The following is a 72,089-nucleotide window of genomic DNA, read 5'->3' on the forward strand; positions in this document are numbered from 1 at the left end:
TGCCATAGCACCAGCTGTACCACAGTAAAATCCCACTCCAGCAAAAAGTACAGCAAGTCCACTGGCCGAAGACCTATCCCAACTGCAGAGACGGCCAATTCCTGCAGATTGGAACCCCATTCCATTTATTCTCAGTTTAAAAGACAATGCTTTCAATGTTGTTAGGGACTACGTGCATATATTCCCATCATGGGAAGATTATTGTGAAGACAAACACCATTTTGACATCTTCCTGTCCAACTTACGTGTAAGTGCTATTATTCATGGTTATTATTTTCCTGTTTTCTGCTGATTGAACATATCAATGATTTACATTACATTGTTGTAACTAGGCGAGGGTCAATCTGGATAGTCATGACGAGCAAAGCTTGCTTGTGCTTTTCAAGGAAGCATTGCAGCAATATTGGTGTTACCTGAGGAAATCACACTTTGATGGCAAGTCTATAAACGAATTTCCGCTGAAGTTCCTGTGCTAAATTTAGAAGACATTGAATGGAAAAACCTTGTTATGCACTGGTCTCGTTCCCAGGATGAGGTACTGTCTATGAAATCACATGACAATTTGAACTTCTACTTTTCCGCATGTGCCTTACGGATCTTTTTTGCAGGAAATCTGCTCGAAGAAGAATTCTGGTTTGACAAGAACGACAGGATATCACAAATATGTTGCCCGCTGCTTTGCTCTTGTTAGTACCTGTTGTCCTGTATCACTGTACTTGCATACATACCTGGTCCATTATGTGACAGCAGTATGCATGATAGCTTGCTTATCAATTGTTCACTCCAAATTATCTGTTCTGTATGAATGGTTACATTAGTGTAGAATATATCCAATGCCAATGTTTTTTTAGCTCTGCATTGTTCTTGTAAGTAAATGCTGTCCTTTATCAGTGTACTTATAATGACAGGTAGTTGTTCATGTACCATCACTCTGCAGCTTATTTTCCTTTGCCCTCCATTTTCTACACATCGGATCTATATTTACTCTTACCATAAGGTTGGTACTGAAGAAGTTTAGCTGTGCATTGCTCTTGGCTGTACCTTTTGCCTGTATCGTTGCACTTACATTTATTGCTACTTGGTTATGTAGCATCACTCTTCATCTTATCTTAAATATTCTCCATTTTTTCATATATGATCACATCTATATTTACTCTTAACAAAATGTATAATAAAGGCAATGCTTTTGAAGAAGATTCTATGGTAAACTTCTTGAATTGCCCCCCCCCATCAGCATGGACAAGGCCTTTATAGAGCCCGTCTTCACCAATAATGTAAGTTTGTCCATCTCAAGCCTTCAAACTTTGTTGTATATATTTGGTTAGGCATGACTGCAATAGCTGTTTATTTTTGGTGTTTGCATCAAATTGCTTGTTTAAAGTTTATTATATGTAGTTCATAAACAAAAGTTTGTCCTTTCTCAATTTAAGTTTTCAGTTGTACAACCAAGTTCCTTCTTCATACCATGTAAATTAAACTATACAGAGCAAGTGATCTTCTTTTGCACTACATGTATGCTTCTGTTCTTCATCTGTAATCCAGTCGTGTGGTGAACCTACCCACTACAGCACAATGTCATATTCTGCAATGTCTTAACTATGAACAATGTCATATCATTCTACTATTATTTAAACCGTCTCTTTATTTGCCAATCTGAAATGGTATAAATTGACAGCACACTAACCATTGATACTTATGAGTTCTTGATCTGTAATCCAGTGGTGTCGTGAAGCTGCCAACTCCTTCACAATGTCATTTCCTACCATGTCTTGACCTGAACAATACCATATTATGTTAATACAAATTTAAAGTGTGTCACTTTATTCGTCAGTAAGAAATGTGATGAATTGTCAGCACTGATACTTTTATGTGCAAAACCTATCATCTGTCTGCTTGTTTATCTTTCAGAGTGAGGAAGATATAAGTGATGAACAAGCGCAGTCTCATCATCTTGCTCAGCTGCTTGCGCTGCAGCTCCCCGGCAGGGCTAACCTTTCATGAACTCTATTGAAGTGCTGTCGGTTTTGTATATTATTTTGTCGGCGTGTTTATTTGCACTGGTGGCGATCTTTGATGCCCAGTGTATGTAATCTGTTGTCTGCTTGTGCTTTATTATCATAGTGGCGAACTTTGATGCCCAGTGGATGTAATATGCCGTAATTTCTTTATTGTATAGTCTAGGTTTTTTCTTATTCACGATGCTGCAGTTATTTTGCTGTATATATATATCCTGTCTTCGCAGTAAACCGGCCAAACCGTAAAATTACGGTACATAATCGGGCCGTCATGCAATCACGATGTAGGTTGGGCCTGAAATGTGCTGAATAGCTCACGGGCCGGGAGCAGCCCGAAATGAACCCCGACCCATGATTGTGTGAATCAAATCACGGGCTTTTAACTCGCCAAAAAATTGTCTCGGTCCTTGTTTGGCCCAATCAGATATCGGCTGCGAGCAGGCCGGATGCAAACCAGGCCGTAGTTAGGCCCAACTATATGACGGGCTTTTAACAGGCTGAAATTAATATAGGGCCCAAATGTTAAATGGGCCCTTAACAGGGCAAAACTAATATCAGGACGAATTACTAAGTGGGCCTTTAGCAAGTGGGCCCAAAAGCATAGTGTCCAGTTGACGGGCCGAATCTGATATGGGCCATAATTGAGCCCACAACCTCTTAAAGGGCCGGACCTGATCTGGCCCATAATTTGGCCCAGAACGTGGTAGGCCTTTAACGGGCCGGATCTCATATGGGCCACTATTAGGCCCAGAGCGTGGCAGGCCAATAATGGACCGGATCAAATATGGGCCGGCATTTGGCCCAAAACATGGCAGGCAGTTAATGGGCCGGCCTACTAGGGTCCTCAAAATCTTGTGGGCCTATAGCTGGGTCGGCCCATTAATGTCAGCAAAATCTCGTCGGCCTTTAGCTGGGCCGGCACATTATGATCAGCAAGAATCTTGTGGGCCTTTACCTGGGCCGGCCCATTACGGCACACAAAAATCTTGTGGGCCTTTACCTGGGCCGGCCCATTATAGCCCGCAAAATCTTGTGGGCCTTTAGCTGGGCCAGCCCATTATGGTCCGCAAAATCTTGTGGGCCTTTAGCTGGGCCGGCCCATTATGGTCCGCAAAATCTTGTGGGCCTTTAGCTGGGCCGGCCCATTTAAACTTGTTGGGCCGTGCCACGTGTCGACGTATCATAGGCGCCTTCTGTCCAGTGAGTGGATGACATCTGTCCCGACGATGAGCCGACACGTGTTTCTTCCAGCCAATGATGATTTTACACGTGGAAAATCCCCGTTGGTCGGGGCTGTTAACGGGTTATCGGATCCAAAACCCGACCCGATAGCTTAACGGTGCTCCGTTACGGTGGATGCCACGTGTCAGTCAACCTTGACGAAAGCACTTCTGTGATGTGCAATTTATCGTCATGGAAGTGGACACTTCCGTGATGATAATTTTGGTAATGTAATGGAACACTTCTACGACAGCACAGGTATGACTATCTTGATTCTGTCATAAATTTGTCATGGATGTACATGCATGACAAAAAAGCGACCTAATGTGACAAACACGTATCATCACGGAAGTGTATTTTTTTGTAGTGAGATGAACACGACAGTTTACCCAGGTTCAGGCCACCTTGCGGTGTAAAACCCTACTCCTGCTTTGTGGTGGACTGGCCTCACGAGGGGCTGAGGATGAACTAGTATAGTGGGTTGAGTGTCCTCGTGAGGGCTCAATTGGTGAGGGTGGAACTCGTCTCCCTTTCTATGGTGGTGGCTAACCTATACTTATAGTGGCCTCGGTCCTCTTCCACCAAAATGTAGGCGGGAAGGGATCCCACAGTGTCCAATTTGAAAGGGGACAAGTAGTACATCTTATGCTGACGAAAGGTGGTCTTTGCCTGCAAAGCTTATAGTCATGACGCAGCGGTGGGCTCGGCGATGACAATCGTCCTCTGGAGCTCGTGGTCCTGGTCTCATTGAACCAGAAGGGAAACCTTTGGAGGACTCCTCGGGAACCCATGCCTATCCTTGCTCCCTTAGCACTGAAAGGGAAACTGCATGCTCTGCGCCCGCTGGCGCCCACCTGGCCTTGGTCTTCATGGCTTATGTCATTGCAGCCTCGGGAGGCTGGGTACCTGCATAGAAATCTCTGCTCCTTGGGAGGCAGAGTGGGGAGGCCGCTCCCTCTGGAGGTCTTGGTGTCGTCCTCCTTGCGAGGCCAGGGCCCTCGTGAGGGTCTTATTTTGGTGGCGTCGCCGCTGGGCCGTACCAGGCCGTTGAGGGAGCCACGCCGTGGGATGTAGGCAGGCAAGTCTAGGTACCCTGGTTCCCAGAATCTCGACAGTAGACCCCGGGCCCAAGGCATGCTCGAGCTGGCTTTGAGGCAAAGCCAGGGGCAGGATCAAAGCACTGCGAGCCCCAACCGCCTGCGAGCCAGGCTGACGCATGGCGCTTGACAGGACGTGGGCGCCTCCGCTCCCCCATGCTGCCTCGGCAACTGCCCAGGCTAACAAAAGACTGGCGTCCACCATCGAGCCATCATTACTTCCCCTTGCCTTGCTCCAGATCCCCTTCTCCCTGCCAAGAGCTTCTCTAGATCCAACCGCACCCGCCTCCTTTCTTCTCCTTCTCCGGTGCCGAGACCACACGAATGGCGCCTGGGAAGTTGAAGCCCGCATCTCACCCTAGTGCCCCCGTAGACGGTGAGTGACGACAATGACTGGAACGAGGCCATCATCTGGGCTGGATCCACCGAGGAGAGGACCTTGGCGTGGACGGTTTATCCCTTCTTCCTCCACAGGTCTTTGCGGGGCTTGTCCCGCCTATCTGTGAGTTCTTCGTTGCCATCCTCGACCACTACAAGATCTAGGCTCTTCATCTTCAACCCAACTCCGTCCTCCTCCTGTCCATCTTTGCCTTCTACTGCAAGGCCTTCGTGGGCATGAGGCCCTCCTTGCCACTCCTTCGCCACTTCTTCTGCTTGCGGCAGCACGATTCGACGCAACGCTTCGGCTGTGTGTCCATCATCGCGGTCCACAAGAGGCTTTTGCAGGCGAAGACTACTTTTGTCAGGATGCCATGTACTAGTTGTCCCCGTTCTAATTTGGCCGTTGTGGGATCCCTTCCCACCTTTCATTTTGGGAAGAGGACCAAGGCCACTATGAATAGGGCCTAGCCACCACCATAGAGGCAGGATCCGAATCCTAGAGATCATCCACTCCCCACTAGCTCAAGAACACTCCTCCTCCTCCTAAGGTTGGTCTCCCACGGTACCAGTTCATCCTCAGCCCCTCGAGGCCAATCCACCACAAAGCAGGAGTAGGGTTTTACACCGCAAGGTGGCTCGAACCTGGGTAAACTGATGTGTCTTGTTTCCTTCCTGTCCATCGAGCTAGGCCGAGAGATTGGCGAGCAGGCAGAGTAGGGAGGTTGAGTTCTTCGCATGCACCCTAGAGTTCAAACCTCTCAAGGGTCTGCGGAACCCGTAATCTGACAAAAGAGGGTGGAGAGGACTCAGAGGCGACCGAGGACGACAGCGTGGAGGAGGTGTCCCCCCTGTCGTAGAGTGAACTCCTCCGCAAGCTCGAGGACAATGATGACACTGCCGAGCTTCCGGCCGCGGACTCCTCGCGCCCGGCCAACATCCTCAGGAGGTCGAGGCCTACCCCTCCGACACCGCCGGCATCCGACCGGGCGACCCCGAAGGAAGGCACGGCAGCGCCCGCCCCGGAGTGCTCCCCGCACTCCGGCAAGGCGGGTGAGGCATCAGTTCCGTCCCTGCCTGGCCCATGAGCCGTTGATGGGGCGGCCGTAGCTGGGGCTGATGTGGTTCAGTTGGTCGTGACTCCTCAAGGCGACCCCTCGGCCGTTCCAGGCGGCAGAACCGCGCCGGGTCTGGCCGGGGAGCGCCCTACCAATCCCACAAGCACGACCCAGGCCACGTCAAGGAAAGGCAAGGGCGCCCCAGCCCCAGCCAAGAAGGATAAGAGGAGGGCGTGGGTCGATCTTGACGAGTAAGTAACCTACCTTATTCTTGAGTTAAGCACAAATTGTGATTGTGCCCACAGTACCCCCCTCCTGATGACCAGGTTGGACACCGAGACGAAGAAGAGGAAGGAGAGCGCGGAGCCGAAGGAGCCCAAGGCCCCGAGGGCATCGTCAGCTCCTGGCCCCGGCCGCGGCGGACGCGGGAGCATCCGGGCGCGCGGGCAGCGCGACGCTCGAGCGCTCGGATGCTCCATCTGCTCCAGGCGCCTCGCTAGTGCTGCCTGGAGGGGCGTCCGCCGAGGGTACTGATGCCCCTTTCCGTGGCCGCAACGGTCCCTACGCGGGAGGAAGAGACAGTCTCTTGCCCTCTCGCGATGGAGCGTGCCCCTGAGGACGCGGTGATGCAGCCTCAAGAGGAGTCAGCCCCCACAGGTCGGTAGGCCGCTTAGCCTTCTAACCTCGCCGCACCTGAGTGGAGCTCTGACTCTCCGGTGCCCCAATCCATCCACGCCACCGGTTCAATGGTTGTGGCGCCGGTCGACTCATCCATGCTTCCCCCTTGTCAGTCCCTCACGCTGGCGAATTATGGCCCCCTCATTAGGCCCGGGGCCCTGGAGGAAGCCTTTAGCGCACTTTGCCAACTCCGGGCCGACCTCCAAGACACCGACAGGTGCCTTGTGAGGGAATGTCTAGGGCTTGTCTTAGGGTGGCTCGAGGCCAACACATCCGCCAAGAAGGCCTGGGACCAGGCTAAGGCCGCCATCATGGAGAGCCGGAGGGAATCCATCGAAGCCATGGGGGCTCGCGACGCGGCGCCGGCCAGCGCCGCGTTCGCCCAAAAGCGTTGCAACAAAGTAGAGGCCGAGCTAAAGACCCTTCGGGAGGAACAGGCTGCGCACGCCCAGCGGCTCTAGCGACAGGAAGAGGGTCTCAAAGCTCGCGAAGATAAGCTCGCTGATCGCGACGCCAAGATGGCCTAGGTGGCCACCGACCAGGCCATGGAGCATGGCCATCTGGCCAAGCTAAAGGTGGAGGCGGACGAAGCCCAGGCGTCCCATGCCTGACACGTCTCTGAGGCGACAACCCAGCTGGAGGTTAGGGAGAAGATCCTTGCTGCCGCCGGGAAGAAGGCGGTCATGGCACACGAAGCCTTCCTCTACCTTGAGCTCGGGTTTCGCGAGGTGTTGTGTTCCATCTGCAGGCGAGGATACAAAGAGCCGCTGGCAACCCCGAAAGATGGCCTTGCAGGGCTATCCTCCAAGCTTGCCGAAGAGCTTAAGGGCACCGCCGCCGAAGTAGACTCCATCCTGGAGAGGAGTGCCGCTCTCTCTTCACAACAGCTACGACGCGCGTCTTCAGCCGCCTCTACCTCCAGGACCCAGGCTTCGACTTCTATGCGGCGATCCGCTCGGTGGCTCCTGAGGCCCACGCCATTGCCGCGGGGGCTGTGAAGGGTCAGGTGCACACGCTGCTGAAGAAATTCCTCTGCATTCCCGACCCCAAGGCTCCAGCGGCAGAGGTCGGAATCGGTGAGGATGGCGGAAGCGACGTCGATGACGGGCTCCCAGCGACCGGGACAAGCGGTGGTGATGGCCAATGCGGTGGTGGCGCTTCTTCCTAGTTTTATCCTGCAACATTCACCGTGCCTCGTGGAGGCGTAAAAACGTCTGTTTGAATTTGTGGAACACTTTGTGCTTGTAATAACTGCTGGAACTCCATGATTTTCTTTCCATGCTTGATTTCCTTCCTGTTTGCCTTTGTGTTCTACGTTGGCGGGGCCCAGCCCCGCACATACTTCATCCGCCGTTGGGGCGTCCAGATCACCAGGATGAGACCAAGGGGCAAGGGGCTACGTGACTAGTGAGGCCCCTGAGTCGCAATGCTCAGGGGTCACCCTTGACGTACGAACAACCCTCATGAAGGAAACGTGAGCAGCGTCTAAGTTGATCCGGAGTTCTCCATACCTTTCCTCGCCAGCTTTTTCCTGGGAGGGACGCGAGAATACTAGGTGCTAGGGACCTGTTGAGGCGGTGCATGCCAGGCTTGGCTTGAGCACATCCCCTGTGTCCAGCCCCCTCGCACATGCCTCTGTTGGGGAAAGCTGCGCAATAGGGTTGCATGAAGAGCCGACAAGCTGTCCTGAGGTTAGTGCAGCCACTAGGGCGCCCTCAGTTGTTTATCCACCAGCGCAGAGCATGGGGCTTCCACTTTGCGTGGGCATAGTCGTTCCTCGACCATGTCGTCTGCCAGCGCGAAGCATGGGGCTTCCACTTGTGCGTGTGCATAGTCGCTCCTCGACCATGTCATCCGCCAACACGGAGCATGGGGCTTCCACTTGTGCGTGGGTGGGAGTTCCCTTGGGGAGGAGACTCCGGGGCATGAGCAGCCCCGTTCAAACATGTGGCTAGCACGGTAGAACTGGAGGAGGTGTATTTGGGCACTCATGAGCCAGCATGGGACTCACGAGGCCCTACCTCAAGGCAGGTTGCACCTGAATCTTGTGGCGCGGGCGCTCTTATGAGACCTGTGTGATAGGGCGAGCTGCACCGAACGAACCTCCGGAGGCCATCACATGTGAAGGCCAAACACCAAAGACCCCAAGAGGTGACATGAACGGGGCCGGCCCGCCAGACAGAGCTCAACCATTGGATATATCGACGCTGCAGGGATGGACCTGAGCATAGACACCGTGCCCAGTCTTCTCATGCAACAATCCCACAGAAAGACACTCGGCACACGGCTCGCGTGACAGGTGATGCGGCTTGAAGCTACGTCGGTATTTCCCCAAAGAGAAAGGGATGATGCAGCATAGCGGCGGTAGGTATTTCCCTTAGTTATGAGACCAAGGTTATCGAACCAGTAGGAGAACCAAGCAACAGAACATAAACAACACCTGCACACAAATAACAAATACTCGCAACTCGACGTGTAAAAGGGGTTGTCAATCCCTTTCGCGTAGCGGTGCCTCAAGATAGGCCAACAGACATGAATAAATTGTAGTAGATTGATAGATTGAACGCCAAATAAAATAAATAAGAATAAATTGTAGAAAGGTATTTTTGTATTTTTGGTTTAATAGATATGAAAATAAAAGCAAAGGAAAATAGACCGCAAAGGCAAATAATATGAGAAAGAGACCCATGGGCCGTATGTTTCACTAGTGGCTTCTCTCGAGAAAAAATGGCAAACAATGGGTAAACAAATTACTGTTGGGCAATGGGTAGAACATCAAATAATCATGACAATATCTGGGCAATGATCGTTATATAGGCATCATGTCCAAGATTAATTAGTAGACCAACTCCTGCCTCCATCTACTACTATTACTCCACACATCGACCGCTATCCAGCATGCATGTAATGTATTAAGTTCATGGAGAAACGGAGTGTCGGTGTCAAAACCGGCGGATCTCAGGTAGGGGGTCCCAAACTGTGCATCTAGGTAGATGGTAACAGGAGGCAGGGGACACGATGTTTACCCAGGTTCGGGCCCTCTTGATGGAGGTAATACACTACATCCTGCTTGATTGTTCTTGATAATATGAGTAGTACAAGAGTTGATCTACCACGAGATCAGAGGGGCTAAACTCTAGAAGCTAGCCTATGGTATGATTGTTGTGATTGTTATGGACTAAACCCTCCGGTTTATATAGACACCGGAGGGGGCTAGGGTTACACAGAGTCGGTTACAAGGAAGGAGATCTACATATCCTTAGTGCCATGCTTGCCTTCCACGCCAAGGAGAGTCCCATTCGGACACGGGACAAAGTCTTCAATCTTGTATCTTCATAGTCCAATAGTCCGGACAAAGGATATAGTCCGGCTGTCCGGATACCCCCTAATCCAGGACTCCCTCAGTAGCCCTTGAACCAGGCTTCAATGACGATGAGTCCGGCGCGCAGATTGTCTTCGGCATTGCAAGGCGGGTTCCTCCTCCGAATACTTCATAGAAGATTTGGAACACAAGGATCGTGTCCGGCTCTGCAAAACAAGTTCCGCATACCACCATAGAGAGAATAATATTTTCACAAATCTAATCTACTGACGCATTCCGAAGTGTGACATCACACCACAGCCAGGTCACCATTCGAATCGTTTTTCATAACCCATCTCAGAGTGTTTCACGAGGCAGTTTCCTTGGCACGTCTTGTCAACGCAGAGATCGTGTCCCCTTTATTACGGGATTCCCATCAATACGGACGTGGGTAACCCAACCACACCATCAGTTACAGCGCTTGGGGGATAAGCGAGTTTTACCAGGCTGGTGGGGGCGCATAGTTTCGTCCGCCGTTATAAAGGGATAAGGGTTCACCTTTTTCTACCCACGCCTTCTTCCTCCTTGCTCATCCATTCTCATGCACTCGAGCTCCAGCGCCCAAGTCCACATCCTTCTCCTCAACCCTCTCCAAACATGTCCGGAGTGGGAGGCAAGTGGATGGTCTCCTCCGTCACGGAGAGAGACATCAAAAAGCAGCGCGGGGCTGGATACTTAGCCACGGATATCGCGCACCGGCTGCCAGCCATGGGGCAGATCGTCCCTACCCCGGAACCTCACAAAAGGTGGTTTTCCTCACCCACTTTGTCCGCGGACTGGGGTTTCCCCTCCATCCATTCGTCCGCGGCCTTATGTTCTATTACGGGCTAGACTTCCATGATCTGGCCCCCGAATTTCATCCTCAACATCTCAGCATTCATCGTCGTGTGCGAGGCTTTCCTCTGCATCCGGCCCCACTTCAGCCTGTGGCTGAAGACCATCAATGTCAAACTGAAGGTAGTAGGTGGCCAACAAGAGGAATGCGGCGGAGCCATGGTGGGCAAAATGCCCAATGTTACAAGGCTCGAGGGCTCCTACGTGGAGACCATAAAGGGGTGGCAATCAGGGTGGTTCTACATCACCGAGCCGCGCGACACCAACTGGGTGGCGGCCCCCGAGTTTTGATCCAGAATCCCCACGCGGCTCACTTCCTGGAAGGAGAAGGGCCTGTCCTGGGGCTCATCGGTGGAGCTGGACGGACTCCAGAAGTGTATCCGGAACATGATAGGCAAGAAACTCAAGCTTGTCAACATAGTCCAGGTCATGCTCTTCCGCCGGATCCTCCCGTGTCAACAACGGGCTTTCAACTTATGGGAGTTCGACCCGGCCCAGCACCAGACTCTACGCGAGCTCATCGACACGATGCACAAGGACGTCTAGAAGGTGTTGTTCAAGGGCGCCAAGGTCCCTCCTCCCCTTACCGAGGACCGCGGGCTAAGCGCGAAGCGCCCTGTGAATCCGGTAAGTTCTGTACATCTCATAGGGTATTTATTTTCCATAGTTTAACCATGTGCGGGATCTGAGCTCCCATGCCTTTGACAGGACTGGGTGGAGATATCGAAGCAGATTAACTGCCCGGCCCCTCTGCCCGAAGACCCTGCAGACACTCTCCTGGCGGAGATGCGGACTGTGGCTCCTTATGAGGCGCCGGAGAAGAAGATCAAGAAGAAGGCCACGGGAACTCGAAAGAGTTCCCGGCGCCAGGTGGTATCGGACTCATCGTCCGATAACTCCAAGACACACTCCTCCCGTGAGAACGAGGAATAGTCAGATGAAGACTCTCCCCCTCCAGCCGGGGGAGACAAGAAAAGGAAGGACGCCCCAACCGGGGAGGCCGAAGGGTCCAAGAAGGGAAGGACTCTCCTTCTGGACTGTTCCACCACCATCGCCGACAGCGAAGATGAGTGGTTACTCTGGGCCAGGCCCCTGGCGAAGTCGTAAGTATTCGGATACCAGAGTAAGTCATAGCATACTTTTATTGCACTGCTTCTCCTAACGTCGAGTATGATCATGCAGTCCGCCCGAGCCCGTATCAACTTATCCTCGTCGGACGGTTCCTTGGACTCGTCGAATATGGATAGCGATCCACTTCCATCCGCATCCTCTCCTTGCCCTACGGACAATGTCGGGGTATTGTCTCAAGGGGCACCGAACCGAGGGGAGGTAGCCCTGGAGGTGCCTCAAGGCGACCTTCCGGACACCAGGCGCAAAGGGAGCAAAACTCACAAGGGCTCCAAGTTCGGCCCTCAGCCGAACACCGCGCCGGAACCTCCAGTGGTTCCGGACTCCGGTAGGCGGCCCCCTGCCAAGGGGGGCAAGCCGCCCATGCCGGTGACCTCTGTCCATCCAGAGGCACCGGACAATCTGCTGGGAGCGCTTCGCGGCGCTTTCATCGACGAAGAGCACCGCAATATTATGAGTGCGGTGATCAAGAAGGTTCAGTCCGCCAAGAGCGGACTGACTGAAGCCTGTGCCAGCCTTCTAACAGGCTTTGGGGTAAATATTTAAAATATGGGAAAATATTACCGCATAGACAGTAGCCCCTGATGCTCTGTTTGGTGTTCACACAGAAAAACCGAATAGAGGATCAAATAATATTTGCAGGAGTCTAATATAAGTATGTCTGTATGCGTATGCAGGCTTCGATGCTGACCTCTGCCGCACTGACTGCGGAGGTCGCCGCACTGAAGCAGAACCTCGAGCGGTCCGAGAAAGAGCTCGGCCTTGCCAAGAGGCCGCTCGAGGAGAACAAAGGTAAGTAATACCTTGTCTATATATAAAAAAAAAGATGTGCTTGCAAAATGATAGGATCATCATGGATGTGCCAGGGGCCATGACCGAAGTGGCGACCCTGAAGCAAGCGCTGCCGAGGCCGAAAACAAAGCGGCCAAGGAGCACACCGAGCGGGAGAAACAAGAGGAACGGGTGGGGGAGGTGCAGCAAGAGCTCCAGGCTCTCGTGAAGGAGCACGAGTGTCGGTGTCAAAACTGGTGGATCTCGGGTAGGGGGTCCCGAACTGTCCGTCTAAGGCGGATGGTAACAGGAGGCAGGGGACATGATGTTTTACCTAGGTTCGGGCCCTCTTGATGGAGGTAAAGCCCTACGTCCTGCTTGATTTATTCTTGATGATATGGGGATTACAAGAGTTGATCTACCACGAGATCGGAGAGGCTAAACCCTAGAAGCTAGCCTATGGTATGATTGTATGTTGTCCTACGGACTAAAACCCTCCGGTTTATATAGACACCAGAGGGGCTAGGGTTACACAAGGTCGGTTACAAAGGAGGATATATACATATCCGTATTGCCTAGCTTGCCTTCCATGCCAAGCAGAGTCCCATCCGGACACGGGACGAAGTCTTCAATCTTGTATCTTCATAGTCCAACAGTCTAGCCAAAGGATATAGTCCGGCTGTCCGGAGACCCCCTAATCCAGGATTCCCTCAGTAGCCCCTAAACTAGGCTTCAATGACGATGAGTCCAGCACGCAGTATTGTCTTCGGCATTGCAAGGCGGGTTCCTCCTCCGGATATACCACAGAAGAGTCTGAATACAAGGATAGTGTCCGACCCTGCAAAACAAATTCCACATACCACTGTAGAGAGAATAATATTTCCAAAAATCTAATCTGCTGACACATTTTGGTGACATGACATTATGCCATGGCCCGGTAATTATTCGAACCGTTTCCTTTAACTAGCCCCGCACATAACGCGAGGCAGTTTTTTGACACGTCTTGTCAAAGCAGAGATCGTGTCCCCCTTATTACGGGATTCTCATCAATACGGGTGTGGGTATCCCAACCGCGCCATCGATTACGGCGCTTGGGGATAAGCGAGTTTCACCAGGATAGTGGGGGCGCATAGTTTTGGCCGCCCATATAAAGGGACAAGGATTCACCTTTTCATCCACGCCTTCTTCCTCCTTTGCTCATCCATTTTCGCACACTCGAGCTCCAGCGCCCAAGTCCGCATTTCCCACCTCAACCTTCTCCAACCATCTCCGGAGCGGGAGGCAGGTGGATGGTCTCCTCCGTCACGGAGGGACACATCAAGAAGCTGTGGAAAGCCGGATACCTGCCTGACGACATCGCACACCGGCTCTGAGATGAGGGGCAGCTCATCCCCATCCCCAGGCCCCATGAGAGGGTAGTGTTCCTTACCCATTTCCTCCACGGACTGGGATTCCCTCTCCACCCATTCTGTCGGCGTTCTGGGAACGGGGGTCCCCAGACTTGCCTGCCTGCGGCCTGCGGCGTGGCTCAAAGGGGGGCCCAGCACGGCCCGTCTTCACCAACACAAACCCAAGACCCTCGCAAGGGGCCAAGCCTTGCGGGGCGGACGACGCGGAGCTTCCTCAGGCACGGCCTCGTCAGGCTGGCTCACGAGGAGGCGGAGAGATCAAGGCGGGGTACCTCACGAGGTGCCCGTGACGCAAGCCATGACGACTCAGGGCGCCAGGCGGGTGCCAGCCCGCACAGCGTCCTCCTTTCCTCTTTGGTGCAAAGGGGGCAAGCACAGCCGCGGAGTACCGAGGCATCAGGCAAGGGTTGCCATTTCGGTGCAACGAGACCAAGACCAGGAGGACTACGAGATGGAGGTCACTGTGGAGCCCAAGACGGCGTCATCACCAGAGCTTTGCACAGGCGAATACTACTTTTTTCAGGATAGCTGATACTTGTTGTCCCCCTTCAAATTAGCCCGCCATTGTTGGCTCCCTTCCCGTTCGATATTTGGGAAGAGGACCAGGGCCTCTATAAATAGGACCAGCCACCCACAGAACAAAGGGGGAGAGAGGGGGTTCGGTCGGTTGGAGGAAGCAGAGACGGAGAGAGAGAGAGAGAGAGAGAGAGAGAGAGAGAGAGAGAGAAGGTGACTGAACTCCACCGAGCAGTTCATCGCCCCAGCCAAGAACAGACCATCGCGAGGCTGTTCTTCCTTGTATTGTTCATCATCATCAGCCCAAGAGGCAATCCACCACACCACACACTGGAGTAGGGTATTACACCACAATGGTGACCCGAACCAGTATAAAGCCTGTGTCTCTTGTGTTGTTCTTTCCGTAGTTTTAGATCCTAGCATGGCGGAGGGGTGCAGGTAGGTAGGAGGCGAAATCTCCACGCGCACCCCAGTGTTTGAACCTCAAGGGTCTGCCGGAACCCGAAATCCGACATTTGGCGCGCCAGGTAGGGGTGCGCCGGAATTCGTCTTCCACCACCCCGTTCTCCTCCGACCATCACGCTCATGTCTGACGCTCGCCGGGCCCGCGCGGAGCGCCGGGCCGCCCTTGCTTCCCGCGTCGCCCAGACGGCCCCTGTCGGCGGGCGTCCACGCCGTTCCCCGTCACCTGCCGCCAACGCCGCCACCGGCCCGGCGGGGGACGAGCGGCAAGCATCGTCCCAGCATCCGTCCGTGCGGCAAGACGGCCGCACCGCAACTCCCTCGCTCGCCCCGACTGGATCTTCGTCCCGCGCGCTTCGCGCGCCCATGGAGGCTCGGGCTGCACTCATCGCGGCGAACGAGCTCCTGCGCTACCGTCCCGTTGACGACGTCTACGACAAATGGCTCGACCGCGTCGCCGAGCTCGTCCGTGCAACAGGGGGCTCTTCTGCGTTGTCCGTTCCGCTGCACCGCACCCCGCCCCGCGCGGGCGACGAGGCTCCGGCGACGCCCCGGCCGCCTCCTCCTCAAGAAGACGCCATGGCTCCAAGGCGCATGGCCCCTGGACAGAACCCGCTCTGTCAGGTGCCAGCGCGGCAAGAACAGAGCTGCCAAGAAGTCCCACGCCCGCCAGAAGCTGCCCGGGCGCTCCCTGCTCCAGCACGTCGCGACCATCCTCCTGCTCCAGCACGTGGGGACATGCAAGACTAGGCTCTCCGTCACCCAAGGCCGCCCGTGGCCACAGCAGGCTGCCACGCCTTCACCACCGAACTACGGAGTGTTGTGTGGCCCGGCAAGTTCAAGCCAGACTTGCCTCCTCGCTACGACGGCACGACTGACCCTGCAGAGTTCCTCCAGCTCTACGAGCTGGGCATCAAAGCTGCCAACGGAGATGAGAAGGTCATGGCGAACTGGTTTCCCATGGCGCTCAAGGACGGGGCCCGCACCTGGCTCCTGAACCTGGCTCCAGGCACAATCTCCTCCTGGGAGGAGATGCGCACCCATTTCATCGCCAACTTCCAAGGCACTCGCGACCGGCCACCCGCCGTGAGCGACATGCGCCGCATCAAGGAACAACCCGGGGAGACCCTGCAGAAGTACATCCAGTGCTTCAACAACGCACGCCTCAAGATTAACAAGGTGACTGAAGAGGCCATCATCTTGGCCTTCTCCGATGGCGTGCGCGACATCAAGATGAAGGAGGAGCTGGCGATGCATGAAGACCTGTGCACTTCCTTGGAGCTGTTCAACTTGGCAAACAAGTGCGCCAGGGCTAAGGAAGGGCGCCTCTCCCTCCTCAAGCTGCCTGCCGCAGACACAGAGGAGAAGAAGATCAAGGCCAAGGATGTGAAGTGCAAGGGGGCTGCCGTGCTCGCGATAGAACCAGACACCAAGCGGGGCAGAGATCAGCCGGAACCATCCAAGGGCAGCCGGTACTGTGTGTACCACGACCTCCACACCCACAACACCAACGAATGTCAAGAACTCCGAGCCGTGCGAGAAGGAAGGATCGGCCGTCGCCTCGACCGCCGTGACCAGGGCTACGGTCGAGGAGGAGGAAGGAACGCAAGACGCTGGGAAGACCGTGGCCCGCGCCAAGGGTGGCGCGACCAACCTCGCGAGGATCGCTGGCAAGACCCGCCTTGCGAGAGAGGATGGAGGGATCAGCCTCGCGAGGGAGACTGTAGGGATCAGCCTCGCGAGGATCGCCCGCAAGGCAACGCAGGCCTCCCACTGCTGCCGCCGCAGCCAAGGAGAAACGAGGACCGCCACCAGGACGAGGAATCTGGGGGCTTCCAGGAGCCGTGCGCAATCGCCTGCATCTTGGGCGGAGCACAAGACCCCGCCTCTCAGTGCATCTTCAAGCAGTTCTCCTGCGAAGTGAATGCAGTCCTCCCCAGGCTCGAAGCCACGCGCCCCCTTAGGTGGTCGGCGTGCGCCATCACGTTCAGCTCAGCAGATCAACTCAAGTGTGCGGTTACAGCTGGAGTTCTCTCGATGCTTTGCTCCCCAATCATCAGCAACGTGGTGGTCACCAAGACCCTCATCGATGGCGGGGCAGGGCTCAACGTCCTGTCCGTGGAAACATTCAACAACCTCCAAGTGCCCTACAGCCAGCTTCAGCCAACTAAGCCTTTCTCCGGTATCACCGACGGCTCCACGGTCCCGATTGGGCAGGTCCGCCTCCCTGTCACCTTCGGGGCACGCGACAACTACCGCACCGAGCTCATCGACTTCGACATCGCCCACATTCGCCTACTGTACAACGCCATCCTTGGGTACCCAACGCTGGCCAAGTTCATGGCCGTAACTCACCACGGCTACAACATCCTCAAGATGCCAGGAAGCGGTGGAGTCATCACGGTGCCCTGTGAAGAGAAGGACGCGGTGTGTTCCCTGGAACGAGCCTTTTAGGCCGCGTCACTGGAACACCCAGATCGTTGAGGCAGGAGGCCTCCCGAGACCGCCCCCAAAAAGAAGAAGACATCGTCCGGCCCGACCACTCAGGAGGCAGGCCCGTCTGGGCCCGCGTCTGCCCAGGGGGAACCTCCCTCCATCGCATAGGAAAGTGCGCCCGGTGCCCTCCTCAGGCAGGGCTCGGGGGCTCTCCCCTGGAGGGCCACCGACCTAGCTAGGGTCACGAGGGAGGCGCTTGGGCACCACCTAGAGGCGTGTTTTGAAGCACGTTTCCCTCGAGAAGGAGCAAGGCAAGGAGATCCAGACCCTCAGGAGTTCATCAGCAAGGCCATTCAGGAGCTATAGGAGTCAAGAGTCATGAGAGGCGGCCGTCGCCTACCAGCAATGGCCCCCCATCCAGGCGAGGATGGCGGGCTGCGCGTCTGCATCGACGTACCAGGGCTCAACCAAGTCGCCTCCCTGGAGCGCCTCTGGCCCTCGCGAGTGGGGCGCTGCGAAGGTCCACCCCACAGCTACGTTCGCATGCCTTATGGCTTGCCGAGCGCGGCTGACATGTACCAGCGCCTCATGAGGGGCATCACGGAGGCATGAGAGGCCAGGCATTCCGCAGCCCTGGCAGAGATGGAGATGGCCCGCGAGGAGCCGCCAGCGCCTCCGGAGCCTCCCGAGGCCCCTGGGCTGGGGGGCTCATGAGGATCGGCTTCCGCAGCCCACCGAGCCTGCTACGCCAACACTCCTTCGTCCTCAACATCATCAGGTGACATCTCTCTAGTTTCACTTCCAACTGGGAGCGCCCCCCAGGGCTGCACCCAGGCCGTGGGGGTCCGTCCCTGCGGCGTGTATCCCTTTTTTATTCTATGTTGTCAGCTTACCTTGTTGGGGGCGCCCCTCGGGCTGCATCACCCCCAAGTCGCTCGGGCCTGACCCAGTGATCTCCGCGTTCCCAGCATCTATTTGAACGAATCCACTCCTTTGCGGCTAATGTGTTTTACCCAGTTGCCTGCTCAGCTGACGCCAACTAACGAAGGTGCTCCAAAACGGCACGACGCTTGCGCATGGGTCCGTCCCTGCAACGCCGACAAACCTGGATGGCTGAGCTCTGGCCGCGGCAGCCCCGCATAGCGTCACCTCGTCAAGCCTTCAGTGCCTCACTACCCCTCGGAAGCAACCAACGGCTGACCGTCAATTGTCATGGCAACCCTTTGATTTTTCTATGATGGACCTGTAGGACCTCCCGAAGGAGCTGCGTCAGGCGAGGCCCTTGCGGTGTCTCCTTCGCTCTCGTCCGCACAAAACGCTTGCACGTTAAAGGGGGGGTGCCTGAGCATCGTGACTCAGGGCTCCTACTGGCTCTCCAGCCCTCACCCTCTGGCCTTGACCACGGCATCGCGACCTGGCATACCAGCGATGGCTGAGACTCGCTCGAGGGCCGGGACCCGAGGACGTAGAGCAGAAAGGGGAGCAAAGGCGAGAGGGGAGAGACGCACGAGGACCTCGCCAAGCAACCTCGCGCCTGCCGATGCGCGGACCCGGCGACACACCAGGGAGCGGCCCCTGATCCCCGAGATAAGTCATCACCCGAAAGCACCAGCTACCGTGGCACCATCCCCGCACCTAATGATATCCCTTGTTAGCGACGCCGCTCTCCTTTCACACCAAGCGACGGATGCTTGGGCGCCAAAGGGGACCTCCTGAGCATCGCGACTCAGGGGATCTTACCGGACTCCGGGTCGCTCACCTCCTGGCCTTGACCACGGCATAGCGACCTGGCATACCAGCGACGGCTGAAGCCGCCTTGGGACTGGGACCTGTCGGCGCAGAGCACCAAGCCCTCGTAAGGTTCGAAAGGGAGGACTAAGCTAAGACGGGATGAGCAACTCGCGCAATTCTACGACAAGGGTTATTTTAACAAAACAGGATCACAGGCACCTTACCAGCCCCCACGGGGCGCGTTTTTGGTTCCTCGTAGGGAACAGATCCTAAAGGGACGCAAACTACGCGCATCCGTACAAAAGACGCCATCATCAACAGTGGACCGTCAAGCATCGACGCCAACCCCATCCAGATCAGAGTCGACGGCGGCCTGACGAGCCCGCCCTGCTCTAGGAGCGGCGCCGGCTCGGGGGCTCGTAGCTGTCGTCGCTCGTCTTTGGAGTCGCGAAGGGCTTGCCGGAGTCGCTGGAACCCCCGACGTCTCCACTGCCTGAGGAGCCACCAAGGGAGCGGTTGGCGAGCCCAGTCCTTGTCGCAGCAGGGTCCCGGCCACCTTCCCGGGGGCAGCACTCCAGCCGGCCCCCGCTCGCATCGAAGACCTTGAAGAGCATCACCGAAGCACCGTCATAGTCCAAGTGGATCGCGAAGACACCCCTTGTCCTGCAAACCCGGGCGATCTCCCTCCAGCCCCGAGTCATGTAGACCTCGCCCGGGGTGATGACCGCGACCTCTGCCTCGGTCACAAGGATGCTGCAGTCGGCGTGCTGCAGCCAGAGCTCCAGGGGCTCCCCCTGCGGGATGATGGAGGCGAAGAAGGGAGGAAGGCGGATCCAAGACTGAAGAGGAATGGCGACGTGGAGCACGAACTCTTGGGAGGAGCCCACGGTGTGGACCCCAGGGGGGGACGACCCACACCTTCGTGACCCGTCGGCGCCGCCCGTGGCGGTCAGCATCAGCTCCTCTGGGGCCCTCGACATGGGCGTACAATGGAAGCGGGAACCCCGGCGGCGCCCGCTCGCACAAAGGCCTCGACACCACCTGAAGGGCCCCCTCGTCCGGGCCACGGGGGATGGGCCGTTTCTTCGGCGGGAGTGGGTCTAGCCCCTCTCGGGGAGCCTTTCCCTTCTCTGCCGTCGAGAACCGGCGGATCGGAGCCATCGCGGTAAGACAGAGCAAGGATCGGGAAGAAGGAGAAGCAAGGAGGGATGGACTGGAAGGGCGCGCACCGTTCCGTACTTATGGCCGGCGAAGCCCAACCGCCGACCTCCACGATCGCAGGTAATCATGACCCATTTTTTCATGCAGGAACTTGTCCCATTCGTGCAGTTGCCGAGGCGTCGTGGGGAAGTGGAGGCGCCCACGTCCAGTCAACCGCCATGCGGCGCCCAAGGCCGCAGGCTGTTAGGGCCCGTGGCGCTTCGCTCTTGCCCTTGCGCCTTCCTACATGGCCAAGTCCGGGCGCGCCTTGGGCCCGGGGGCTACTGTCGGCGTTCTGGGAACGGGGGTCCCCAGACTTGCCTGCCTGCGGCCTGCTGCGTGGCACAAAGGGGGGGGCAGCACGGCCCGTCTTCACCAACACAAACCCAAGACCCTCGCGAGGGGCCAAGCCTCGCGGGGCGGACGACGCGGAGCTTCCTCAGGCACGGCCTCGTCAGGCTGGCTCACGAGGAGGCGGAGAGATCAAGGCGGGGTACCTCACGAGGTGCCCGTGACGTAAGCCATGACGACTCAGGGCGCCAGGCAGGTGCCAGCTCGCGCAGCATCCTCCTTTCCTCTTTGGTGCAAAGGGGGCAAGCGCAGCCGCGGAGTACCGAGGCATCAGGCAAAGGTTGCCATTTCGGTGCAACGAGACCAAGACTAGGAGGACTACGAGACGGAGGTCACCATGGAGCCCAAGACGGCGTCATCACCAGAGCTTTGCGCAGGCGAAGACTACTTTTGTCGGGATAGCTGATACTTGCTGTCCCCCTTCAAATTAGCCCGCCATTGTTGGCTCCCTTCCCGCTCGATATTTGGGAAGAGGACCAGGGCCTCTATAAATAGGACCAGCCACCCACAGAGCAAAGGGGGAGAGAGGGGGTTCGGTCGGTTGGAGGAAGCAGAGAGAGAGAGAAAGAGAAGGTGACTGAACTCCACTGAGTAGTTCATCACCCCAGCCAAGAACAGACCCTCGCGAGGCTGTTCTTCCTTGTATTGTTCATCATCATCAGCCCAAGAGGCAATCCACCACACCACACACTGGAGTAGGGTATTACACCACAACGGTGGCCCGAACCAGTATAAAGCCTGTGTCTCTTGTGTTGTTCTTTCCGTAGTTTTAGATCCTAGCATGGCGGAGGGGTGCAGGTAGGTAGGAGGCGAAATCTCCATGCGCACCCCAGTGTTCGAACCTCAAGGGTCTGCCGGAACCCGAAATCCGACACATTCGTCTGAGGGCTCATGTTCTACTACCGCCTGGATTTCCACGATCTGGCCCTGAACTTCATCCTCAACATCTCGGCGTTTATCGTCGTGTGCGAGGCCTTCCTCCGCATCAAGCCCCACTTCGGCTTATGGCTGAAGACCTTCAATGTCAAGCCGAAGGTAGTGAGTGGCCGCCAGGCGGAGTGCGGAGGCGCCATGGTGGGCAAAATTCCCAACGTCACATGGCTCGAGGGCTCCTTCGTCGATACCATAAAGGGGTGGCAATTGGGGTGGTTCTACATCACCGAGCCGCGTGACCCTAAATGGGCAACGGCCCCTGAGTTCCGATCTGGCATCCCCACGCGGCTCAGCTCCTGGCAAGAGAAGGGCCTATCCTGGGGTAGTTCGGGTGAGCTGACCAGACTCCAAACATGTATTCAAAACATGGTGAACAAGAAGCTCAAACTCGCCAACGTAGTCCAGGTCATGCTCATCCGCCGGATCCTCCTGTGCCAACAACGGGCTTTCAACTTGTGGGAGTTCGACCCGGCCCAGCACCAAACTCTGAACAGGCTCTTCGACACACCACACGAGGATGCCTGGAAGGTACTATTCAAGGGTGTCGAGGTTCCCCCTCCCACTACCGAGGATCGCAGATTCAACGCGAAGCACCAAGCCAGCGCGGTAAGCTGTTTTACCTCTTACAGGATACTTGTTTTTTCATAGTTTGACTCTATGCGGGATCTAAGATCCCGTACCTTTGATAGGACTGGCAGCAGACGGCCGGACAGATCGACTGTCCGGCTCCTTTGCCCGAAGGCCCAGCAGACGCTCTCCTGATGAAGATGCTGACTCCGGCTCCTTACAAGGTGCCGGAGAAGACCAAGAAGGCCAAGGAAACCTGAAAGAGTTCCCGGCGCCAGGCGGTATCGGACTCATCGCTCGATAACTCCACGATGCACTCCTCCCTCGAAGACGAGGAGGAAGATGAAGATGCCCCCTCCAGCTGGGGAGACAAGAAAAGGAAGGCCGCCCCAACTGGGGATGCCGAAGGGTCCAAGAAGGGAAGGACTCTCCTTCCGGACTACTCCACCACCGCCACCGAAGGCGACGACGAGTGGCTGCTTAGGGACAAGCCCCTGGCAAAGTCGTTAGTATTCGGATACCAGTGTAACTCGTAGCATTCCTTTGTCGCACTGCTTCTCCTAAGGCCGAATTATGACTATGCAGACCTCCACGAGCCCGTATCGACGTATCGTCGGACGGTTCCCTGGGCTCATCGGATATGGATAGCGATCCACTTCCGACCGCCACCTCCCCTTGTCCTACGGAGAACGCTGATGTATTGTCTCAAGAGGCACCGGGTCGAGGGGAGACAGTCCCGGAGGCGCCTCAAGGCGACCTTCCGGACTCCGGGAACAGAGGGAGCAAAGCCCCCGAGGGCACCGAGATCGGCCCTCAGCCGAACACCACGCTGGAACCTCCAATGGTTCCGGACTCGAGCAGGCGGCCTCCTTCCAAGAGGGGCAAGATGCCTGTGCCAGTGACCTCTGTCCATCCAGAGGCACCGCACAATCTGCTGGGAGCGCTTCACAGCGCTTCCATCGACGAAGAGCACTGCACTATTATGAGTGCGGTGATCGAGAAGGTTCAGTCCGCCAAAAGCGGATTGACTGAAACCTGTGCCAGCCTTCTAACAGGCTTTGAGGTGAGTATTTAAAATATATGAAAAATATTACCGCATAGACAGTAGCCCCTGATGCTCTGTTCGGTGTTCACAAAGAAAAGCTGAATAGAGGATCAAACAATATCGCAGGAGTCTAATATAAGTATGTCTATATGCGTATGCAGGCTTCGCTGCTGGCCTCTGCCGCACTGACTGCAGAGGTCGCCGTACTGAAGCAGGACCTGAAAGGGTCCAAGGAAGAGCTCGGCCTTGCCAAGAGGCAGCTCGAGGAGAACAAAGGTAAGTAGTACCTAGTCTATGGATATGTATAAAGAGAATGCGATTGCAAAATGACAAGATCATCGTAAATTTTCCAAGGGCCACGAATGAGGTCGCGACCCTGAAGCAAGCGCTATCCGAGGCCGAAGACAAAGCGGCCAAGGAGCGCACCGAGCGGGAGAGGCATGAGGCGCGGGTGGGCGAGGTGCAGAAAGAGCTCCAAGCTCTCGTGGCGAAGCACGAGGCGTTGGAGCTTGACTCAAAGACTCGAGAGTCCGAGCTTGCCGCGGCCCTTGAGAGCACAAAGAATGCCAAGGACAAAGCCCAAAAGGCCCTCCAAGAGATTGATGCGATGAAGAAGATAGCAGCGGGTAAGGCATTCTATATGCAAAGCAAGTATGTGAAAGTAAATTACCTGTTACCTACCCGGATCCGGAGCTCTCCAGGAGCATTCGCAGATTTGCCCCGCAGCGTGTCGGATGCCGCACAGTTTTACCAGGCCGAGGAGGGAAGCTCAACGGAGAAGCTGTTCTGGTCTCAGTATACTGGGACCGAACACCCGATGCCTCTGAGCGACCAGCTAAAGCAAATGGTCGAGCTGCACAAGGCGGCCGAACAGGCCATGAAGGGCTTTATAGTCCGGTTGTGGCCTGGCGCCGCCCTTCCGAACAGCTACTTCGGCCTGGTGAGGCTGCTTGTGGATGCCTGACCACGGCTGGAAGTCGTCCAGTGGTCCGTTTGCATCGAAGGTGCACGCCAGGCTTTCGCCCGTGTGAAGGTGCAATGGGCCAAGCTAGGTGCCGTGAAGCTGATCAAGGAAGGGCCGCCGGAGGGCAAGTAGCATCGCCACCCCGAGATGTACTATGAAGGTGTCCTGAAGGGTGCTCGTCTCGTAGCGGACGAGTGTTCCAAAGATATAATATTCGAGTAAATTCGCTCGTGTAATCCTGTATTTATGAAAAGTTGTTCATATGCGCTATGCAACGCTTGTTTGAATTTAAAATATTACCTTCTGTTCGGCTGGTTATCAAATTTGAGAGATGGCTAGTCGTCGGCTTCTGCCCCCATGCCACGAGTGCTGGGGTGTTCGGGATAAACCTGAGCACTCTTGTTCCCATTTTTGGGTCCTTCGAGGGAGTTGCTTAGCACAACGAACAAGGCAATCAGACTGTAATGCTTTATCACTCTCACTTAGCCATAGAATTCTATAATTTTAAATTTCGGCGAAGCCCCTAGTATTCGGAAGGCCGAATTTGGGGCGCGATACACGCCTTAAGCCGGAAAGGGCCGACTCCAATAATAGTCTTAATGCTATGCATTGTTTATTCAAAAAGGTGCGTTAAAGCAGAATGATACAAGTAGTGCGATAAGCAAAAAGTAGGACTGTTTGACATGTCCCTTCCAAGGGCAAGCTGAGGAAAAATATTAAAGCAAATATTTTACTCGTTACCGTAATCCACCTGGGAGTTCCGTGGTGTGGCGTAGCTTTCTGCCTCCTTGGTTGCTGCATCATGTGTTCGGCAATCATACTGCCGGACAGGGTTTCTAGAGATTAAAGTCCTGGAAGAGAAAAATAACAAAGCGGGAAGCCCCTAGTGCGGTTTAAGCCACGTCTTGGAGCGTGCCGCAGTCGTGCCCCCCTTCCCACCTGTGCCCATGGTATTTTTAATGCGTAATTATGTATGCGTGGCACGAGTTTCGCCGTTTGGCTTGGGCCGGGGTGGGGGCCACATTTCTACGCGAGCTCGGAACATGCCAGGCGGTCCTGTTGCCGATTACTCCGGGCGCGCTTGAAGGTGTTCGGGTCCTTAAACGCTGAACTAGTGGATTGCCTTAAGAGGCTACTTTGCGCTTCCGCTGCGAGGGCCGCAGTGTGCTCCTCCGTTCGGAGAGAGCGCTCTGTGTTTCCATTAACTGTGAAGACCCCCTGAGGTCCTTGCATCTTGAGCTTGACGTATGCATAATGCGGTACCGCATTGAATGTCGCAAATGCGGTTCGCCCAAGTAGTGCATGATAACCACTGCGGAATGGGACTATATCGAAGATTAACTCTTCGCTTCGAAAGTTATCCGGGGATCGGAAGACCACTTTCAATGTGACTGAGCCTGTGCAATGGGCCTCTACACCTGGTATGACGCCTTTAAAGGTCGTTTTTGTGGGTTTGATCCTTGAGGGGTCTATACCCATTTTGCACACTGTGTCCTGATAAAGCAAGTTCAGTCTACTGCCGCCATTCATAAGGACTCGAGTGAGGTGAAATCCGTCAATGATTGGGTCTAGGACCAGTGTGGCAAATCCGCCATGACGGATACTAGTGGGGTGGTCTCTGCGATCGAAGGTGATTGGACAGGAGGACCATGGGTTGAACTTTGGGGCGACTGGCTCCAACACATATACGTCCCTGAGCGCATGCTTCCGCTCCCTCTTGGGGATGTGGGTTGCGTATATCATGTTCACCGTCCGCACTTGTGGGGGGAACCTCTTCTGTCCTTCGATATTCGGCTGTCGGGGCTCCTCCTTGTCATCGCTATGTGGCCACTTATTTTTGTTTTCGGCAATTAACTTGCCGGCCTGCTTGAACACCCAACAATCCCTGTTGGTGTGGTTGGCTGGCTTGTCGGGGGTGCCGTGTATTTGACACGAGCGATCGAGTATACGGTCCAAACTGGATGGGCCCGGAGTGCTTTATTTGAATGGCTTTTTCCGCTGACCGGGTTTAGATCCTTTGAATCCGGCATTGACTGCCGTATCCTCAGTATTATCATTGTTAATGCGGCTCTTATGTTTGTTGTGACGTGACCTGTTATTGCCGTCCTTGGTCTCTGAAGTGCCATGGTTCTTTGATATGGTATTACTGTGAGCCAGCCAGCTGTCTTCTCCCACACAAAAGCGGGTCATGAGTGTCGTGAGGGCTGCCATAGATTTTGGCTTTTCCTGGCCAAGGTGCCGGGCTAGCCACTCGTTGCGGATGTTGTGCTTGAAAGCTGCTAGGGCCTCTGCATCCGGACAGTCGACGATTTGATTTTTCTTTGTTAGGAACCATGTCCAGAATTGCCTGGCCGATTCCTCTGGCTGCTGAATTATGTGGCTCAAGTCATCGGCATCTGGTGGTCGCACATAAGTACCCTTAAAGTTGTCGAGGAATGCGGCTTCCAGATCTTCCCAACAGACGATGGACTCTGCTGGCAAGCTATTGAGCCAATGCCGAGCTGGTCCCTTGAGTTTGAGTGGGAGGTATTTAATGGCGTGTAGATCATCACCGCGTGCCATGTGGATATGTAGGAGGAAATCCTCGATCCATACCGCAGGATCTGTTGTGCTGTCGTATGATTCTATATTTACGGGTGAGGGAGTCCTGGATTAGGGGGGTGTCCAGATAGCCGGACTATAACCTTTGGTCGGACTCTCGGACTATGAAGATACAAGATTGAAGACTTTGTCCCGTGTCCGGATGGGACTTTCCTTGGCGTGGAAGGCAAGCTTGGCAATATGGATATGTAGATCTCCTCCCATTGTAACCGACTCTGTGTAACCCTAGCCCTCTCCGGCGTCTATATAAACCGGAGGGTTTTAGTCCATCGGACGAACAACAATCATACCATAGGCTAGCTTCTAGGGTTTAGCCTCTCTGATCTCGTGGTAGATCTACTCTTGTACTACCCATATCATCAATATTAATCAAGCAGGAGTAGGGTTTTACCTCCATCGAGAGGGCCCGAACTTGGGTAAAAACATTGTGTCCCTTGTCTCCTGTTACCATCCGCCTAGACGCACAGTTCGGGACCCCCTACCCGAGATCCGCCGGTTTTGACACCGACATTGGTGCTTTCATTGAGAGTTCCTCTGTGTCATCACTTTTAGGCCCGATGGCTCCTCCGATCATCAACAACGATGCGGTCCAGGGTGAGACCTTTCTCCCCGGACAGATCTTCGTGTTTGGTGGCTTTGCACTGTGGGCTAATTCGCTTGGCCATCTGGAGCAGATTGAAAGCTACGCCCCTGGCCATCAGGTCAGATTTGGAAGTTTGAACTACTCGGCTGACATCTGCGGAGACTTGATCTTCGACGGATTTGAGCCACAGCCGAGCGCACCGCACTGTCACGATGGGTATGACCTAGCTCTTCCACCAAACAGTGCCCTGGAGGCCGCGCCCGCATCAGCTCCACCCTTAGCTCGGAGCCAACTGCGTCGATCGAGGACGGGTGGCTAGACACCGCCTCGGGGGCTGCAGTCTCAACGGTGATCGAGCCGAACACCAGCCTCATCCTCTGCGAAGCCCGTGACTCCAAGGTGCTGGGCTCTTTTTTGGACTCTGAACCCTCCGCGCCCCTGCCAATCGAATCCGATTGGGCGCCGATTATGGAATTCACCGCCGCAGATATCTTTCAGCACTCGCCCTTCGGCGACATTCTGAATTCACTAAGGTCTCTCTCTTTGTCAGGAGAGCCCTGGCCGGATTATGGCCAACAGGATTGGGATGCGGACAACGAAGAAATTCGACGCCCACCCACCACCCACTTCGTAGCCACTGTCGACGATTTAGCCGACATGCTTGACTTTGACTCCGAAGACATCGACGGCATGGATGATGATGTAGGAGGCAAACAGGAAGCAGCGCCTGCAGGGCACTGGACAGCCACCCCATCCTACGATGTATACATGGTGGACACACCCAAAGGAAACGACAAGGAAGAACGGGAGGACGCAACGAAGGGTCGTTCCTCCGAAAAGCATTCAAAGGGGCGGCGTAAGCGCCGCTCCAAGCCCCGCCTCGATAGAGACAGCGGTCATACAGACCCAGCCACAGAGCAGGGTGAGCCGGCAAACGATGAACATGGCATCGAGCAACCGTCCGAACAAGGCAACTTGGATAAACAAACCGTACAACCCGTCCCGGCGAAGATAACAGTTCGGACGACCTCACGCCGGACAAGTTCCTGGAGCAGAAGAACCTCCACAAAAGGCTCGCCGCCACTGCGTGTAGCCTGAAAAAGCAGAAGCGGAAGCTCAAAACTGCGGAAGATGCACTCAGAATCAGGTGGAGCAAAGTACTCAACACCGCAGACAAATACGGCGACAGTCGCCACACAAAAAGCTACCCGAATTGAAAGCTCCTGCCTGAATTTGATGCGGAGGCCTTAGAACCCTCGCAATCAACAAATAAGGAAGCCACCCGGTCGGATAAACGACCCCATGGCCAATATAGAGCGGCAGGAGGCGCCGCACACAAGCCAGCACGCGACCCACTCAAGGATTCGCATCAAAAAGATGGCTCAGCCAGATCTATCTACGGGCCAAGAAAGCAAGCTTTAGTAAGCAATGCAACACAACAAACATCCGAACACCACGGCACACCCAAATACAGGGGTGCCGCACACCCCCTATGTTTCACCGATGAGGTGCTGGACCATGAATTTCCAGTGGGATTCAAGCCCGTAAACATAGAGGCATACGACGGAACGACAGACCCTGGAGTCTGGATTGAGGACTACATCCTCCATATCCATATGGCCAGAGGAGACGACCTCCACGCCATAAAATACTTACCCCTCAAGCTCAAAGGGCCGACCTGGCATTGGCTTAAAGGCCTTCACGAAAACACCATTGGGAGTTGGGAAGAGCTTGAGGATGCTTTTCGGGAAAAATTTCAAGGGACCTATGTCCGACCTCCGGATGCAGACGATTTAAGTCATATAACTCAACAGCCCGGAGAGTCAGCCCGGAAACTCTAGAACATATTTCTTACTAAAAAGAACTAGATAGTCGACTGTCCGGACGCTGAAGCCTTAGCAGCTTCCAAACACAGCGTTCGAGACGAATGGCTCGCCAGACACCTCATCCAAGAAAATCCAAGAACAATGGCCGAATTAACAAGCCTCATGACTCGCTTTTGCGCGGGAGAGGACAGCTGGTTGGCAAGATGCAGCACCAGCGACCCAAGTACATCCGAAGTCAGGGACAGAAATGGGAAACCGCGACGCAGTAAGGACCAGCGCCGGAGTAAGGGAAACAGCCCGAAGAACACGGCAGTCAACGCCGGATTCAAAAGCCCTCGGCAGTGTCAGAAAAAGCTGCCCCTCAAGGATAACAGGGACGAGCTATCTAGACTAAACAAAATCCTGGACAAAATATGTCAAATCCATAGTACTCCCGGGAGGCCTGCAAACCATACGCACAGAAAATGTTGGGTCTTCAAGCAATCCGGCAAACTCAACGCCGAACACAAGGGGCTCGATACACCAAGTGAGGACGATGACGAACCCCACAAGCAGAGCACCGGGAAACAAAAGAATTTCCCACAAGAAGTCAAAACAGTAAACTTACTTCACATGACAAAAGGGAAAAACAAAGTGGCGCCTATAGAGATATGCGCCATGCGGCCTATCACAAAGGAGTCTCGCCACTGGTTGTTAAAACCGATCACGTTCGACCATCAGGATTACTCCGGAAGTATCTGGAATGCAGGTTGGACTGCCTTGGTATTAGATCCGATCATCGATGGATCCCACTTTACACAAGTCCTGATGGACGGCGGCAGTGGTCTAAACCTGCTATATCAGGACACAGTCCGCAAAATGGGGATGGACCCAACAAAAGTTCACCATAGCAACACTTCCTTTAAAGGAGTAACGCCAGGCCCCAATGCCCATTGCACGGGTTCTCTCCTGCTAGAAGTAATGTTCGGTTCCCCCGATAACTTCCGCCGCGAAAAGCTAACCTTCCACATCGCCCCATTTTCAAGTGGCTATCAAGCACTACTGGGACGCGAAGCTTTCGCCCGCTTTAACGCGATACCGCATTATGCATCTCTCACGCTTAAGATGCCTGGTCCACGAGGCATCATCTCACTAAAGGGAAACACTGAATGTTCCTCGCACGCAGAAGACTATGCGGCTGCCTTGACAACCACACATTAAAACAGCTTCACCAACAAAAGCATCTAACAAGTCATTAAGACCACGGACACGGCTAGGCGAGTTCGGAGCAAACTTATAATTGATAAAGGTTTTTATAGCCGTACACCCCTATACAAGGGGCTCCGCATATGTAAAATAAGCGACAATAAGGCTCAATTTTCCCCATCTTGAATTATACTTTGTTTATTTAGTACAACATATATTTCGCATGACTATTCTTTTTTCAACTAAGTTCCTCTCTTTTACAGATGAACACCGTGCTACACCCGTCTAGGACACGGCGCAATGGAGACACAGGCGCAGACGTGCAGCAGGGACCCGTCCCAAGGATTCTCTTTAGATTAAGACCATGCGTAAACCTTTTTCACTGTCTCTTGTTGATACACATGCCCTGGATTCACAGTATAACCGAGGAGGAGGCTGGCATCTTGGCATGTGGCCACATCAGAATTTCGCACGTACCTGGACACCAGGGGCTTGTTATCATGGGCACTGTTCAGCCCGTTTTTATAAAGACCGAATACCTTAGGGAGTGTTCGGCGTTGCGAGTTTGGCCTTATATGCATCAGCTCCGAATCATGTCTTTGGTCAAATGTTGGGTTTGCCCGGCTCCTGTGTTTTGCTGCCTTACATTCCGCTCTATCGGCTAAGGCGGCACCAGGAGAACTACTACGATTGTGCACCGGTTCAGCCAGGCGAGCACCTCAGTAGAGAAAGCCAAAAATTGACTGTCATGATACAGCGTGAGACTAGTCAACCACTCGATGACCTATCGGAGTCTTCGGGATTGCTCCGCATTAACGAAGGCCGTTTCCCAGCTAGGCACACACGCGCCCCGAGTTCGAGCGAGCGCGGCGCCACCAGGGGCTATATAGTAGCCCCCTTGTCAAACTCCTATGGCTAAGTGAAAGTGATAAAGCATTATAGTCTGATTGCCTAGTTCGCTGCGCTATCACCTCCTTCATGGAACAAGACGTTGGATCAAGTGTGAGAATGCGCCTTCTGCGAACACCCCCGCATTATGTGCATGGGGGCTGAAGCCGATGACTGCCATCTTTCAGATTATATACACATATACCTCAACGGCCGCACAAGAGGTATTATAATACTTGCAGGCACAAGTATAAAAAGCTTCTACAATTCATCAAAATATTGTTTTACAATAATACACGTTATTCAAACATAATATCCTTCGAGCACTGCGTCTCTATTAAACGAGTTCCTTGCAGAACTTCCTGAAAATAGTGCTCAGCAGGTACTCGGCCTCCGTCCGAATCTTGGGATGCAACAGCGGCGGCCTCCATCTCCGCCCAGTATGTCTTGACACGGGCAAGGGCCATCCGCGCACCCTCTATGCATGCTGACCTCTTCATTGCATTGATATGCGGCACGACACCAAGGAACTGCTGCACCAAGCTAAAATAATTGTTCGGCTTTGGCCTTTCCGGCCACAGATGATTAACGAAATCCTTCATGGCGAGTCCGGACAACCTATTCAGTTTGGGCCATTCGGCCAAACGATCGGTCAACGGAAGCGGACGCTCCGGATTGTTGAACTGTGACCAGAAGAGCTTCTCCACTTCGCTATCTTTCTGATCTCGGAAATGTTCGGCCACATTAGCGGCACTCGCAGCTAAATCCAGATATGCGTCCACCAAACTCCACATCCGGTCCAACAGAGCGTATTTAGGATCTCCTAACTTCATCCGCAGCATAAAGGGCTTTCCAGCCGCGATATCTCTGGCCTGACGCAGCTCCTCCTTCATCGCTCCCATCGCAAAACAAGCATCCTTGGCCGCCGTAGTGGCTTTCTCCAGGTCTGTACGCTCCGCCCAATCTTCTTTTTCAAGAAGCTTGCAGCGGTCAGCAGCGTTCGTTAACTTCACAGCCATCTCGGCCATTTCCTTCTTCTTCGGCAGTGAGCAGCCTGTTCGGCTTTCAGCTCTTCAATTGCCTTTACGGCAGCCGCATCACTTCTCCTAGCTTGCTCCTTGGCTCAGGCAAGTTCCGCCTGAAGGTTCTCCATGGCAGCGGCCCCATCTGCATCAAGCGCACACGCTATAAGATACTGTCCTCAAGCTCCTCTTACCAGGTGTCTCCGGAGAAATTACATACCTTGTGCCTCGTCAAGCCGCTTGTTGACAAGCGCGATGACGGCATCTGCCACGTCAAGTTGCCGCGTTAGCTCAGCAAATTCATTAGTCCGGCTGGCCACCGGACACTTCGCCACCTACATAGGAAGGCGGCAAAATTATACCCGGGACTATGATCCTCTGCATGCTGTCGTCCTCGACAACACACAGAGTCTCAGGGGCTACTATCTACACAGGGTGCATCTTATATGCGGAACTGTCAAAAGGTACATCACCTCACGTACCTCAAAACCTGTCAGTAAACTCCTGACGGCCTCATGCAACCCACTTTCCATGGATGAAATCCTTTCAATTACCGTACCCATCGACGTATAGTGTTCCTCTGAGATAGACGCTCTCCCTAACAGATCCTTTAGTTCATCCGAATGAGCACCAGGCGGTGCCGGACTCGTTCGATGGCCTTTTTCAAAGACCGAACACGGATGGCCTTGGGGGGCCATATAACTGCCTTCCGGCCCTGTCGGATTCAGAGAAACCCTCCGCGACGATACCTCAGGATCGCCCGCCTCATAAGACGGTATGGCAAGGGGAGGCGTTCCGCTCTCCATCATCTCCGAAAGAAGATCCCCCGAAGATGAGCTCTGCTGAGAAGGGCTGAGATCCGAACTATAAGGTAAAATTTCGGTTATTTTCCTCAGAGATAAAACAAGGATTTCTCTCATTTTAAACCTCCCCTCTCTACTTATGGCTCGGTGGAGGGCTGATCCCCTTGAGGGCATAGTACGACCGAGGTATTCCCCGGCACAGGACACTCTGGCGAAGATTTCTGCCCCCGCTTTGAGACCATGGACTCCGGGTCTTCAGAGGCAGTCCTCTTCCTCCCCTGAGTAGAGGAATTTTCGATTCCTCCTTTCCAGACAGCCTCCTTCGGGGAGGTAGCAGCTTATTTGTCCCCCTCTTCGCTTTCTTCCGAAGGCACGATCTCCAGCATCCGGGTTAACACGGGATCCGGCGAGGTCTCGGGAAGGGGGGCCGGACACCTGATTAATTTCGCCTTCACTACCCACTCCTGTTTCAAAGACAACTCTTTTAAGGGTGATGTTGTGATAAATGAACGGATGGTGTGTCCGGGCACAGGGCTACTTACTTGAGTATCCGGATGATTGCAGCTCAGACATGCGTCCTCCGTAGAATCCGCACACACTACTTGTGGTCCGAAGAACAATTTGTACATCTCCACGGGCGTCATGCCAAGAAAATGTTGGAGAACTCGTGGTCCCTCCGGGTTGAACTCCCATAGGCGGAGGGGGCAATGTTGGCAGGGCAGAACTCGGCGAATTAACATAACATGCGTCACAACGACTAGACCGATGTCTCTTTCTAGGAGATCTCGGATGCGGCCCTGCAACAGGGGCACGTCCTTTGCCAACCCCCCAGTCCAGCCCCTTATTGACCCATGACGCCAGTCGTGGCGGAGGACCCGAGCGGAAAGCAGGTGGCGCCACCCACTTGGTGCTCCTGGGAGCTGTGATATAAAACCACTCTTGTTGCCATAAGCTGAACTCCTCTTGAAAAGAGCCCTCGGGCCATGGAGCGTCAGCATTCTTTCTTATAACAGTGCCTCCGCACTCCGCATGCTGTCCCTCAATCATCTTTGGCTCTACTTTAAAGGCCTTAAGCGACAGTCCAAAGTGAGGAGTAATACGGAGGAAGGCTTCGCACACGACAATGAACGATGAGATGTGGAGGATGGACTCCGGAGCTAAGTCGTGAAATTCCAGCCCATAATAAAACATGAGCCCCCTCACGAAGGGATCCGTCGCGAAGCCTAGCCCTCGGAGGAAGTGAGACATGAACACCACGCTCTCACCAGGCTTCGGAGTAGGGATAACCCGCCCGTGGGCGGGCAGCCTATGCGAGATTTCGCCGGTCAAAAACCTGGCCTCTCTCAGCTTTAGCACATCTTCCTTTGTGACGGAGGAAGGAATCCATCGGCCTCGAAGGTCGGAGCCGGACATCATCGAAGGTCTGAAGCACCTGAAATCTGGGACCTTGGGTGATTGGAACTCGAGGAGAAGGGCGAATTTGATTGAGATCAAAAGAAAGGAGTAAGGCCTTGGTCTATTTATAAGAGGTTGAATTCCAAGAGCCCTCCCCGTGACCGTTTGGGACTCGCCTTTGATCGAGGAGGCATACCAACGGGCACGACTGGGTAAACCACGTACGTATTGATGAGAATCCCGTAAATAAAGGGGACATGATCTCTGCTTCGACAAGACGTGCCAAGGAAACCGCCTCGCAAAACACGCTGAGGTGGGACAGTAAAAACAGTTCAAATAAAGGCTTGGCTGTGGTGTGATGACACGCTACGGAATACGTCAGCAGATTAGATTTGTGTAAATATTATTCTCTCTATGACAATATGTGGAACTTATTTTGCAGAGCCGGACACTATCCTTGTGTTCAAAATCTTCTATGAAGTATTCGGAGGAGGAACCCTCCTTGCAATGCCGAAGACAATCTGCGCGCCGGACTCGTCGTCATTGAAGCCTGGTTCAGGGGCTACTGAGGGAGTCCTGGATTAGGGGGTGTCCGGATAGCCGTACTATAACCTTTGGTCGGACTCTCGGACTATGAAGATACAAGATTGAAGACTTCGTCTCGTGTCCGGATGTGACTTTCCTTGGCATGGAAGGCAAGCTTGGCAATATGGATATGTAGATCTCCTACCATTGTAATCGACTCTGTGTAACCCTAGCCCTCTCCGGTGTCTATATAAACTGGAGGGTTTTAGTCCATAGGACGAACAACAATCATACCATAGGCTAGCTTCTAGGGTTTAGCCTCTATGATCTCGTGGTAGATCTACTCTTGTACTACCCATATCATCAATATTAATCAAGAAGGAGTAGGGTTTTACCTCCATCGAGAGGGCCCGAACCTGGGTAAAAACATTGTGTCCCTTGTCTCCTGTTACCATCCATCTAGACGCACAGTTCGGGACCCCCTACCCGAGATTCGCCGGTTTTGACACCGACAACGGGTTTGAAACCCTCTGGGATTTGATGATCCATTACTTCGTCTGTGAAGCATAAGGGTTGTGCGGCGCCTCTGTACTGGGCTATATCGCGACGCAGCTCCAATGAGTCTTGCCCGCTGTGCTCGGCCCGACCGGATTTACTTTTACTGTATTCGGCGTGACGATTATCGTCTCGCGTGGTGGCACGCCCTCGTGATCCGTAGATCGATCTTGCATGTTTTGCTTAGTCCTCCAATACGTCTCGTAGGTCTGGCGTATTTCCCCATGCCTTTTTATTTGAATGGCGTCGCTGTGCGGGCTGAACTTTTGGCTGGAATGCCTCCCTGTCGCGACCACGGGGTGGCCGATCAGCCGCACCATACGCTTCTTCCTCTAGTCGAGGTAGCAACCTGCATTTTGGGTAAATCTTGGAGGGGCGCTTGAGCTTATATTCCTCGGACGCCAGGACTTCAGTCCATCTGTCAGCTAGTAGATCTTGATCAGGTTGAAGCTGATGTTGCTTTTTCTTAAGGCTATTTGTCGTGGCTATAAGCCGGCGCTTGAAGCGCTCTTGTTCGACGGGGTCCTCTGGCACGATGAATTCATCATCGTCGAGGCTTGCCTCGTCTTCGGAGGGAGGCGTGTAATTATCATCCTCCTCGTCTGCCGCTCTCTCAGGAGGGCTGGCCTCTCCATCCTCCGGCCCTAAATCGTGCTGGAGGGGATTATTGCCATCTTCGGCACTATCCAGAGTGCTATTATCTCATGTGCTAGTATCACCACTTTAGCTTTGGCGGGACTTAGAGCGGCGCCGCTGACGTCGGCGCTTGGGTTGCTTCTTGGAGGGGTCATGTCGGAGGTTTGGTGCGACATATGCCAACGGATGGCTTATCATGGTGGGGGCGAGTAGAACGTCGCTGGTGCCTGGAAACGGGATGAGGCGAAGACATGCACGCCGGCGAATCTTACCCAGCTTTGGGGATCTCTGGGAGATAATACCCCTACTGCTGCTCTGCGGGGTCTTCGCATGATCACTATGGCCAAAGTGTTTACACGGTTGCTCCTTGAGCTGTTTTCTAGTGGTAGGAGAGGGCAAGGCTAGCTCTCTCCCTTCTATATGATATGGTCTAGAGCTAATGGGTTCCAACCCTTTGCATGGGTGCCCTGGGGGTTTATATAGGCCTACCCCCCAGGGTTACAATGGTAATCCAGCTGGTCGTGCGCCCAGCCGTCAGTGTCTCTGGCCTCCTCTTCTCTGCCGACCGCTGGGGCCTGCCGACTGGCCTGGTACGGAGCCGACAGCCCGCGTCCGCCACGGGCGGGTCTTGCCGGCTGCTGCTTACTGTGGTCGTGCTTCTGATGACGCGAGTTTGATCATGAGGTCGTGGCAACAGCCCCGCCGCCTGGCGGGCGATCACTGTTGCCTCTCCCCATCACATCTTGATTAATGGCGCGTGGGCCCCGGGGGAGGGCTCGGCCGACTCCCCCGGGCCGACTCCCGACGGGTCCGACTGGTGGTACTCCTGCCGTCTCCGAGGTCTCACTGACTGGTGGAGCCTGCTGCCTCCAGGCCGTACAGACAAGCCGTCATGGGTGCAGGATTCGGCCCTGCGATGCTGATGTCAGGGCCGGCATGGCAACAGTGCCACGCCACACAGAGATATTCCGGGGTACGGCGTGCTGTGGCCATGCCTGCCCTTAGTGAGGGGCGGGGGTGGGCTTCACTGTAGCCACGCCCCTGCCTCGTCCCCTTTGGTGAGGTCATGGGGTTTGTTGGAGTCGCTGGCCGACTCCCCAAAGCCGGCTTCTCTGGAAGTCGTCCCTGGGACTCGGCCGTGAGCGGGCAGTCGGCCGTCTTGTCGTCGACTCCTCGGGAGGCGGCTCTTCGTCCTGGGGTCTTGAGGGGCGCAGCCTGCCCCGATGTCTTGAAAGGTTCTGGGACCCGGGTTGGCCTACCTGTGGCCCATTACTCCGAGAGTAGTCCCCGAAGCTGGTGAGGCGCCGCGGACGATCGGCCGAGAAGCCTCAGCAGTTTCTCTTTCCGGGTGCTCAACACATGGTCTTTGATTGACTTCTGCCGGGCCGACTAGAAGGAGTCGGACTCAACTCAGACTCACTCAATTCCGACTCGCTCAGTATTTCGAACGTCGCGGCAGGATTTAAGTGACGTGCTAGCTAAGCCTCCAGGCCGCCGCCCGTTCTAGGCCTGTCACGCGAGGGCACGTGGCTAGGCCGTCCTGCCAGCCTATGCGCGCGACGGGACAGGCCCATAGGCGGGGCCCGCCACTACCGCGCCTCGGCGCCCGAGCGGATCCGCTGCGGCCCCGGTGGACGGTTGGGATTCCCGTGAAGTTACTGCGCGCAGTAACTTTATCGTGGATCGTGGGGGTCGTGGGGTCGTGGGCGCAGTAAATCCCCATGTCCGCCTCCTCGGCTTCGCAGCCCACAAGGCTATAAGTAGGGGGAAGAGGGGGGCACGCGCGCCCCTCCTTCCCACTACTCCTCATTCTCCTCCTTCCTCTTCTCTTCTCCACTCTGCCGCGCGCCCAAGCTCTAGCGAACGCTTCGGCGACAGCTCGTGATGAGTTCTTCCTCCGCCGCCGCGCCTCCCCCAGTGCGCTCCGGCACCTGGGACGAATCCGAAGTTCATGAAGACCACATTGAGTTCCTTCGCCGGACTCGTCGGCTCCCCGGCGAGGATCGCGTGCAGGTGCGTCTGGTGCCGAACGGGGAGATTTCCCCCGCGCCACAGGAGGGCGAGCGGGTTATCTTCCGCTCGCACTGCCTGCGCGGGTTGGGGCTGCCGGCGAGTAGTTTCTTCTGGTCCTTCCTCGAATTCTACGGCCTCCAGCCGCACCACCTCACCCCCAATGCAGTGGTGCTACTATCCGCCTTCGTGGCCATGTGCGAAGGCTTCCTCGGGGTCCTCCCCACCCTCAAGATCTGGGGGGAGTTCTTCTTCTCCAAGCTCGGCACCCAGGCTGCGGGCGTGCCGGCTCAGTGCGGCGCTTTCATCGTCGTGCGAAGGTCGGGGGGCGATAATCCCTTCCCCTCCATATCGCTGATCAAGTCGGTGAAGATGTGGCAGAGATCCTACTTCTACGTCAAGAACGCCTCCGCGAGGGGAGATTGGGTCAACTTGCCGACTTTCGAAGTCGGCCCGCCGGCTGGGCGACTGCCCAACTGGTCGTACCGGGCCAAGTCGCTGACGCCTGCTGGAGCCGGCGCCATCACGCGACTCCGAGCGCTGACGCAGTCGGAGGGTCTGACTGGTCCGGACATGCTGGCCGCCTTCGTTTCATGCCGAGTTCTCCCACTCCAAGGCCGTCCTCATATGGTATGCCAGATGAGCGGGCACCGCGACCTGAGTCGGATGTGCACCAAGGACATGCCTCACGAAGAGGTGGCCTTCATGGTGAACTACCTCTCGGACAGCAGGCTCCTGGAGGACTGGCGATTCGGCAAGGAGCCGTACTCCCGCGCCAACCCCCCACCCGTGGTGAGTCGCCTTTCTTTTCTTTCTTTGGATTGTCTTCTTCTTGCCGAGTTTTGTTTTGACCAGCCGGCTTTGGTTAGAATCCCCTCCTCCACCCACCAGCCGGCACATCGGGGCCGGCCCGCGAGTTCCTTGCCGACCGGGAGAAGAGCGACATCGACGACCCCGATCTGGGGGCGGCGGCTCTGGAAGATGACGCCGAGGGAGGAGGAGGAACAGCAGGCGACTTCAGGCCCTCAGCCACTTTCGCCGACTGGCCTGACGACGACACCGAGGGAGAAGTCGCCCCTCGCCATCGGCTAGGAGCCAGCCAGCCTGGCGCGGGCTCTTCTGTCGCGCCGGACGCTCCAGGCGGCGGAAAGAAGCGCAGGGCCGTGCTGACCTTGTTCGGCAGTCGGCCGAAGAAGCCCAAGGGTTCGGCTGCGGCGACCCGGTGGGACGAGGCAGCCGCGAAGGTCATCCGCTTCTGTAAGGAAGTGAAGAAGCCGCCATTGGTCTCCGCGTAAGCATTCTGTCTTCAAAGTTTTATTCTTTCTTTGTGACTTGTCTGAGTCTCTGCTTGCCCCTCTTGCTTCTGGGCTCCCCTCTCTCTTGAGAGGGTCATCGCCGCCTCCGTCATGGGGTCAGCGGAGACGTCTGCCACCACTCGGCGGATTGACCCCGCTGCTGACCTCCGGGAGGCGATGGAGCGGAATGCGCAGGAGAAGCGCAACGAAGAATAGGCCCTCTGCCTGGAGAAGGCGGAGGCCGACAGGGCGGAGGCCTCTGCCAAGAAAAAACTGGCGGAGGCCGAAGCCGCCGCCGCGGCGAAGCAGCAGGCCGAGGAAGCCGCACGCCGCCAGTCGGCAGTTCTCGTTACCCCGCTGAACTCTACGCCGCCGCCTCCGGAGTTCACGGGGCAGACTGGGGAAGCCGGCGGGCAGAACCCCGTAGTGGAGGGGGAGGGCGGCGACCCCTCTACGCCGGATGCGAACATTCCGCCACCGCCTCTGCCGCCGTCTGAAGGTGCGTAGGGGGAGCAGCTAGTGAGCCCTCCGGTGCCGCCGACCAAAGACGAGGTCATGGCGAGGCTACTCCTTCAAGTCGGCTCGCCAACGCGCCGCCGTCTGGAGAAGGCGACTTCGGCACCCCGCCCCTGGAAGACGGCACCGCCAGCTCGGCGATCCCAGACGCCGAAGCGACAAGCGCCGCGTCTACTGGGTGGGTGCGAGGAGGCGGCACAGGGCCGCTGAACCAGGCGCTCCTGGACGTCCAGGCGAAGCTTCGTGCCGAGGGCGACGCTCTCCAGAGTTGTACCAAGGCATTCCTGACGTCGCGGGAAGCCGTCCGGGTATGTTTTTTCCCTTTGGTTTTTGTTTTTCTTGTTCCTCTCTGTGGGGGCACGCCAGCGCACCCACTGGGTGTAGTCCCTGAGTTTCGCGCTGGCTGCTGAGCAGGCAGCTCGGAACTCCAATGGATGAACTTTGGGTGTTAACTTTTTGTCTGAAACGTTCGTCGTAGGATTACCACAACCTCCGCGTCACTACCTTCAACCGTAACGTTGAAGAGCTGGGCAAGCGGGCCGCCGATCTGTCGGAGAGCCGGAGTAAGTCCTTTTCCTTCTTCGCGGGGGTGCGCTGGCGCACCCGCGGGCTGTAGTCCCCGAGATTCGGGCCAACTGCTGAGCAGTCGGGCCGGATCTCCCCGGCGACCTTCTTTACTGGTGGCTTGACGCCTTCTTTCTTTCTTCTTCTCAGGGGCCAACACTGCTCTTCAACAGCAGCTGAGTGATGCCAACTCCGCTTTGCACGCCAAAGAGGAGGAGTGCAGCAAGCTCGCCACGGAGCGCGATCTGCTGGCCACTCAATTGGCAGAGCAGAAGGAGTTGCTTGTGAAGTCGCAGAGGGAGGCGGAGGAGACGGAAACCGCCTTCTTGGCCAAGTTCGCGAGCGAGCGCTCCTCCTGGTCTGACAAGGAGGCGCTGCTGTCCTCCGGCTTCCACGAGATTGAAGACATCGTTGATGGTGAGCCTCTTTATTTTCTTTCTTCGAGCTAACGATTTAAGTCGTGCCGACTCCTGGTTTTTGACTAGCTTCTTTGTTTCTTCGTGTCTTTGCAGACTTCTTCCCTGGGCAGTCGCAGGCCGCCATCCAAGCCATCGAGGTTGACCGTGAAGGTCAGAGGGTGGAGGGCGCAGAGATTGCCGCCGATGCCCCCCGAACTCTTGACAAGCATATCCTGAGCATCAAGGCTCGCCTCCGGCCGGCTCACCAGATGCTGCGCCGGCTTCGGCGTGTCGGTGCCTAGGCGATTGCCACCCTGTGGCCGGATATGCAGGCTCTGCGCACCCCCAGCCTGACAGTCGACTGGCTGGAGGTCGCGGCTGGTCGTCTTGAGCCTAGAAGGGCTCTTCGGCGCGAGCTGGAGCGCGCCAGGCCTTGGAGTTCATCAAGGCGTGGTATCCGGGGCTGGACCTAGACCGGCTAGCCACGCTTTGGTCGGAGGCCCAGCCGGAGCTGGCGGCCGCAGAAGACGCCCTTGTCAAGCGTGCTGCGGCGATCACCGAGTACACCGACACCAGCATCTTCGTCCCCGAGCGGTCTGTAGACGGCGAGGAGGTACCGCCAGAGTGGTTTGGGATGAACCCAAACTACGGCGAGGAATCGGCGGAGGTGATTGGCTCCAGCGTCGAGGAAGAGGGCGAGGCGGAGGACGGAGGCGAGGCGGAGGCACCAGAAGACGGAGCAGGCGGCCAGCCTCAGCTCGACCGTGCCTCCAGCAACGAGCCGCGTGCGACCGACCCGACTGCCGCCGGAGGCGACCAAGCCGAGACTAGCCAGCCGGCCGCCCCGACGCCTGGCGCTGGCGCCTCCTCCGACCCTCCAAGTCCGTCTGCTGCTTCCTAAGCTGCCGTTGTATCTTTGTTTTGTCTGCTTCAGTAGTCTTTGAAGAACTTGTTAATTCGCACAATTCCACCCGCGGGGTGTATTTTGAACCTCTACTCAAAAATTTGGCCAAGGGCCTATGTTATGTAAATATATTTATCTGAGTTCTATCTTTTCTTGCTCATTGCTCTTTTGGCTTTTTTCCTTTGCCGCTTTCTCTTAGTTGCCTGCCTTGCCAATAGGACAGCCGCTCTGTGGACTGTCGCTGGATCAAGTGCTAGGCTACTTTGGGAAAGCAAGTACTTAGCCATTTTCAAGATTTTTTTGAGCAAATTAGATAGAATACGGCAATCCGACTATCCAAGAGTCGGTTTGCGAGAAAGGCTGGAAACTGTCTTGAGCTATGTTTTATGCTTTGAGTCCTTTTCATGCGAATGCCCATTCTACCTTACTGCTGCCCACCGTACAGTCGCTCTGCGAGCTGCGGGTTCTGACAGGAGATGGTTTAGGCGTTTACACACTACTTGTCCGACTGCAGGAAGCATTTCATAGTGCAAGGCGGCAAGTCCGCGGGCTGACTTGTCGAGCCCGGTGCCAAACGGCATAAAAAGGAGTAACATACTCGCAGTCATAATTTTTATCATACAGACAAAAGAGGGAAGTCCCCGAGCTCGCCTCGGGGGGCCCGAAGTATTGGTACTTTAATACAAAAGGTAGCATGGTACATACTGCATCAACTATAAAATCTTCGGAGGAGATTTGCATTCCATGGCCGCTCTGTCTCCTTGCCGGAGTCGTCCCTCTTGCGTGCTCGGGGCTTCTGAGCATCGATCAGGTAGTAGGAATCGTTGCCCAGTACTTTGCTGATGATGAAAGGGCCTTCCCAAGGCGCCGACAGCTTGTGCTGGCCGGCTGTTCGCTGGATCAGCCGGAGCACAAGGTTGCCTTCTTGGAAAGATCTTGGCCTTACCTTCCAGTTGTGGTATCGGCGCAGCCTCTGCTGGTAGATGCTGGACCGGATGAGTGCCAACAGTCGGCCCTCTTCCAGCAGATCGACGTCGTCTTGTCGTGCTTCTTCTGCTTCCTCCTCGGTGTACATGGTGACTCGTGGGGAGTCGAATTCTATGTCCGTTGGATGACGGCTTCGGCACCGTAGACGAGGAAGAAGGGCGTGAAGCCGGTTGACTTGTTTGGAGTCGTGCGCAGACTCCAGAGGACGACTGGCAGCTTGTCGAGCCAGCAGCCAGCCGAGCGCTCTAGAGGCTCGATCAACCGAGGCTTGATGCCGGACAGGATGAGGCCGTTTGCTCGCTCCACTTGGCCGTTTGACTGCAGGTGCGCGACAGACGCTAGGTCCAGTCTGATGCCCTGTGTTGCGCAGAAACGGGCCAAGGCGCCTTTGGCAAAATTTGCGCCGTTGTCGGTGATGATGCTGTGTGGTATGCCGTACCGAATTGTGATATCAGAGATGAAAGTTACGGCAGTCGGACCATTCAGCTTCTTGATTGGCTTTGCTTCTATCCACTTGGTGAATTTGTCCACTACGACAAGTAAGTGAGTTAAACCACCTCGTGTTGTTTTGAATGGTCCCACCATGTCTAGACCCCAAACTACGAAAGGCCAGGCAATGGGGATGGTCTTGAGTGCGGAAGCTGGCTGGTGCGGCTTGGAGCTGAACTTCTGACACCCTTTGCATCTTTGGACCAGCTCCTTGGCATCTTCCAAGGCAGTTGGCCAGAAGAAACCGTGTCGAAAGGCTTTGGCGACAAGTGCTCTTGAAGCCGCATGGTGGCCGCACTCGCCTTGATGGATGTCTTTGAGAATCGCTTGGCCTTGCTCTTGCTCTACGGAGCGCTGGTAGACACCAGTGACGGTGCGCCTGACCAGCTCTCTGTTGACTATGGTGTAGGCTGCCGCCCGGCATTGTATTTGCCGAGCTGAAGTTTCATCAGTCGGCAGCTCTTTGTTCACCAGGAATTTGAGGATGGGCTGGGCCCATGAGGGTGCTGCTACTTCTTCGACTGCCAGAACTGCGACTTGGACGAGGGCGGTTGGGCTGGGAGGCGGCGGGTTGGAGTCAACAGCCACTTGCTGGGTTGATGAAGTCCCCGGGCCGACTGGCGCGGTCCTTGGGCCGAGTTCTGGAGTCTTCGAGTCCGCCACCGTAGTCCCCGGGTCGGGTTTGGCTATGGCATCTTTGGGGTCTTCCACCAAAATCCTTGTTCCGACTGCCGGAGCTCTGGAGTCGGATCCGCCGTCTTCGGGAGGAGCCGGCACAAAAATGGAGTCTGATTCTGGTGAAGGCTTGACAGACGGCTTGAGGAGGCATTGAAGGGCGACGCCAGATGGTATTGCTTGGCGGGTAGAGCCTATTCGTGCCAAGGCATCTGCTTGGTCGTTGTCATTTCTTGGCACATGGAGGAACTCGCACCCTTTGAAATACCCGCTGAGTTGTTGCACGAGGAAACGGTAGCTCGCCATGTTTGCATCTTTCGCGTCCTAGTCGCCAGATGATTGCTGGACCACTAAGTCCGAGTCGCCATAACACAAGATCCGGCGGATGCCAAGCTCTTTGGCAAGCCGGAGCCCATGAATGAGCGGCTCGTACTCGGCGACGTTATTGGAGGCGGCAAAGTGGATTTGCATCGCATATTTGAGCTTGTTGCCTTTGGGAGAGGTGAGTACGACACCGGCTCCCAAGCCAGTGCGCATCTTGGAGCCGTCGAAATGCATCCGCCAATGGGTGGAATCAGCTGCTGGAGGTAGGTACTAGGTCTCGGCCCAGTCGACGAGGAAGTCGGCCAGTGCTTGCGACTTGATAGCGGTGCAGGGCTGGTAGTGGATGGTGTAGGGAGCCAGCTCTATGGCCCACTTAGCCACTTGGCCACAAGCATCGCGGCTACCAATGATCTTGGCAAGTGGGGCCGTGTAGACCACCGTGATTGGATGCTCTTGAAAGTAAGGCTTCAATTTCTTGGCAGCAAAGTGTACGCCATAGCACATCTTCTGGTAGTGGGGGTAGTTCTGCTGGGAGGTCGACAGTACCTCGCTCAGGTAATATACCGGTCTCTGGACAGGCAGCGCCTTGCCTTCCTCCTTGCGCTCCACTACAATGACCGTGCTGACTACTCGGCTGGTGGCGGCGATGTACAGGAGCATAGGTTCCTTGGGAGTTGGAGCCGCTAGGACGGGTGGAGTAGTCAGCATCTTCTTCAACTGGTCAAAAGCTTCGTCCGCCTTATGGTTCCACTCGAAAAAAGTGGTCTTCTTCATGAGTTGGTATAAGGGGAGAGCTTTCTCGCCCAGCCGACTGATGAATCGGCTGATGGACGCCAAGCAACCGGTGAACTTTTGCACATCCAGCAGTCGGCTAGGTACCTCCATTCTCTCAATGGCCTTGATCTTTACTGGGTTGCATTCTATGCCGTGTTCAGAGACCAGGAAGCCAAGGAGCTGGCCGGCTGGTACTCCGAAGACACACTTCTCGGGGTTGAGCTTGATCTGGAACCGGCGCAGGTTCTCAAAAGTCTCCTTGAGGTCTTCCAGCAGTGTCCCATGCTTTTCCGTCTTCACCACCACGTCGTCCACATAAACGTGGGCATTCCTGCCGAGCTGCTTGAGGAGGCACTTCTGCATGCAACGCTGAAAGGTGGCGCCAGTGTTCCTTAAGCCGAACGTCATGGTGAGGTAGCAGAAGGCTCCAAACGGCATGATGAAAGCAGTATTCAGTCTGTTAGCCGGGTTTAGTTTGATCTGGTAATATCCTGAATATGCATCCAAAAAACTCAACAGCTCGCATCCGGCTGTGGAGTCTATCACTTGATCGATTCTTGGTAAAGCAAATGGGTCCTTGGGGCAGGCCTTGTTGAGGCTCGTGTAGTCAATACACATTCGCCACTGCTTGTTCTTCTTTAATACCAGGACCGGATTTGCTAGCCATTCTGGAAAGGATACTTCCATAATGAAGCCGGCTGCTAGGAGTCGGGCTATCTCTTCTCCGACAACTCTTCTCTTCTCTTCTGATAAGCGGTGTAGGGGCTGTCTGACCGGCTTTGCATCAGATCGGACATGTAACTTGTGCTCGGTGAATTCCGTCGGTACACCTGGCATGTCTTTGGGGGACCATGCAAAGATGTCCCGATTCTCACGGAGGAAATCGATGAGCTCGCCTTCCTATTTGCTGTCGAGGTTTGCACCTACGACGGTGTACCTCTCTGGGTGCTTCGGGTCCAAGGGTATCTTCTTTGTCTCTTTGGCCGGCTTGAACGAACCCTCAGCCTCCGACTCTTTTGGGTTGGGTGACACCTCAGGCTGCTTGCCGGCCATCGCCACAACTCGCTCAAGGAGCCGCTTCTTAGCCGCGATTACCAAGGACTCGGCCAGCCGACTGCTCTCTGCTGCGCAAGCAGACGACTTCCGGTAGTCGCCAGCCACAGTCAGAATTCCCCTGGAACTGGGCATCTTCATCTTGAGGTAGGCGTAGTGGGGGACCGCCATGAACTTGGCCAAGGCAGGTCGGCCAAGCAGCGCATGGTATGGGCTCTCAAGATCCACCACCTCAAACCAAACGGGCTCTCTACGGAAGTGATCTTTGTCCCCAAAGAGGACGTCCATCAGGATCTTGCCGATTGGCGAGCAGGAAAGCCCAGGAACAATGCTGTGGAACACTGTTCGGCTGTTCTGAAGCTGTCTTTGCTTGATTCCTAACTTCTCCATGGTGTCCTTGTACAGGATATTGATGCTGCTGCCCCCATCTATCAGAACTCGCGAGAAACGCGTGGCTCGTCTGTCCGTAGCAAAGGTGGCGTTCAGGACCAAAGCATAGGAGCCCGGACTCGGCATCACTTCTGGGTTGTCAACCCTGCTCCATCTGATGGGCTTCTCAGACCAGTGTATGAACTCTGGCGTCTCCGACGCTACTGCGTTCACCTCTTGTCACTGCAGCCGCCTGCTGCGTCGATCATCAGCCACACTAGTGAACACCACATAGGCTCCACGCTCTTCAGGGTATTCGTCTTGTATCGCGGCGACTGGCCTGACAGCCGGCTGCCGGGGCGGCGGCGGAGGCGGCTGCCCAACAGGCGGGGGAGGCAGGAGGCCGTCTCCCTTGGCGATCCTGGTGAGCCAGTGGCACTTCCGGGTGGTGTGATTCGACGGCTTTGCGCCGCTATGGAACTTGCAAGGTCCATCCAAGGTCTGCTCATAGGAGAAGGCAGGCAACCAGTTTGGCTTGCCGCCTTTTTGTCGCTTGGGCGGGGGCTGCTCATCTGGCTGCTGGGCTTCAACGGTCGTGACCTGCCGGCTGCTGGAAGCCGGCTGCGGGGCCTTGCGCTTGTTGTCGCGCTGCTGTTGTCGCCGGCCGGCATCTGCCGCCAGAGTTCTTGGAGCTTGAGGAGCCACTTTGCCAGTTGTGCTGATTTGAATTTCGCCTTCATGGAGGAGTCGGCTGTGGCGTACTTGTCCTCTATGATCAGCAGCTCGTCGAGGGTTTCTGCTCGTCGCAAAGGAGCTTGTGCTTGAGGAGGGTGCCTCCTCTGCACCCGGCCATGAAGTACTCGATGGCCTGCACCTCGTGCACGCCCTCGCAGGAGTTCCGGAGCTCGGCCCAACGCGTGAGGTAATCGCGAGTCGACTCGTCGGGGCCTTGCACGCACAAGGAGAGCTGACAAGGCTTGGGAGGACGCTTGTACGTGCTGGTGAAGTTGCGGACGAACGCTTCGGTGAAGTCGACCCAGCTGTTGATGCTGCGGGGCTTTAGGCTGTTCAGCCATGTCCAGGCCGTGCCCTGGAGCATGAGCGGAACGTACTTTACGGCGACACGCTTGTTGCCGTTTGCTATGCTGACAGCCGTGGAGTAGTCGACTAGCCAGTCTTCCTGCTTCACGGAGCCGGTATACTTGGGCGTGTCTCTTGGGAGCATGAACCCTCTGGGAAAGGGCTGGTCCCGAATGCGGGGCCCGAAACAAGGCGGACCCAGCTCGTCTTCTTCTTCCAACGCTAAGGATCGGTGGACTCGGTCGATCCGGTGGTGGGCGTCGTTCTCTCCGACTCCCTCTCGGCGGCCAAGGCAGTCACCGAGAGTCGGATGGTCAACAGGTGGCGGGGAGACTCGCCTCTCCTTGCCGGGGGGGGAGGCGGACAGTCGTCCCGTCGTTCCACTGCTCTTGGGCGGCCGTCTCGGTCGCGCTCTACAGTAATGCAAGTCCGACTGTGGCTGACAGTCGGCTCCTTGTCCCTTCTTCCTCGGGAGCTGCCAGTCGGCGTCCGAGACGTCGCGCCTTGATCTCGGTGAAGGTCGTCGACGAGCCGTTGAGGCGCCTCCGCGCGGCACTTGGCCTCGTTCTGCGCGGCAGCCGCGTCGAGAAGCCGTTGTACTCGCTCCATCATGAGGCGGCGTTCTTCGCCCTCGAAATTGTCCAGCTCGTCTGCCGCTGCCTGGGCAGCTCGGATGTTCTCCGCTAGTGTAGCGTACACAGGGCGGCTTGCCCCAAACAGGTTGGCGATGGCTACACCGCGCTGCCGGACCGCGCCAAGGCGGCTGGGCCCCGCCGGGGCCGGCGAGCCGCCGACGGTGCGATCCATCTCCCGCTGGTAGGCTTCTAACAAGCGCCTCATGCTGGACAGCTTCTTCGCACCTTCAACGAGCTGAAGGCGGCGCGCCTCCAACGTCTCTGCGTCAGCGTCTTCCAGAATGGGCGTAGTTAGGTCTTGCAGCGCCGCGCCGAGTGAGTCGGGCGCTCCTCCGTCGGGGAGCTCGTCATGACTGATGACTAGCACCTCAGTGACGGTGCTTCCATCGCTCTCTGCGTGGGGGAGAGGTTCGTCGTAGACCACCACATTGGTGGGGAACGCGTCGAGCGACGCGGTGTCGGAGTCGACCAGCATCGGGTCGATGGAGCCTACGGACTCCAAGTCTATGGCAGGCTCACCGGAAACGTGGAGTTGATCGAGGAGGCCCGCGAGGAGGTTCTCTGGGCCTCCCGTGCCTGCGTTGGATGCAGGTTCGTCGGAGAGGCGGACCTCGCCGAAAAGTTCAGCAAAGGAGCTGACCGCGTAGGCGATCTCAATGCCGCTTAGCGCGTCGGCGCAAACTCCATCTGGCGTGCCTGGCTGGCTGCGCTCGCCAGGGAGGAAAAGAGTTCCCGTCAAGAAAAGATCTCTGGACGGTGGTGCACCAGGCCCCACGGTGGGCGCCAAATGTCGGGGGTTTGGTGCGACATATGCCAACGGATGGCTTATCATGGTGGGGGCGAGTAGAATGTCGCCGGTGCCTGGAAACGGGATGAGGCGAAGACATGCACGCCGGCGAATCTTACCCAGCTTCGGGGCTCTCCGGGGAGATAATACCCCTACTGATGCTCTGCGGGGTCTCTGCATGATCACTATGGCCAAAGTGTTTACACGGTTGCTCCTTGAGCTGTTTTCTGGTGGTAGGAGAGGGCAAGGCTAGCTCTCTCCCTTCTATATGATCTGGTCTAGAGCTAATGGGTTCCAACCCTTTGCATGGGTGCCCTGGGGGGTTTATATAGGCCTACCCCCCAAGGGTACAATGGTAATTCAGCTGGGCGCGGGCCCAGCCGTCAGTGTCTCTGGCCTCCGTCTTCTCTGCCGCCCGCTGGGGCCCGCCGACTGGCCTGGTACGGAGCCGACAGCCCGCGTCCCTCGCGGGCGGGTCTTGTCGGCTGCTGCTTACTGTGGCCGTGCTTCTGATGACGCGGGTTTGATCATGAGGTCGTGGCAACAGCCCCGCCGCCTGGCGGGCGATCACTGTTGCATCTCCCCATCATATCTTGATTAATGGTGCGTGGGCCCCGGGGGAGGGCTTGGCCGACTCCCTTGGGCCGACTCCCGACGGTTCCGACTGGTGGTTCTCCTGCCGTCTCCCAAGGTCTCACTGACTGGTGGAGCCTGCTGCCTCCAGGCCATACAGACAAGCCACCGTGGGTGCAGGATTCGGCCATGCGGTGTTGATGTCAGGGCCGGCATGGCAACAGTGCCGCGCCGCACGGAGATCTTCCGGGGTACGGCGTGCTGTGGCCATGCCTGCCCTTGGTGAGGGGCGGGGGTGGGCTTCACTGTAGCCACGCCCCTGCCTCGTCCCCTTTGGTGAGGTCATGGGGTTTGTTGGAGTCGCTGGCCGACTCCCCAAAACCGGCTTCTCTGGAAGTCGTCCCTGGGACTCGGCCATGAGCGGGCAGTCGGCCGTCTTGCCGTTGACTCCTCTGGAGGCGGCTCTTCGTCCTGGGGTCTTGAGGGGCGCAGCCTGCCCTGATGTCTTGAAAGGTTCTAGGACCCGGGTTGGCCTACCCGTGGCCCATTACTCCGACAGGTCATCCTCGGTTGTCTCGTCGCCATTGCCTTCTTTGGGTGTGTCCACCATGTATATATCGTATGATGAGGTGGCTGTCCAGTGCCCTGTGGGCAGTGGTTCCTCTTTGTCTCCCGCATCGTCGTCCATACCGTCGATGTCTTCGGAGTCGAAGTCGAGCATGTCGGTTAAGTCGTCGACAGTGGCTACTAAGTAGGTGGTGGGTGGGCAGTGAATTTCTTCGTCGTTTGCATCCCAATCCTGCCGGACATAGTTCGGCCAGGATCCTCCTGACAAGGAGAGAGACCTTAATGAGTTCAGTATGTCGCGAAAGGGCGAGTGCTGGAAAATATCCGTGGAGGTAAACTCCATGATCGGCGCCCAATCGGATTCGCTAGGAACGGGCTCCGGCGGTTCGGAGTCCGTGGCCGGAGAAGGATCCGGTAGTTTGACAACACGGATCTCGTGCACGGTAAGGTTGATGTTCGGCTCGATCGCCGCTGAGGATAAGGCCTCCGTGGCGGGGTCCATCCACCCGTCCATGGACGGTGCAACTGGCTCCGAATTGAGGGTTGGAGCGGCTGCCGGTGCGATCTCCAGAACATTGTCTGATGGTAGAGCTAAATCATACTCATCGTGACCGTGTGATGCACAAGGCAGGGGCTCAAATCCGTTGAAGATCAGGTCTCCGCGGATATCGGTCGTGTAGTTTAAGCTTCCAAACCTGACCTGGTGGCCAGGGGCGTAACTTTCGATCTACTCCAGATGGCCAAGCGAGTTGGCCCGCAGTGCGAAGCCGCCGAATACAAAGATCTGTTCCGGGAAGAAAAGTCTCACCCTGGAATGCATCTCTATCGATGATCATAGGAGCCATCAAGCCTAACAGCGATGACACAGAGGAATTCTCAAGGAAAGCACCAATGTCGGTGCAAAACCGGCGGATCTCTGGTAGGGGGTCCCGAAATGTGCGTCTAAGGCGGATCGTAACAGGAGGCAGGGGACACGATGTTTTACCCAGGTTTGGGCCCTCTTGATGGAGGTAAAACCCTACGTCCTGCTTGACTTATTCTTGATGATATGGGTATTACAAGAGTTGATCTACCACGAGATCGGAGAGGCTAAATCCTAGAAGCTAGCCTATGGTATGAATGTATGTTGTCCTACGGACTAAAACCCTCCGGTTTATATAGACACCGGAGGGGCTAGGGTTACACAAGGTCGGTTACAAAGGAGGAGATATACATATCCGTATTGCCTAGCTTGCCTTCCATGCCAAGCAGAGTCCCATCCAGACACGGGACGAAGTCTTCAATCTTGTATCTTCATAGTCCAACAGTCCAGCCAAAGGATATAGTCCGGCTGTCCAGAGACCCCCTAATCCAGGACTCCCTCAACGAGACTTTGGAGCTTGACTCGAAGATGCGAGAGTCCGAGCTTGCCGCGGCCCTCAAGAGCACAAAGCATGCCAAGGCCGAAGCCCAAAAGGCCCTCCAGGAAATTGAGGCGATGAGGAAGATAACGGCGGGTAAGGCATTCATTAGGCAAAGCAAGCATTTGAAAGTAAATTACTTATTACTTAACCGAGTCCGGAGCTCTCCAGGAGCATTCGCAGATTTGCCCCGTAGCGTGTCGGATGCCGCAACGTACTACCGGGCCGAGGAGGGAAGCTCGACGGAGTTGTTCTGGTCTCTGTATACTGGGACTGAACACCCGGTGCCTGTGAGCGACCAGCTGAAGCAATTGGTCGAGCTGCACAAGGCGGCCGAACAGGCCATGAGGGGCCTTATAGTCCAGATGTGGCCTGGCGACTCCCTTCCCGACAGCTACTTCGGCCTGGTGAGGCGGCTTGTGGATGCCTGCCCACGGCTGGAAGTCATAAAGCGGTCCGTATGCATCGAATGTGCATGCCGGGCTTTTGCCCGTGCGAAGGTGCACTAGGCCAAGATGGATGCCGAGAAGCTGGTGAAGGAGGGGCCGCTGCAGGGCAAGGAGCATCGCCACCCTGAGATGTATTATGAGGGTGTCCTGAAGGGTGCCCGTCTTGTGGCTGACGAGTGTGCGAAGGATGTAATTTTTGAATGAACTTGCTCGTGTGATCCTGTAGTATGAAAACCTTTTCATGTGCGCTATGCAACGCTTGTTTGAATTTAAAATATTACCTTCTGTGCGGCTATTTATCTAATCTGAGAGATGGCCAGTCGTCGGCTTCTGCCGCCATGCCACAAGAGCTGGGGTGTTCGGGATAAATCTGGGCGCTCTTTTCCCATTGTTGGGTCCTTCGAGGGAGGCGCTCAGCACAACGAACAAGGCAATCGAACTATAATGCTTTATCACTCTCACTTAGCCATAGAAGTCTACAATTTTAAATTTTGGCAAAGCCCCTAGTATTCGTAAGGCCGAATTCGGGGCGCTATACACGCCTAAGCCGGACAAAGCCGAGTCCTCGCCTTAAGCGGCATAAGTCTTTAGGGACTCGAGACCTCTCGAATAGTGACCAGCTCGCGCCTTATCATGACAGTCAGTTTTAGCTTTCTCTACTGAGGTTCTTAGCCCAGATGAACCGGGGCACAATCATAGTAGTTCTCCCAGTGCTACCTTAGCCGATATATACCAAAACATGGGAGCCGGGCAAACCCAACTATTGACCCAAGACATGATTCAGAGCTGATGCATATAATGCTATAAGTTCGGGGTGCCGCACTATCGAAAGTGTTCGGACTTCTCACGCCGTATTATGGGGTACACTTAAGCCCCTGGCGTATTGGCCGTACCAGAGTGTACGGTTGCTGAATGTCCTGAATGAACATATATATAAAAAAAGAAGAATAGAGAATGCTATAATAGACTAGTGCTATGCATTGTTTATTCAAAAAGGTGCGTCGAAGCATAATGATACAAGTAGTGCGATAAGCAAAAAGTAGGACTATTTGACATGTCCCCTCCAAGGGCAAGCTGCGGAATGGTATTTAAAGCAGGTATTTCACTCATTATCAGAGAACACCTGGGAGTTCCATGGTGTGACATAGCTTTTTGCCTCCTTGGTTGTTGTATCTTGTGTCCGGCAATCGTATTGCCGGACGGGGTTTCCAGAGAGTAAAGTCCTGAAAGAGAGAAAAATAACAAAGCGGTAAGCCCCTAGTGCGGTTGAGCCGCGTTTTGGGGCGTGCCGTAGTCGTGCCCCCCACCTATGCCCATGGTATTTTCAATGCATAATTATGTAAGCGTGGCACGGATTTCACCGTTTGTCTGGGACTGGGGTGGGGGCCGCATTGCTATGCGAGCTCGGAACGTGCTAGGCGGTCTTGTTGCAGATTACTCTGGGCGCGCTTGACGGTGCCCGGGTGTTTAATTGCCGAACAGGTGGATTGCCTTAAGAGGCTGCTTTGTGCTTCTGCTTCGAGGGCCGCAGTGTGCTCCTCTGTGCGGAGAGAGCGCTCTGTGTTTCCATTGACTGTGATGACCCCCCGAGGTCCTGGCATCTTGAGCTTGAGGTATGCATAATGCGGTACCGCATTGAATCTCGCAAATGCGGTTCGCCCGAGCAGTGCATGATAGCCACTGCGGAACGAGACTATATCGAAGATTAACTCCTCGCTTCGGAAGTTATCCGGGGATCCGAAGACCACTTCCAGTGTGACTGGGCCTGTGCAATGGGCCTCTACACCTGGTATGACACCTTTGAAGGTCATTTTTGTGGGTTTGATCCTTGAGGGGTCTATACCCATTTTGCGCACTATGTCCTGATAAAGCAGGTTCAGGCTGCTGCCGCCGTCCATAAGGACTCGAGTGAGGTGAAATCCGTCGATGATTGGGTCTAGGACCAGTGCGGAAAATCCTCCATGACGGATAGTAGTGGGGTGGTACCTACGGTCGAAGGTGATCGGACAGGAGGACCATGGGTTGAACTTTGGGGCGACTGGCTCCAACGCATATACGTCCCTTAAGAGGCTGCTTTAGTGCACGCTTCCGCTCCCTCTTGGGGATGTGGGTTGCGTATATCATGTTCACCGTCCGTACATGTGGGGGGAACCTCTTTTGTCCTTCGGTGTTCGGCAGCTAGGGCTCCTCCTCGTCATCGCTATGTAAGCCCTTATCCTTGTTTTCGGCATTTAACTTGCCGGCCTGCTTGAACACCCAACATTCCCTGTTGGTGTGGTTGGCTGGCTTGTCGGGGGTGCCGTGTATTTGACACGAGCGATCGAGTATACGGTCCAAACTGGATGGGCCCGGAGTGTTTCTTTTGAATGGCTTTTTCCGCTGACCGAGTTTAGAGCCTCTGAATCCGGCATTGACTACCGTATCCTCGGTATCGTCGTTGTTGATGTGGCGCTTGTGTTTGTTGCGACGTGACCTGCCATTGCTATCCTTGGTATCTGAAGTACCATGGTTCTTTGATATGTTATTCCTGCGAGCCAGCCAGCTGTCCTCTCCCGCGCAAAAGAGGGTCATGAGTGTCGTGAGGGCTGCCATAGATTTCGGCTTTTCCTGGCCAAGGTGCCGGGTGAGCCACTCGTCGCGGATGTTGTGCTTGAAAGCTGCTAGGGCCTCTACATCCAGATAGTCGATGATTTGATTTTTCTTTGTTAGGAACCGTGTCCAGAATTGCCTGGCCGATTCCTCTGGCTGCTGAATTATGTGGCTCAAGTCATCGGCATCTGGTGGTCGCACATAAGTGCCCTGGAAGTTATCGAGGAATGCGGCTTCCAGATCTTCCCAGCAGCCAATGGATTCTGCTGGCAGGCTATTGAGCCAATGCCGAGCTGGTCCTTTGAGTTTGAGTGGTAGGTATTTGATGGCGTGTAGATCGTCACCGCGGGCCATGTGGATGTGCAGGAGGAAGTCCTCGATCCATACCGCAGGATCTGTTGTACCATCGTATGATTCAATATTTACGGGTTTGGAACCCCCTCTCAGATTTGGTGATCCATTACTTCGTCTGTGAAGCATAGGGGGTGTGCGGCGCCTCTGTACTAGGCTATATCGCGGCGCAGCTCAAATGAGTCTTGTCCGCTGTGTTCGGCCCGGCCGGATTTACTTTTACTGTATCCGGCATGACGGTTAGCGTCTCGCATAGTGGCGCGCCCTCGTGATCTGTAGATCAATCTTGCGTGTTTTGCTTTGTCCTCCAATACGTCTCACAGGTCTAGCGTGTTTCCCTGTGCCTTGACATTTTTATTTGAGTGGCGTCGGGGTGTGGGCTGAGCTTTTGGCTAAAATGCCTCTCTGTCACGGCCACGAGGTGGCCGATCAGCCGCGTCATACACTGGAGATGTAGGTTTTAATGCTTCCTCCTCCAGTCGGGGTAGCAACCTGCGCATTGGGTAACTCTTGGAGGGGCGTTCGAGTTCATATTCCTCGGCCGCAAGGACTTCAGTCCATCTGTCAGCTAGCAAATCTTGATCAGCTCGAAGCTGCTGTTGCTTTTTCTTAAGGCTATTTGCCATGGCTATAAGCCGGCGCTTGAAGCGCTCTTGCTCGTCGGGATCCTCGGGCATGACAAATTCGTGATCGTCGAGGCTTGCCTTGTCTTCGTAGGGAGGCATGTAATTATCATCCTCCGCCTCTCCATCTGCCGCTCTCTCGGGAGGGCTGGCTTCTCCATCCTCCTGCTCTAAATCTTGCTGGAGGGGATTGTCTTCATTTCGGCACTGTCCGGAGTGCTATTATCTCCTGTGCCGGTATCACCGCTTTTGCTTTGGCGAGACTTAGAGCGGCGCCGCTGACGTCGGCGCTTGGGTTGCTTCTTGGAGGGGCCATCCTCCGCTGTCCCGTGGTCATTGCCTTCTTTGGGTGTGTCCACCATATATATATCATATGATGAGGTGGCTGTCCAGTGCCCTGTGGGCAGTGGTTCTTGTTCGTCTCCTGCATCGTCGTCCATACCATCCATGTCTTCGGAGTCGAAGTTGAGCATGTCGGTCAAATTGTCGACAGTGGCTACTAAGTGGGTGGTGGGTGGGTGGCAAATTTCTTCGTCATCCGCATCCCAATCCTGCTGGACATAGTTCGGCCAGGACTCTCCTGACAAGGAGAGAGACCTTAATGAGTTCAGTATGTCGCCGAAGGGCGAGTGCTGAAAGAAATCCGTGGAGGTGAACTCCATGATCGGCGCCCAGTCGGGTTCGATAGGCACGGGCGCAGGCGGTTCGGAGTCCGTTGCCGGGGAAGGATCCGACAGTTTGCCGTCACGGCTCTCGTGAAGGATAAGGTCGATATTCGGCTCGATCGCCACTGAGAATGCAGCCTCCGTGGCGGGGTTTATCAACCCGCCCATGGATGGCACAATTGGCTCCGAATTGAGGGTCGGAGCGGTTGCCGGTGCGGTCTCCTGAACACTGTCAGATGGTAGAGCTAAATCATGCTCATCATGACCGTGCGGCGCACTCGGCAGGGGCTCGAATCCGTCGAAGATCAAGTCTCCGCGGATGTCGGCCGTGTAGTTTAAGCTTCCAAACCTGACCTGACGGCCAGGGGCGTAACTCTCGATCTGCTCCAGATGGCCAAGCGAGCTGGCCCGTTGTGCGAAGCCGTCAAATACAAAGATCTGTCCGGGGAGAAAAGTCTCACCCTGGACTGCATCGCTATCGATGATCGAAGGAGCCATCAAGCCTAACGATGACGACACAGAGGAACTCTCAATGAAAGCAACAATGTCGGTGTCAAAACCGGCGGATCTCAGGTAGGGGGTCCTGAACTGTGCGTCTAGGCGGATGGTAACAGGAGGCAGGGGACACGATGTTTACCCAGGTTCGGGCCCTCTTGATGGAGGTAATACCGTACGTCCTGCTTGATTGTTCTTGATAATATGAGTAGTACAAGAGTTGATCTACCACGAGATCAGAGAGGCTAAACCCTAGAAGCTAGCCTATGGTATGATTGTTGTTATTGTTACGGACTAAACCCTCCGGTTTATATAGACACCGGAGGGGGCTAGGGTTACATAGAGTCGGTTACAAGGAAGGAGATCTACATATCCGTACTGCCATGCTTGCCTTCCACACCAAGGTGAGTCCCATCCGGACACAGGACGAAGTCTTCAATCTTGTATCTTCATAGTCCAATAGTCCGGACAAAGGATATAGTCTGGCTGTCCGGATACCCCCTAATCCAGGACTCCCTCACGGAGTAATGCAGTAAGAACGATGACATGATGTAGACAAGATCTATTTATGTAGAAATAGACCCCATCGTTTTATCCTTAGTAGCAACGATATATACGTGTCGGTTCCCCTTTTGTCACTGGGATCAAGCACCGTAAGATCGAACTCACTACAAAGGACCACTTCCCATTACAAGATAAATAGATCAAGTTGGCCAAACAAAACCCAAATATCGGAGAAAAAATACGAGGATATAAGCAATCATGCATATAAGAGATCAAAGAAACTCAAATAACTTTCATGGATATAAAAAGATAGGTCTGATCATAAACTCAAAGTTCATCCGATACCAACAAACACACCGCAAAAAGAGTTACATCATATGGATCTCCAAGAGACCGTTGTATTGAGAATCAAACGAGAAAGAGGAATCCATCTAGCTACTAACTACGGACCCGAAGGTCTACATAGAACTACTCACGCATCATCGGAGAGGCATCAATGGAAGTGGTGAACCCCTGTGTGATGGTGTCTAGATTGGATCTGGTGGTTCTGGACTCTGCGGCGGCTGGAATTGGTTTGCGTCAACTCCCCTAGGGTTTCTAGAATGTTGGGGTATTTATAGAGCAAAGAGTCAGTTCAGGGGGTACCCGATGTGGGCACAACCCACCAGGGTGCGCCTAGGCCTCCTGACGCGCCCTGGTGGGTTGTGCTCCCCTCAGAGCACCCCCCAGGCACTTGTTCGGCCCACTGGATGTCTTCTGGTCCAAAAAAATCTCCAAAAAGTTTTGCTACATTTGGACTCCGTTTGGTATTGATTTCATGTGACGTAAAAACATGCAGAAAACAGCAACTGGCACTTGGCACTATGTTAATAGGTTAGTACTAAAAAATGATATAAAATGACTACAAAATGATTATAAAACATCCAAGATTGATAATATAACAGCATGGAACAATCAAAAATTATAGATACATTGGAGATGTATGAGCATCCCCAAGCTTAATTCCTGCTCGTCCTCGAGTAGGTAAATGATAAAAATAGAATTTTTGACATGGAATGCTGCCTAACATGTCATATGATATTCTTTCCTTTATAGCATGGACATCTGGACTTTTATATTGTTCAAAGCAATAGTCTAGTTTTGACATGAGAACTTAAATACTCAAGCATATCAACAAGCAACCATGTCTTTCAAAATATCAACGCTAAAATAAGCTATCCCTAGCCCATCATGCTCAATCATTGATCCATTGATGAAACACACTCGCATATTAACTACACCCAATGCTCAAGTACGGTCATAGTGCCTCCTAGTTGGTGCTTTTATAAGAGAAGATGGAGACTCAAATTTAAAATAAAAATAAAAATTGCATAAAGTAAAAGAAAGGCCCTTCGCAGAGGGAAGTAGGGATTTGTTGAGGTGCCAGAGCTCAAAGCGAAAAACTTAGAGGTAAAACATTTTGGGAGGTGTGCCTTTCCCACCAACGAAAACGACTTAGAGATCCCAACACTTTCCATGCTAGATATATCATAGGCGGTTCCCAAAGAGAAATTAAAGTTTACACCTTTTTCCACCATACTTTCACTTTCCATGGCTATTTGAATCCACGGTTGCCTTCCATACCAACACTTTCCTAGGAATTTATTATTTGACAACATAAAGTAAATTAAATTTTCATTTCAGCATTGGGCATCCCTAATACCTTTGCCTTACTCTCATGCAATGGCAAGTGAATAAACACTCATCGTGAGAATAACACACCTAGCATGGAAAATATTAGCCACCCCTCACCGCTCCGTGAGCGGTACGAACACACAAAAGAGAAGTTTATTTTGAATATTAGAGATGTCACATACAAATTTTCTTAGAAAGGCAAAAGAATACCGCATATAGGTAGATATAGTGGACTCATGTGGCAAAACTGGTTTAAAGGATTTTGGATGCACAAGTAGAGATCATACTTACTACAAAATGAAGGCTAGCAAAAGATTGAGAAGCGACCAACCAAGAAACGAGTAATCTCATAAGCGAGCATTAAGCATAATTAACACCGAATAATGCACCACAAGTAGGATATAATTTCATTGCATAATTATTGACTTTCATGCTTGCATAGGGAATCACAAACCTTAACACCAATATTATTACTAAAGCATACCTACTCATCAAGATGACTCACATATCACATCATCATATCTCAAAACTATTACTAAGAATCAAGTTTATTTTGTCCAATGATCTTCATGAAAGTTTTTATTATATCCTTCTTGGATATCTATCACTTTGGAACTAATTTTCATGTGTTGCTTTTGATAAGCTCAAACAAATATAAGTGAAGATCATGAGCATAAAATTTCTTTCTCTCAAATTAATTTAAGTGAAGCAAGAGAGAATTTCTTGAAAATTTTACTAACTCTCAAATAAATCTAAGTGAAGCAAGAGAGCATTTCTTCAAAAATACTATAGCACACCATGCTAAAAATAAAATAAAATAAATATAAGTGAAGCACCAAAGCAAGTCCATAGCTCATAAAAATTTAAGTGAAGCATAGAGATCAATTATAAGAAGTCATGACATAATTTCAGCACTCTCAAATAGGTGTGTCCAGCAAGGAATCAAGACTTAAAAAACACAAAATAAAACAAGCAAAGACTCATATCATACAAGACGCTCCAAGAGAACACATTGTATGTGATGAATAAAAATATAGCTTCGAGTAAAATACCGATGGTCGTTAGAAGAAAGAGGGTGTAAAGCCCCAGACACACCCGCCGGTGGTCGTTACTCCTGGCGGGATCCAGACTGGACCCACAGATCAATACTAGTCTTTTCTGCGCACTTTGTCCTCAGTCGTGCGCACCTGGGAGCAACTTCTCGGTCAGTCACCCATCCTGAAACTACTCCAAGCTGAGCACGCTTAACTTTGGAGTTCTGTTTGAATGGGCTCCCGAAAAAGAAGGAATTCCTTATTGATATGAGTAGTCTATCATACATTTTAAGCCAGACTATCACATACACCCCCACTTAGAGGAACCGACGTCCTCGTCGGGCCACAGGAACATTCCCTCTTGGCACAAACGTTTGTGCTTCCAGTCCGGCACATGCGCCATGTCGCGTGCCACGACGGGTCACAAACGCCATGCACAACATGACCGCGCACCTGTCCGCAAACATCCGTGTAACCGCTAGGGTCAGCTCTGATACCAACTTGTAACACTCCAGACACACCCGCCGGTGGTCGTTACTCCTGGCGGGATCTAGGATGGCCCCATAGATCAATACTAGTCTTTTTTGCGCACTTTGTCCTTACTCATGCACACCCGGGAGCAACTTCCCGGTCGGTCACCCATCCTGAAACTACTCCAAGCTGAGCACGCTTTACTTTGGAGTTCTGTCCGAACAGGCTCCCGGAAAAGAAGGAATTCCTTATTGATATGAGTAGTCTATCATCCCTATTAAGCCAAGCTATCACAGTGGGGATGCCACTCGGGGCATCCCCAAGCTTAGTTACTTGCTCTCTTTTGGATAATAGCTTGGGATGCCGGGGCATCCCCAAGCTTAGTTACTTGCTCTCTTTTGGATAATAGCTTGGGATGTCGGGGCATCCCCAAGCTTAGTTACTTGCTCTCTTTTGGATAATAGCTTGGGATGCCGGGGCATCCCCAAGCTTAGGCTCTTCTTACTCCTTATTCCTTCATCCATCATAAGATAACCTAAAACTTGAAAACTTCAATCACACAATACTCCAACAAAACCTTCGTGAGATCCGTTAGTATAATAAAACAAATCACTACTATAAGTACTGTAGCAACCCAATTAATTTTTTTTCTTGCATTATATATACCGTATTCCAACCTTTCTATGGCAAAAACTCATCAAAGAAAAACATAGAATCATCAAAACAAGCACACAACACAAAGAAAACAGAATCTGTCAAAAACAGAATAGTCTGTAGAAATCTGAATATTTTGAATACTTCTGTAACTCCAAAAATCTTTAGAAATTAGGAAAACCTGAGTAAATTGTATATAAATCTTTTGAAAAAAGAATTGGCATTTTATCATACTCTGGTTAAAAATTATAAATGTTTTCGTGAGTGCAATTTTTTTTGTTTTTCAGCAAGATCAAACAACTATCACCCAAGAAGATCCTAAAGGCTTTACTTGGCACAAAAACTAACTAAAACACAAAAAACACAATCATAACAGTAGCATAATTGTGCTAACACTCAAGAACACAAAGCAAAAAAGAAAAAATAAATTTTATTCATTGGGTTGCCTCCCAACAAGCGCTATAGTTTTACGCCCCTAGCTAGGCATAAAGCAAGGATCTAAGTTTTGTCATCCGTAGTCTTGGCTACTTTGGTAAGGGTTTTCTCAAACCCAGGAGGCTATTTGCGCTTCCCTAAATTCTCAGGAAAAGAAACCATCTTTAGATCCAAAATATCTAATCGCTTGTTGCAAAGAGTAATCAAGATATTCATGTGATTGATACTACCATTGAGATGTTTGAGGGGTTCGTTATTTTTTTGTAATTCAACCATGTGTTTATGCAAATTACCAAGTGTGTCTAACATTTGAACTCCCTCTGGGGTAAAAGAAAACCCCTTCTTTTGAGGTGGAACACCCAAAATTCCTTCTAAAATTTCGTAGGCAGCATTGGCATCAAACTCAATAAAATTCCCTTTAGCGGCAAAATCTAGGAGTTATCTATGATGCAAAGCCAATCCTGTGCAAAAATTACGTAGCAAGATCTTAGCACCCCCTTTAAATTGCAAATACGATAAGATTCCATAAGCCTATACCAAGCATCTTTCAAATTTTCTCCTTGTATTTGCTTGACGTAAAGAACTTTGAAATCTGGTGACAAAGGAGGAGTAGGTAAGCTAGCCATTATGTCTAGGAAGCAAGAACATGGATATATATGATGAGAAAACGGCGAACGAAAAAGAGGGCGAATAAAACGACAAATTTTTGTGAAGTAGGGGAGAGGAAAACGAGAGGGAAATGGAAAATAATATAAATTGCAAGGAGATGAGATTTGTGTTTAGGAACCTGGTATATGTTGAAGATCCTTCTCGGCAACGGTGCCAGAAATTCCTTTTGATGCGGCTTGAAGCTACATCGGTATTTCACCAAAGAGGAAGGGATGATGCAACACAACGGTAGTAGGAATTTCCCTTAGTTATGAGACTAAGGTTATTGAACCAGTAAGAGAACCAAGCAACACAATGTAAACAGCACCAGCACACAAATAACAAATACTCACAACCCGACGTGTAAAAGGAGTTGTCAATCCCTTTCCGGTAGCGGCGCCTCAAGATAGGCAAATGGACGTGAATAAATTGTAGTAGATTGATAGATCAAATGCCAAATAAAATAAATAAGAATAAATTGCAGCAATGTATTTTTGTATTTTTGGTTTAATTGATCCAAAAATAAAAGCAAAGGAAAATATATCGCAAACGCAAATAATGTGAGAAAGAGACCCGGGTGCCGTAGGTTTCATTAGTGGCTTGTCTCGAGAAAAAATAGCAAACGATGGGTAAACAAATTACTGTTGGACAATTGATAGAACTTCAAATAATCATGACAATATCCAGGCAATGATCATTGTCAGTGTTGTGGGAACGGGGGTCCCCAGACTTGCCTGCCTGCGGCCCACGACGTGGCTCCTCTAGCGTCCTGGTATGACCCATCTTCACCAGCAAGCACTCAAGACCCTCGCGAGGGGCCAAGCCTCACGAGGTGGACGACACAAGACCTCCTCAGGGGCAGCCTCACTAGGCTGGCTCGCGAGGAGCAGAGAGATCAAGGTAAGGGGCACCTCGTGAGGTTCCCGTGACGTGATCCATGACGACCAAGGCCAGATGGGCGCCAGGCGAGCGCCAGTGGGCGCAGAGCACCAGTTTCCTCTTTGGTGCTAAAGGAGCACGCGCAGACGAGGAGTCCCGAGGCATCAGGCAAAGGTTTCCATATCGGTGCAACAAGACTAAGACCAGCAGGACGGTAGGACGGAGGTCATCATGGAGCCCACGGCGGCGTCACCACCAGAGCCTTCGGCAGGCGAAGACCACCTTTTGTCAGGATAGCTTGTACTAGTTGTCCCCCTTCAAATTGGTCGTTGTGGGATCCCTTCCCGCCTAATATTTGGGAAGAGAACCAGGGCCTCTATAAATAGGACTAGCCACTACCATAGGAGGGGACGGATCATTCAGATCATCCTCAACCACACAAGCTCACCGAGCTCAAGAACACCTCTCCTCAGGAGGTAGTTCTTCCCTTGTACTTGTTCATCCTCAGCCTACAAGGTAATCCAACACACCACACTGGAGTAGGGTATTACACCACCTCGGTGGCCTGGACCAGTAGAAACTCTTGTGTCCCTTGTTCAACGAGTTGGGCGAGCTAGGTTTTGAGATCGTTGCGAGAGCGTGAGCTGGGGGAAAGATCTTTGTGCGCACCCTAGTGTTCGAACCTTAAGGGTTTTGACGGAACTTGAAATCAGACATTTGGCACGCCCGGTAGGGGTGCGCCGAAGCTTTCCCTTCATTGATCCACGTTCCGCGGCTCCATCACATCCATGTCAGACGCTCGCCGAGCCCGTGCGGAGCGCTGCGCCGCCCTCGCCGCTCGCATCGCCCAGATGGCGCCCATTGGCGGACCTCCCCGCCGTTCTCCATCACCTGTTGCCAACGCCGGTACCGGCACAGTAGCAAACGAGCACCAAGCGTCGTCACTGCACCCCTCTGTGCGGCGGGACAGTCGCACTGCCACCCCGTCGCTGACTCCGACCGGCTCATCGTCCCATGCTCACCGCGCGCCCACGGACGCGCTGCTCTTGGCACGCGAGCTCCTGCGCTACCACACGGTCGACGACCTCTACGAAGACTGGCTGGACCGCATCGCCGAGCTCGTCAGCGCCGTTGGGGGCTCTCCTGCACCATCCCTCTCGCTGCCTCGCCCACCTCCATCCATGGGCGACATAGCTCACGGAGCGCCTCCGCCGCCTCTGCATCAAGACGGCGCCCTCGCGCCGAGATGCGCGGCTCACGGAGCACCCCCGCCTCCTCTGCATCAAGACGGCGTCCTCGCCCCAAGACACGTGGTCCCGCGGCGTGATCCGCCACGACGTGTGTCCTCGCACGAAGAAGGAAGCTGCCAGGAGGTCCCTCGACCACAAGAAAACGCTCCTGCACTCCCCGCACCACCACGTCAAGACCGCGCGCCGCCTACAGTGGCGGTGCGTGGGTATGAACACCAGGCTCCACCACCACGACGGGCTCCAATGACCACAGCAGGCTGCTGAGCCTTTACCCCCGAGCTGCGCACCATTGTTTGGCAGGCAAGTTCAAGCCGGACCTGCCTCCGCGCTACAACGACACCCCCGACCCTGCTAAGTTCTTGCAGCTCTACGAGCCGAGCATTGAGGCAGCCAACGAAGATGAGAAGGTCATGGCGAACTGGTTTCCCATGGCTCTCAAGGATGGTGCTCGCTCGTGGCTCCTGAACCTGCTCGCGGGATTGATCTCCTCCTGGGGCGAGATGCGCGAGCATTTTGTCGCCAACTTCCAAGGCACGCGCGACCACCCTCCGGCGGCGGGTGACCTATGCCGCATCAAGCAGCTGCTGGGAGAGACCCTGCAGAAGTACATCCAGCGCTTCAACAACGTTCGCCTCAAGATCCAAATCCACGAGGAGCTATGCACGGCTCTGGAGATTTTCAACATGGCGACCAAGTGCGCAAGAGCTGAGGTAGGGTGCCTCTCCCTCCTCGAGCTCCCTGCTGCCGACATAGAAGAGAAGAAAGCCAAGGCCAAGGACATGAAGCGCAAGGTAGTAGCCGTGCTCACGGCGAAGCCAGACACAAAGCGCGGACGGGACCACCCCGAGTCATCCAAGAGCAGTCGTCCGTTCTGCGCATTCCACAATGTACAGAGCCACAACACCAACGATTGTCAAGAGCTCAGGGCCATCCAAGATGGATGCTTCCGTCGATGCACGAGCGCAATGACCGGGGCTATGGCCGACAAGGAGGACAAAGTGGAGGACGCTGGGACGACCGCGGCCTCGCCAGGAATGGCGCGACCGGCCTCACGAGGACCACTGGCAGGAGCAGACTCGTGAGTGTGCCTGGAGGGACCAGCCTCGCGAGGACCGTCCTCAGGGCAATCCTGGCCTCCCTCTGCTACCTCCACCACCAAGAAGGAATGACGACTACCATCAGGATGACAGGGCTGGGGGCTTCCAGGAGTCGCGCGCTATCGCCTGCATCTTGGGCGGCGCTCAGGCCCCAGCTTCCCAGGGCATCTTCAAGAAGTTTGCTTGCGAGGTGAACGCGGCCCTCCCCAGGCTCGAGGCCACGCGCCCGCTCAGGCGGTCCAAGTATGCCATCACCTTCAGCTCGGCGGACCAGCTCAAGTGCGTGGCAACCGCCGGCGTCCTCCCGATGCTCTGCTCACCCATCATCAGCAACGTCCAAGTCACCTAGACCCTCCACTACAAAAAAAATACACATCCGTGACATTTTGGGCTGAATGAAATTTTTTTCTATCATACATATGACACTTATATGACAATAATTGTGACAAAACCCGGTATCATCAGAGATGTGGTGGGCTCCTACTTCTATGACAAAAAATCATGACAGAAAATGGGCTTTTCATCTTGGGCGGGCCGGAGACGCAGCTGCATGACATTCTTTGGGCCGTCCATGACGGAAAAACCATGGTAGAAGCGAGGGCGAGGAAAATTTCAGGGAGTTCCCGGTTACGGTGGGAGGTCGGGGGCCGAGCGATGCGCGTTTCTCTCGTACACGTAGGCACGTGTGTGCGAGGCATTGGCTCTAACTGAACCCGAGCGAGGCGTTGGGCTCTAACTAAACCCGAGCGATTGCACTGCAGGCTACGCGTTACTGAACCCGAGCGATCGATCCATGGCTGTTAACTGAACCCGATCGAGCGATTCCTTCGCTACTGCTGCTAACTGAAGCCGATCGATGCTGCCTTTGGATCAACAGTGAGTGTTGCGGGGGGTGGTTGGATGAACAGTTCCCGGTGGGGGTGGATGAACAGGACCCCGCGGTGTTGCCTCTGGATGAATAGGACCCCGATCGATCGAGCCGGTTGGGGCTGGATGAACAGGACCTCGTGGAGGGCTGGATGAACAGGACCACCCCGTGGAGGGCAGGATGCATAGTAGATGGTGGAGGGCAGGATGAACGGTAGCCCGTGGAGGGGTGGTTGAATAGGAGCCCGTGGAGAGGGCTGGTTGAACAGTAGCCGGTGGAGTAGCACGCGGTGGAGGCTGGATGAACAGGAGCCCGTGGATGAACAGTCGCAGGTGGAGGCTAGAGGAGGTCGACGGTGGATGAACAGTAGCTCGTGGAGGCTGGAGGGGGTCGACGGTGGAGATGAACAGTATCCCGTGGAGTCCCGTTTTGCGGTACGCCACACCCCTCCTGATGAACAGGACCCCCGTTTCGACCGTAGTGCTCCAACACAAGTTCGTTTCGTCCATTTTGTGGTACGCCACACCCCTCCCGATCAACAGGACCCCCATTTCGACCGTAGGAGGTCCATTTCCTCTATTTTGTGGTACGCCAGACCCCTCCCGATGAACAGGATCCCGTTTCGAACGTGGCCGGTCGAACACAAGCCGTTTCCTCCGTTCTGCGGTATGCCAGGCCTCGTTTGCATCGCCTGTTCCGTCCAAGACCTCCCGATGAACATGACCACGCATTTTCGTTTCAACCCAGCCGGTTGGCTCCCATGCGTTCCGTTGCCTCCCCATGACCACGACGCATTTCGTTGCCTCCCCATGAACACGACGCATTCCGTTGCCCCCCATGAACACGACGACGACGTTGTTTCTCCATTCCGACCCAGCCATGTACACGAGCCCTGGCCGTACGTATGCACGAGTAGGCAGTTGAGACCCCGCCCGTATGTACACATACATGGCCGTATTTTCTTTCTTGCACCCTGGCCGCTGTACGTATGTGTACATGCTACGTGCGCGCCTCTACTACGACACGGGCGCGCCTCTACAACGACAAGGGCGCGCCTCTACATCGACCAGTATGTACGTACATGTTCATGGCCAGAATGACAATGCTACATATGCTTCGATGAGGTGGATCCCGACTGTCAGGCACTTCCTTGCCTGCGAAGATGTAGCTGGTGGGTCCCAGCAGTCAGGGGGCGAATCGTTTTTTTGCCCGGATGCACTTCCTTGCATGCGAAGATGTAGCTGGTGGGTCCCAGCAGTCAGGGGGAAACATTTTTTTCGCGAAATATAGTGGCCCGTCCGGTGGGTCCCAGCTGTCAGGTGGAGGAATCATTATTTTCCGCGTAATAAGGAGGCACTTCCTTGCTACGGCCGTGTACCCAGCTGTCAGCCTCTCCACGTACAGTCCACGTCTAATGGAAGTCGTTCCTTGACCACGTTGACCACGCCGCGCCGAGAGCACCAGGGCGGTGGACGATGGCGAGGCCTAGGAAGGGGACGACACGGAGGCAGGGAAGACTCGGCAGTTGTTTCCCACGCGGAGGGGAGTATGACTGTACGAGGGTTTACTGGTCGTCTGTCGTCGCCGGAGAATAACAGTAGGTGTGGGTGAGTAGAGGGATGCTAGGCCAGCGATGGGAGTACGGTTGGGCGGTGAGGCCTGCGAGGCAGCACAGCCGGCCGCGAGGAGGAGGGAGCAGGGAGTCCCGCCGGTGCTTGTTTGAGCGGCTGGAGCACGAAGAGCAGAGATTGAAGAAGCACGACGGCCGTTGGATGGACATCCAACAGTCAGTGCTTGTGCGTCAACCTTTTTATAGGAAAGCCTCAAATATGTGGAAAATAGCATACAACCCATCTGCCATTATTTCTAATAATTTACAGCCCATTTGCTAATTCTTAAGGTTTTTTTGGAGCCCATATTCTTTTTGTTAGCATTACATCCCATATTGTGGCAACGGTTAAAAAATTATACGAAATTTTGCATATTTCGGTGCGGTCCAAACTGTTTTTAATCCCGAAATTTTGACTCACATTCAAACTGATTTTAAAAACAAATGTATATCAATATAAAATCCAACAAATTCTCCATGCATAAAAATTAATGTAATATAAAATCTTGAAATGAAAAAAAGATATTTGAAACTAATTGCCGGTTTGATGTGTTTTAAAAATGTACAACCCATTTCTCATTACTGATGGGCCATTTTCTCGGCCAGCCGAATGAAAGCTCTCCTCGTCTTGAAAGATTTGCAGCCCAACAGGCCTGTCAAAGCGAGTTACTTGGCAAATCACAAAAAACTGGGTTGTGGCCGTGGACCCAGCTGTCAGCCTCTCCACGTACAGTACTCTTCTGATGGAAGTCGTTCCTTGACCACATTGACCATGACGCGCGGAGAGCACCACGGCGGTGGACGACGGCGAGGCCTAGGAAGGGGATGACGCGGCAGTGGAAGCCCGCGCGGAGAGGACTACGAGGGTTCACTGGTTCGGCTACGGTGTGAGGCTGTCGTCGCCGCAGGGCCTGGCCAGCGGTGGGAATAGTAGGGGGCAGTGAGGCCTCTGCGGTAGCACAGCCGGCCACGGGAGGCAGGAGCATGCGGCACGACCAGCTCTGCTTTGGGCGGCTGGAGCAAGAAGACCAGAGGTTGAAGAAGCACTACGGCCGTTGGATGGACATCGTACGGTCACTGGAGCTAGAATCGTTCATATTGACTAAGTTGACAAAGCCCTTCGTCCCCGTCAACTTAGTAGGCCCACAAGTCAGCCTCCCAGCAAGGTGGGTCCCAGCTAGCCAGGGGAGTATTCATTTTTTGTGCGTAATAAGGAGGCACTTCCGGTGGGTCCGAGCTGACAGCGGGGGGAACGTTTTTTTTTGCGAAATAGGGTGGCCCGTCCGGTGGGTCCCAGCAGTCAGGGGAAAACGGTTTTTTTCGCAAAATACTGGTGGCCCGTCCGGTGGGTCCCTGCTGTGAGGTGGAGGAATCATTATTTTCCACGTAATAAGGAGGCACTTCCTTGTTGCCGCCGTGGACCCAGCTGCCAGCCTCTCCACGTACAGTCCACGTCCGATGGAAGTCGTTCCTTGACCATGTTGACCACGCCGTGCCGAGAGCACCAGGGTGGTGGACAACGGTGAGGCCTAGGAAGGGGACGACGCGAAGCCGGTGAAGACGCGGCAGTGGATGCCCACGCGGAGAGGAGTATGAGGGTTCACTCGTTCGGCTGCGGTGTGAGGCTGCCGTCGCCGCAGGGCCTGGCAAACGGAGGGAATAGTAGGGGGCGGTGAGGCCTCCGCGGCAGCACAACCGGCCACGGGAGGCAGGAGCAGGCGGCATGACCGGCGCTGCTTTGGGTGGCTAGAGCAAGAAGACCAGAGGTTGAAGAAGCACTATGACCGTTGGATGGACATCCTATGGTCACTGCAGCTAGAATCGTTTATATTGACTAAGTTGAAAAAGCCCTTGGTACGTCAACTTAGTAGGCCCACAGGTCAGCTTCCGAAACGGTGCGCCCAGATGTCAGGGGGAGGAACCATTTTTTGGGCGGGTGAAGCTAGAATATCCGAGATTGAAGAAGAAGCACGACATCCATCGGATGGACATCCAACGGCCACTGCTGCTAGAACCGTGTGTTGACTATAAGTTGACAAAGCCTTGCATACGCGTCAACTCTGTTTTTTTAGGGGACGCGTCAACTTAGTAAGGCCAAAAGTGTGTGGCAGAGAACTTATAGCCCATTTGAGATTTGTAAGAATGTGTAGCCCATTTTTGAATTCTAATGGAATTTACTACAGCCCATTTACAGTTTGTTAAAAGTACAACCCGTTTCAACCAACCGTTCAAAACAGAGTTCAATAAAATTTCCCACATTTTGATGGGAGCCGAAATATTTTTATCCCGAAATTTCTAGTCAGATTAAATCAAATTTCAATATAAATTTATATTACGTAAAAATCCAACGAAACATTGTGCTCGCAACAATTAATGAAATTAAAATTTTCAATATCCAAAAATAATATTTTATAAAGTAATCACGTGTTTGGTGCATTTTTTTATAGTTACTACCCAGTTTTTATAATTACATCCCATTTATTATTTCTTAAAGCCCATTTTCTTGTTAAGCCTAATGCATCCCTCCTCGGAAAGATTTGCAACCCAGCAGGGCGGAGAATAACAACTTGACCTTTCCTGGGTATTCCTAAAAAAAGTATAGCTGGGCTAGCCATTTTCAGCTTGAAAAAAATTAATATATGGGCTAGATATCTGGCCTGGGCTAGACGGGCCATTTCCCGCCCAATTAATACCTGCAGCGATGTTTTCGTTGTTGTTCAGAGGAGAAAAATTAATATCTGGGCTAAACATTGAAAAACTCTGTAGTGCTCACACCTCAAAAACACAAATACTGCTTGAGCTGCTTGGTCCCAGCTGTCGGCCGCTTCTTGTGCAATTCTCTCGTTTATTGACTACTACATAGGTTGACAATGGTGTGGGACCATGATGTCAGGAAACCAGGGGGAAGCAAAATAAATTACTCCAGCGAGCGCTTCCACCTCTGCCTCGTTGTCTCCCGTCGAAACCCCTTTCCTCCTTTTTTTTGCGCAGGCAAGGACCAATGCATGCAGCATGTCCATGCGGTTATTAGGAAAGAAATAAAAGCGCTTTGCATGCTATGAATTACGATGGCCTACATGGGTAGCTAATAAGGCATCCTCTTAACTGATGTGATTAAATGTTGTGTTTAGAAGAGAGAAATATTCTTCTTTTCCATCAATCTGCTTGCACCTAGGTCGTGATGCACCTTCTAATACGACTTATTCACCTAGACAGAGGGAGTATAGTTATATATATATATATAATAAGGAGGCACTTGCGTACGTGAGGCTATGGACCTGGTGGGTCCCCATTGTCATCCTCTCCAAGTAAAGTCATCTCCTCGCCCGCGCGCGCTTTCTGCCCGAAACAGTCAGCACCACCCGCCCCACTTCCTGGTGCAGGCGATTGCTCCGCCTTCAAACGACACAAGTGCCGTCCGTCCGTCCATCTGCCGCCCACATTAATGATACGCGGTTGCCGAGGCGGATACTCCGACGCCACACGTCCGTCCCTCCGCCCGCCCACCATTGCTATATAAACTGCCGCGCCGGCCATAGCCGCAGTCATCCGCATCCGTTCCCTTTCTCCTGTCCACACCACTACTGCCCACCATGGCTTCCTCACGCTCCAGCCCTCTTCGGGACGAGCGAACAATGGACCACAAGGAGATGGCAGCCATTGCTGCTGACCGGCTGGCCGGCAGGCAGTCGGAGGACGACGACGTCCCAATGGAGAACATGGTAGTCGACGATCCGGCGCCAACCCCCTCCTACGCGCCATCCTCGCCGGTGCATTGCACCATGACCATCGGCGAGGCCCGTGCCCAATATATGGACAGTGTGAGGCAGATGCGTCAGGAGTAGTTCCGGGAGGCGCAGGCCGATGCCGCCTACAACCACCATCTCCTCCAGGAGCACCTGCAGGCGGAGGAGCAGATCGCCGTGGAGCGGGCGGAGTAGGAGGCGCTGATCGACTCGTACCGCTCCGCCTGCAAGGGCCGCCTCGAGCGCTCGCGGTACCGCATGCGGGTGGCGGAGGCTGTGGCCGCCTACAAAGAGGCTAGCAAAGAGGGCGATGAAGCGGGCGAGGCACTGTTTGGCGAGACCGAGGACGAGGAAGAGGACAATGTCGGCTCCGACGAGTCCCCGCTCCAGTGGCGTCGACGAGGCCCTGCTCCGCCGAGGCCCCGCGGCGCCAACAACGAGGCAGAGGACACCGCCGGCTCCGCCGAGGCCCCG

Source organism: Triticum dicoccoides, chromosome 7A (genome assembly GCF_002162155.2).
Source record: "Triticum dicoccoides isolate Atlit2015 ecotype Zavitan chromosome 7A, WEW_v2.0, whole genome shotgun sequence".
NCBI lineage: Eukaryota > Viridiplantae > Streptophyta > Magnoliopsida > Poales > Poaceae > Triticum > Triticum dicoccoides.